Here is a 72,089-nt window from a genome sequence, read left to right on the forward strand (position 1 = left end):
TTCTTCTTTCCGCCATCGCTCTACGCGACAACATCTTCACCACTGAAATGGTTGGCAATCCGCAATCCTCAACTGTTCGTTTCTCCAGAAACTTCTTGCTCGCACAGCTTAACTGTGGACTGAACTGTCTGCAGTATTCCGGACCGTTACGATCATCAAATCTTCAAGAAAAGACCGTACTCCCAACTTACCGGCCGGCAACGCAATTACAAACCCTCTCGTGTGGCACGTGTCCATGGGCAACTGTAATTGCTTACCATCAGGCGATTTGTCTGCTCGTTTGCCTTCTATATCATTAAAAAATACCCACTTCGTAGTGCCTGTAAGGCCGGTCTTTACGTAGTGATTTTTGTGTCAATGGCAATCCCTTGATGTGAATCCCAAGTGATGAATATTTGTCTATTTGAACTGTTGGTATTAGTCTGTCCCTTGAAACAGGCTGCGTGTCCACCCTGGAATTATTCATGCAAATTCCGTCCAATGATAGGGACGTTGCACTTTAGTTGAAATCACGATTGGCTGCCAAAAATTTAATTTTGAATGAACAGTTAAATTTATACAATGGAATTCCATTTCCATGTATGTGTTTAAATTACAGTTTTCACGCTTCAAGTAGTTTGTAATTAAGATGTGCGTACCGGGTACCTTAATTGGACGCGGACTGTAAGAAAAAACCAGTGTAAAATAATTGATGTTAATTTTATGCCACTGTGTAGAATATGTCCCAAATTAAAATGATGTCAAAACTGAACGCATATGAGCGCTTTTGCAACATGCGCCAAGTCTAAGTGGATAGCCTAAAAGGATATTGAAAAGTGGTAGATCTAAAAAAAAATCTCGGAGACCGTGCTGCGAGCTTTGACATATATCTAATAACGGGCCTTACGGGCAATAAGAATGGGGCCAGTACAGCGATGTCACGCACACGAATTCGAGCCAATCGTGCAGTCTAACGCCACAACGCGATTGGTTGATGACTTCGTATTACGGGCGTTAAACTGAACTATTGGCTAGAATTTGTGACACCACTGAACTTCAAAGTGACACCACTGAACTACCACCATTCGTAGTACCCGTAAGGCCCATCCTTAGATATATGTCAATGGCTGTGAGTTTAAAGGGCAAAAAGAATAATTTGGTAGAAAAGTACAATAAAAAGATAATTAACTTAGGTCCTTAAGCAAATCTAAACTTTTTCAATTCAGTTTTAATAAAAAAAAATCTCTTATTTGTTTTGTTTCAGGCTATAAATACTACGAAAACAATAACTATTGTAGAATAAAAAAAGTATCGTTGTATACTAAAATAGTTAAAAAAATACATGATATTTTGCACTCTTGGAAAATAGATGTTTTATAAAAGTACTATTTTGGGCCTTATAAGGCCCGCATAAAAATATATTTGAATACCTACTTTATAGATTTTACAACGTGTCGCAGTTTCCAATAATTTTTGTACATATTTGTCTTTCAGAAAGTAATCTATTCTATATTCTGCGTATGATTTTTGTATTTAAATACTCTCTTTTCTATTTTACATTAAACTTATTGATTATTATTACATTTGTGCAATTTTAATCTAGCGTCGAACGACTTGTCAAAAAACTGTTTACCTACGGTTTTTGCTAGTACTGCACTCAGTACCCCTAGTGTAAATTTGATCGACATCATAACGTGACGAACGCGTTTGCGTTAAGTCTCATTTTGTATAGGATTTTGAGTTTCCAAAACGTCCCGCTTGGCGCGCTCTTTCTAAATCCAATACAAAATGAGACTAAACGCAAACGCGTATGTCACGTTTCGAAATCGAATTTATTTACACTAGGGGTACAGAACATTGCAGTAATACTTACTATTAGAATAGATGACACCCTGGGCTATAACCGCGAAAATTGGAATTCGTCAATTGCGGACATTTTTATCTGTCACTTTAATTACGTCTTAGTCAGAGTAAAAGAGAAAGATCCCCGTAATTTGCGAATTTCGGTTTTCCTGGTAGATTCCCTGCTGCGACGTCGGATGGACCTTCATTCTTCATAGATCCAGTCTAAAACGTGCTAATCGGATGGCTTGTGCCATACGCCATACTGGGACAGTCACGAGAATTCGAATGCCTACATTTTGCGTTTAATGCACTGAATGGTATGAATCTGGAATTTACCAGACTTAGGTATTTATACGTAGGCCGCTTTCACATTTCGCCACGAAGGCACTTTGTCACAGATGGGAAAGCTTTACATTCTTTACGCGTTAGCCTATAAACAGGGAATAATTTTAGGATAACCATCTTGATAAATTAATATTTGAGCTAAGTTTAATAAACCATGGTCAAATAAATTTCGGTCGATATAAAATACGAAGGCTGCCTAACTATACCAAGTTTAATCATTGTTATTAAGAGGGGAGAATAAGCTTTGCGATACTAGTGAAATAACGGTACTTTTTCTATGAAATTCATTTTCGGGAGAAAACGTTTTCCACTAACTAAATCTTAACAAATCACTTTGATTTTGATGTTGATCGCTTCAGCATTATATATTCTAGGTTTAAAGGTTTCGCTTTAAAAAAAAATGCATTGCAAATTCTGAAAAAAAAACCTCTTGGAAAAAACTATTTAAAAGTGAAAAAATGTTTTTTCCTTTTGTATGGACGATTAATATCATTATCTAGGTAACAATATCCTAAAAGTTATATATACTTGGTAGCAGTAGTTAATAAACCACAGTTCTAAGAAAAATACTCAAGTTTTCTGCTGCTACGAAAACCTATTTACATTGTATTAAGTAAACAAATACGTACAAAGCTACAACATGCTGTAAACAAAGTCAAAACGGTTGAGCTTGAAGCGTCGGTTGGAACAATAAACAGCTCTCGGGCAGAAATCTCTTACAAATTCTAGCTACATTAGTATAATGACATGTGCAAAATGCATGAAAACCAAGGCGAGGCGTAACCACAAACCACAGTACTCGTTTAAGAATAGTAGTAACCTACCATTTCATACCTAGTCACAGTGATATTCCATATTAAAGCTAGGCTAGTAGCTAAATTAATTTTGTGTCAAGCAGAAGCGACTGCGAATGATGGTACTAAGCTTAGACATAAATTAAAAGTGAAAAAATTCCCTGTCTTCGGTGGGACTTGAACCCACGACCACTGGATCCCTAGTACAGTGCTCAGTACCCAATACAGCAAGTATTAAATAAATAAGTTTTCTGTGCCATTTTGTATTTTGTCACAGTGACAATATGATATGACATCTAGGCTAGTGTTTTAAAAGATAAATGTTATAGAGTTTTGATTCCCAAAAAACAACAGAGCTGGAAAAGTTTAAAAATGTGGTAAAAAAAAGCGATGAACAATTTGTTACGGTTGTGATCTTGTTTGGGCATGACCTTGAAGATCGCTCACCCTGATTGGTGCATGCAAAATGAAGTGAAAGTTGTGCGTGAGATGCGCACCAATCAGCAAGACGATCGTCAAGGTCGTATTAAAACGAGATCAAAACTATAACAATTTTTTAAATCAGAATCGGCGTCTAGGATCTGCTTATGATACAACTCGGCCTACGAAGGTACGTTGCCCACAATTATAGCACAGTATTAGGACCGTGCGAAGTGCATGGTGGGGGTAAGTAAAGCGATCCCAGCGCATAAGGTGGTAAAAATGAGAACTAACTGTGGATAGCGTCTTTAACATTTCGTATAAGTTATATGGCTCGAAATGAAACTTTAATTTACGATTTCTCCTAAAATAATCATTTAAATTGTATGGTGTAAGGGACCATTGTAATTTGTATGAAATGCTTAATATAACTAACGTATTTAATTTCATAATTATTAATAATGTATCCGTGTAAATAGCTTTGCAAATGCCACATATTACGTGATCTTTTTCTAGAAGTTAAGAATAAGTATAGTAAGTTATCCTTAAAAAATAGACATTTAACATCGCGGACTTTTCTGTAGACCTATAAATGAGAGATAACCCCACCATACATTGTGTTGTTATAGCTCAAACGGATTAGGCAGCGTTTTCGATTAAAGCTCCTAGGCAGCGTGATTTTTTCCGACAACATCGTTATATTTCAACCAATTTACACAAAACCTTAACAAGTTGTATACCTAAGCCTTCCTCAAGAATCACGCTATTGATAGATGAAAGTCATATGAAAATTCGTTCAGCAGTTTTTAGTTTTGGAGTAGTTTTATAAGATGTAGTGAATTGACGTTTTCCCCTAGACTTGCGGACGCTAGGTTGCGTGACAGTCGTGCACATAGCGAATAAGGAAGGTGTCTTTTAGACCCAGTCACCCAGTAGTCCATCTTCGAACAATTTAGAATTCTCGTTCGAAACTCAAAATCTCCAACGCATTTGCTTGCCGGCGACGGGGCGTTCCGGCGCGTCCCTTAGAAAACCTGCTTAAATCCGTCACGTCGTCACTTGTTTTTACCCGAGACCAGCTCTTTTTTTTTGTTCGAAGATGGATTAAACGGTACAAATCGCTGTACACTGACTGGTTATAGGTACTGTCTATGTTCTAAGTACTATGCTTGACCTGGCGCTTGCATTCACGACAACGTAACATAATATGTGAATTGTTTAACATAAATAGAAACTCATGACAATTGTAACAAACTCAAAGTACGGGAGAGCGACATTCGAATTATTATAATCTCTTCGATTGACAAATAACTGGATTTTAGACCGATATCAAGTAAGTATGTTTGTATTTTAAAAAATATGAGATACCATAAAAATAATCATCCAGTCCGAGAGGTTCAATAAATATAAAAATGTGCAATACTAGATTTGCACTTTCATTTGACATACAATAAAAGTACGATTTTTTAAATAAATAAACAATCTAGTCATTTATTCTGTTTCGTCATTATAATATGCCCAGTTTGAGTCTTCCACAAATGTTTTACTTGTTTATAACATGGGCTGATTACTTGGAATAAGACCCAGAAACGGGTTAAGTTTAGCAATTAATCTGCTTGCTATAACAGCTGTCATTTGACTAGTCGCAGATCGTGAGATCGCTAATGCATTTAACCCTAATGACTGCTGATGGCTTGAGACTAATGAGCCCCTGATTCTAATTGGCGACGCCATTACGCTCGTTCGTATGCACCTCGTGTGCGAATGGCGTTCTTCAGCAGATTTCAACGTAGTAATGTTTTGGTGCAAAGTAAAATAATTCACCTACTCTTGAAAGTATTTGCATATTCTGATTTGCTTTGTCTAAATCCTAGGGCTTTAAATATTAACATTTTAGACTAGATCTGGCAAGAAGTCATTAGTTTATAAGTTAATTTCGTGTTTATTATTCTTAGTAGGTTACTATGACACCATTGTTTCCATATATAATCTGTACCCCTAGTGTACATTTATTCCATAGCGAAATGTGACGTACGCGTTTGCGTTAAGTCTCATTTTGTATGGGATTTTGAGTTTCCAAAACGTCCCGCTTGGCGCGCTGTTCCTTAAACCCATACAAAATGAGACTTAACGCAAACGCATACGTCACGTCACGCTATCGAATAAATTGACACTAGGGGTTCTGTACAAGGTGTAACAAACAATAGTGGAATCCGTTTAAGTGCATATTCAGTAATGTGTTCTGATGAGGCAAAAGTAGAAGAAAACATTTTTTACAGGATTTTTATTTTGCTTTTATGGAGGCGTGTATATCGGGCACAATTTCGACGACCTGCCCGTTAAAGAAAAAGAAATTTTTTTCGCATCCAACGTTTTATTACTTCTATGTTTTCCTAATCAGAATATGATACCGAATATGCTCTTAAACGGATCACCACTATTTTTGTAACACCATGTACAATCAAACCTCTTTACGTATAGTGAACATAATTAAACAATTATGCATATTTTAGTTTATCATTTATTTATTTAAACCTTTGGGAAACAAACAAGCAAAAACAACATACATGTTATTTTATGTATTTTTATTTGATTTGTTTTGCTATTGTATTTGTAGCACCGCTCTCAATCTCTCTGCTTAGCCTTAAGGTTGACTGGTAGAGAATGCCTCGTGGCATTAAGTCCGCCTTTTGTACTATAAGACTGTTTTTCTTTTGTGCAATAAAGATTAAATAAATATATACATAGTAAATCAGATTACACATTCACATGTTAAACAGTTTCCACTAATGAATAATTAACAATTATGTAGCTCAGAAATTAACATTAATATTAAAACATGCAAAACTCAAATAACTGATGAAAACAATATTAAAAAATAAGCAAGTATGCTGAAATATACTAACTAATTATTATTAATTGTACTTTTATTGCGGAAACAAACTGTTATAATAATAAATGGAATGTATCAATATCTTTTTTTTTTTTATTATAAGTTCCACACGCTCTAGCTAAGAACCTATTTCTTGCATATGTATTTATTTAACCTTTTTTGCACAATACAAAAAAAAGTACAAATGGTGGACTTAATGCCTTAAGGCATTCCCTACCAGTCAACCATTGGGCCAAACAAAAACTTACAATTGGTGCGGAAACGAAAATCAGTACAGAGAGATAAAACTCACTATCTAAACACTACTATTATAAATAAACATGCATAAATACATAGTATTATAATAAATACAAACATATACCAGTAGTAAGACCAAAGTGAATTTATAATTTATAGATAATATAGTAGTATGAGTATTTAAAACCAATTGTAACTTCATTTTTTATTCATTCATTCTATTAAAATTATGTCTTCAGTCCAATGGGACTATTTCGCTAGTATCAAGGTTAGTTTAGGTTAGTACGAGTAGGTACAAGACAGTATACGCCGAACGGTGATTTTATTAGCCCGTGTAAAGCGATAGCTGGATTTTACAAGTAGCACGTGGGCTACCGGCTGTTGACTCCAAAATGGTGGCTAAACACGTTTCAAAATTAATTTTCCATTCACTGCACACTACCACATTACTTATAGTTTACTGTATAATAAGCTTTAGATATTACACTTAAGACAATATTAATGAGCAAAATACAAAGAAATTAATCACTTTACATTATAGAAATAACATTATAAAAACTCGTTTTTTTTTGTTCAAAACACAACGATGTCTTGTTTGTCTTATAAGTGGATTACTCATAACGTAACTACTAACTGCGGCCTAGAACTAGGTATAATTATATTTACACATTTGTTCAGTACAAACGGGTGTGCAAAATTGTATAAGATCTGTATAATCAATTTACGTAAACCATTCTTTCGATCACGGCGCTCTGAATGGCGGGCGGTACCCACCTAATTAAGGATCATCAAAATGTGCATTTTCAACAGCCCCTACCCAAAATAACAAGTAATGAAACCAAATAAATTCGCATAAATTCCCACTTCATTAGCGCAATTACAAAAAGTTTACGGCACAAACGAGCAGAGATCAACAACTGTAAACGACTGCTATAATTACAGTGGTGTTATATTAACCACTTACCGAGCGAACACTCGAACGCTCAGACGAGCGAGTACAAAAGCAAATTAATATAGCTACATTTTAAAGGAATAAAAAAACATCAGCCAATAAAGTATCAATCGAATGTAAACAGCACATTCGACTTTATTGGCTGATCGAGTCGTGGTGTTCATAATATTGTGACATCCATTTTTATTTAAAAATTAGGAGACCATCCAAAAAGTTAACGCTGCCAGCTTTCTAGGCACCATAACACATGTAACGTTTAACGACCTGTCTGACTAGTGGTTAGTGACCCCGCTTATAAAGCCGATAGTCCCGGGTTCAAATCCTGGTAAAGGCATTTATTCTTGTGATGAACACGGATATTTGTTCCTGAGTCATTGGGGTTTTCTATGTATCTAAGAATTTATAAATATTTATATTATTATATTAAGTAATATATCGTTTTCTACGTATTCACAACACAAGCCTTATTGAGCTTTATGTGTGACTTAGTCAATTTGTGTAATCATATCCTATAATATTTATTTATTTATTTATGGTGACCTGGGAAGGATTTTTTATTTATACGTTTATTTTGAGATTTAGTATAGTTAAGTTTAAATTTCAATGATAAGTTTATTTTCTTTGTTACATATGCAGTATATTGTTAATCAATTGTCACATGCCTTAAATTAAAAAATATTTAAAAATAAGTAAAGCAGGCATTGATAATATCTAAAGCCGATTGACACTGGAAAAAATAGTCAATTTGCACATTATTTATGCATATTATATAGCCAGTATACAGAGGTTTAAAATTATCCTATACATCGACCGTGGCAGATCTACGCCAAATTTTTAGTACCACAGATCTTCTAGATCACGAATGCTGGATCGCCCAAGAACTTACCTCGCCTGAGTTCGGCTAGCCTCGCGAATACTAGAGTAGCATAATTCCCAAAATGGCCCCTCGATGTAAATGAGAACGATCATCACCACGTTTATTAATATGCAAGTCTGTCTGTGACAGTGAATTTGTACTGAGAAATAAGTAGTAAACACGGTGGGTGAGAGGTAAGCCAGGATGTTTTTCTTACATTTGGGGTGCAACACTGGTTTTTGTCTGACTTATACAATTCAATATATTTTTTTGTGAGTACCAGATAGTAGATGTAGTATGTAATTAACATACTTAAACCTAGGTTATAAACAATATAAAAATAAATATTTATCCTAAATACTAAAAATTACACTTAATCTAATAAATACGCTACCCCTTTGACTTGTTGAGTAATTCATAGCTTTTCAAAGCTATGTTTCTGTCGCGCTGCGGTGGGCGGGAATGCGTGCGTGCGATAAGGACAACTGCAGCTTGGACTAAAATTCCCACGCAAAAACTCAAAAATCGAGGTTTCTCACTCGACTGTTTCCTCCTCCAAAACGCAACCAATCATTATGAAATTTTGGGAACTCCAAGAAAAAGAAATAATCTATGCCGCTATGTTTTGATTTTTTGAATATTTGTTGTCATATTTGTATACTGCGCCTTTTTTCAGCCAATTCAATTGAGCCGTTTCTCGTTTCTAAGTTTCTTCAAAATAAAATAATCCAAAAAAGCAAAACACAACGGCACAGACTGATGATACTGATCTTATTTGAAAAAGTCATTGCTCTAGGTTAAAAATCCAGGGAGGAAACAGTTGAGAGCGTTTGTACGGAAAAATCGCAACTAGGAATTCCTCTGAAGTTACCTCATTTTACTTAAAGGAAACATTATTTTATTTATAAAAAGAAACAAAACTATATTCAAAGACTTTTTTGAATCGCACCGACTAAAAAAAACACTCGCCATTTTATTCCACTAGTCAATAAGTTAATATCAATGTTAAAAAAAATCCAAGTAACATTATGTCTTCCACTCCTCAATAGTACAAAATACCTAAGTATGCATTAAATCGAATATTTAGTATTTTTTGAATTGTTTGTGGGTTGGATTTCCAGGCTAGACCAGATAACTAAAAAAATCTTTGAATGCTGTTTTGTTTCTTTAAAAAAATAAAGGACTGTTTCCCTTAAATAAATTTAATTATTTAGGGCACTTTCTCTCCAGGGCTCATTTTTTTTTCACCCTGTATAACCACAATGGATATCAATTAAGGATGACTATAGAAAACGAGGTGTCAGACTTAGACGCCTCGGCTCTGACCCGGTCCGTTCTAGATTGAGTCATCCTTAAAGTAAGTATGTTATCATCCTCATTGAGTTGAGTAGCAAAGTTGGTTAAACCTTCGTGCCTTGAAACCCTTGCAACGCTAAAGATTCCACTTTTCGGACCACTCGCTACGTTCGTAGATCAGTTTTAGAATCTTTCGCATACTCGGGTAATATAAGCACGAAGAGTTAAATAACAAATTTGCCTCCTTGTAAAATAAATTACAGATGCAGAACGTGACAGGTAATTTAAATCAGGACTTAAAGGTAACCGATCGATGCCCCCTTTAAGAGTCCGCAAAGAAGAAAGATTAGCAACAAATAAACTATTAAGATTCATCTTATATTCACAATTGCTACTTGGGTATTTTTCTTTGCATAAAACTTATTAGATAAAAAAAAAACTATTTTGTATAATAGCATCAAAAGTGAAACAAAATCGAAAAAAAATGTTAACGCCATTTAGTTTATATGAAAGTACCATCTGTGTTTGCAACCCACTGTTCTATCTGTGATATAGACTAGACTTTCATTGTGAACGCGTCACGTGGGGCATATATTCTGATTTACCGAGAACGGGCGAGTACAGGGCTCAGGGGATCCAGTATTAATGTCAACAATACATTCGCGGCGCTAAACAAAAAAAAAATAGCAGAGCGCTTTCTTGCTTCCAGAAACTCGGGCTCATCCTGATACTTCTCTCGTAGTGAATTTGCTTTTGCGCTAGCTTATTCTATAAGGTCATATACGGCAAAACGGGTTTTATCGTTTAAAGTATGTAAACAAGAATTAATCGAAAAATCACAACACCAGTATCGAAGTGTATATTTACACCAATCTAAATGGAAAATTCAGAGGCTTGAATCAGTCCCATTTGCCTGTAAAATAAAAATGTTTAAAAAGAGGCATCTTTGATACGATTTTTTCTGCTATGAAAGTTAACCAATCGTGTAACGGCAACTACAGAAATGCAGTCGATGCCATGAGTATCCACTTATCCAGTTTCCCAAACAATACTTTCATGAGCTTTGTAATTGCTGAGATAAATCAAAATACCTGACACTAAAATTTACAATGCGTCGTCTTAAGTACACCCTCTGATCTTAGAATGCTGGTTCGTTTGGAACCCTACTTCGAGCTCGCGGAACCGATAGTAATACAAGGCAAGTTAAGTAGCGAGCACAGAATCCTCAGCAGCTCGTTAGGGATGCAAATTAAAGTCCCGCAGACGTTAACTAGCGCAACGAACGCTTTTGTCAGACTTGTGGACAACCCTGACTTGTTGATAGCCTAGAGGCGCAGACCGTCAACTAACTACTATCAGTAAACAAGATGCCTTATTCAGCGTAAGTCTTGTTAAAATATATTTAAAAAAACCGGCCAAATTCGAGTCGGACTCGCCCAGCGAGGGTTCCGTACTTTTTAGTATTTGTTGGTATAGCGGCACAGAAATACATCATCTGTGGAAATTTCAACTAACTGTCACGATTCATGAGACACAGCCTGGTGACAGGCGGATAAGCAGACTGACTGGCGGACAACGGATTCTTAGTAATAGGGTCCCGTTTTACCCATTTACCCTTCGGAACCCTAAAAAGTATTAATAGGTTAGGTTAGACAACAACCACCAACTGTTTACCAACACACTACCAACCAAGTACAACGAAATATTTATAGACTTTTAACGTCTATTTATATTTCCTGATTATGAATGAATTTCAAATTTTAAAATAATTTACCGTTTTTCTTTGCATAAACATTGCATTTTAAATAAAAGGCTTAATTTTGCTGTAAATTTATTCTTACAGCACGATTCAAAGTTTAATATGACAATGACACTGACATATATAATTTATTTATTTAAACTTTATTGCATATGAAAAAAGGTACAAATGGACGGAATTAATTCTTCATAGCACATATCTAATCCATATCGCATCTTTAGCAAATCTTTGACGTATCATAAAGTTCGAATCGGTCCGTTACTCTTGCCATTTAATATCCATTCTCCTTGAGGACCCAACCTGTGTACAGTGTAGTACAATTGTTGTTTGTTTAAAAATTGTATTGTCATCGGTTTTAGAAGACCAATTCTATTTTTTATAATATTTACGTTATTAGGCATTTCGCACACAACAATCAGCGTAAACGATCGTAAAGTCTTGTCAAAACAAGACCAGGACGTTAACAAATTGTTAAATTTAGAATCGATCTGCTCCATTATTCATTGGATATAGGTCATCATTTACCCGTCTGTCACATTACAATATGGGTGGGCGTCACTGTCACGTCGGCGCAACTTTTTTGATCGACACGCGGCCAGATTCATCCGCTGCTAAAGATCGTGTCATCAACGATGACGTGCAGATTTGTCAAATCTAACCTTTAATTACATGACAATACGAGTCAAGCCCCGCGTCGTCGTGAATGGCACGATCTATAATCATTCTACAGTTTATACGTAGCTTGAAACTGTTAATCCGTTCAACTCTAATCACGAAATCTATGAAACATCTTCGCTACATACCAGGGCCCCATTTCTCGAACGATATTAGTCTAATATTATTAGTGTGTTACCATGGTAACCCATACGATTTGACAGTTCGTGGACTAATAATATTAGTCTAATACCGTTCGAGAAATGGGCCCCTGGAATACTATACTAGCGACTACTCGACGTAGCGCAACGAGCGCGACCTTGAGGCTGATTCATATTCTTATTTCATATTCATATTCATTCATTCATAAAATTACAAATTTGACATGTGTCATAGGTGTATTATTAATATGTCAGGCCAATTACAATTCATTAAAATAATTAATTAATTTTAATTCTGATTTAACAGTTTGATACGGTTTTGATCTTGTTTTGATATGACCTTGGACGCTCACGCTGATTGGTGCATGCGAAATACACTAAAAGTCATGCGCACCGATAACCAAGACGATCGTCAAGTCGGTCACAAATACGGAGTTCGATCCTGATTTAACCATTTTTTTATACTACGTCTATGGCAAACAAGCATACGGCCCATCTGATTGTAAGCAGGTTCCATAGCCTATGGACACCTGCCTATGGATCGTTACATGCGCATTGCCGACCCTAATGCCGCGGACTGGACGCAAGAGGTGAGGCATACATTGCGCTCGACCAAATATATGAACGGCCTTGATTTGCTGCACGCCGCGCCGTGCGCCGCTTGCAGTACAATACATTTTTAAATCAGAATAGACGTCCTTGATGTTTGAACATTTTTAAAACAATTGGAAAAGTTCAGTATATTGTTGCTTCTCGCCTAGAAGTTAATTTGGAGACGAGTCATTTGATTATACATTTTAAAGTGGCATTTAAAAATATTATACAAACAAAGTTTCTCGCACACATGAATGTATACACGGTGCCCGCGAGAAAACGGATTTTTTTTTGTAGTATTCGGATCTTATTTATAGACAAAAATATCATATAAACTTTTTTTTTTTAATTCGCCTAGTTTTAGCCAATTATTTGCCTGAAACCAATATTATTACCAATACCAATTTAAAAAAAAAGTTTTTATTGGGTTTTAGAGCATAACGCTTTTTTGATGGCGATGTCGCCACTATGGGACCTAGTCTAGACGTCCTTATTGAAAGATATCAAAGTGACAAAGAACACTGAATACGAGTAGACTAGTTTTTACGAAAAATCCATAAATGTTCCAAGAACATGTACTTATTATGTATGAAATCTTACAAAAACTAAACAAAAAAACAAACAACTTAATACCACAAACTACTTAAATTTGTATAAGATTTGTTCCTTCTTATGACCTCAGGAATACGTAGTTAATTTTTTTCCGTTTCCTCGCGGGCACCTTTTTATATAAGCAATGTAAAATTGGTATCACTATTTCAACACCAAGACAATCTCATAAAAGAAGAGACATTTGAGATCCTGAGATCCTAACGCATGAATGGTAAATCGCACAATGCACCTGTCTCGCTCACTCGCACCAACAATGAGAGACCAGCCAGCAGTGCACGGCAGATGACTCTTAGTAGACTTGAGGGCCTATTATTTGCAGAAGGAAGGCATTTCAGAAAATAATAGGTATTCACTTATACTAGGCAGTATGAAATACTATTGCCCGCGAATTTTATTTCGTGGGTTTTTATATTGTTTGTTGTAAGCTACATGAAAATCGTGCTGTAAAACATACCCGTTGGGTTAATAATTTGGCAGCACGTAACATTTGTCTGTCTTACTGTTTATCTACGATAAAAAAAATCTATTCGCGATACAAACTTTCAATCGGCTTAGAGAAAGCAATGTGATGAAGTTTCAAGTTTCTTATTAGCTTATTACAAAAATATATTTCAACCCCTTTATAACCCCCTTGTAAAATGAATTTTCAACAACGCTGAATTTTTTTTTTGTAAATTTGTAATATTCTAGGAAATTTAAAATCCATCAGCGTCACTCAAAACATAATTTGTACCTGATACAATGTTAAACACGTTCTAAACCGCCTTAAAAGATGCGTATCCGATATAAAGTTTCAACCCGTGTTCTAACCCGTTATGCGATCATATTTTAAGAAATGCTTACATTAATTCTTTGCCTGTTTTCTAATATTGTGTTTTTTTACGTTCAATCTTTCAACTCATTTTTAAACGTCTTAGCGGATAAATATTTAAATAGGCTATTTTTTCCAATTTCTGTATAGTATCTTTCAACGAAATTCCCAGTCGTTCACTAAAAATAAATTCGTACCCGATACAAACTTTCAACCCGTTTCTAACCACGTAACAAGATGTTTTTTTCTAATGCTTAAATTACTTTGCTTGTTTTATAATATTGTATCTTATTCCGAAGTTTCAAGCCTCTTACTCAAATAAATATTCGTACCCGATATAAACTTTTATTATATTTTTTTGCATACATTAATGTTTATTATAGTTTAAACACCAGTTGCCATTCGAACATCACTTTTGATCTACTGAGGCGAACGATGATTTAAGTACATAGCGCGGCGCGGGACCATGGCGCACAGGCATCTATTTAATATTAAAAACATAATAATATTAATAATGTGTCGCTACAGTACTAATGCCTAGTACCACGCCTACTGCACAATACGATTAGTGTGAATTATCAAATACTTTACCTAGTATGCTAAGTCTCTCAAGTATTTTTGTCGTCTTACCAACGAATGCCGGAGCAATTAAGTCCTGCCTACACGGCCGGCGTGTCTGAATCAGCCATGATTGGCACACATTTACATGATAGTAGGCTTCGTGGGGCCTGTTTGCCAAGCTATACAGCCTAAATTGGCGGGCAGCGCGTAATTCGCTGAGTACACGTATAATGTTAGATATTTGCCAAAAAAAGAAGACCGCCGAGTCGTTTACAGATTATATCTGCCCTTTTTAGTTTTTATGCTTAACTCATTCGCGTCTTTCCTGTAAACATCGCAAAGTTAAGAGAATAAAAGTTATTTTTAGCACTGTATTTGAGACTCAAATAAGAAAAAAATACCGCGGTAACTATTTTTATTTTATTGCCCATAGAAGAGACCTTTATATCAAATAGTGTTTGACCCTTAACAATGACCACCCTCTAATTCGCTATTCTGAGAGAATCAGGTTTAAAGTTTTTTCCACTAGCCCATTAGCGACTAGCGATGCCATACGATACTTCTTTATGGAAGAGTAAAATTTTGGTTAAACTTTATATTGGTAAAAATCACACCGTTATACTAAATATGTTCCAATTATGTAGGTAACCTAAATTAAGCATGGCTTAATATATTTTTTATGCAAAATTTTACATATGTTTTAATTACTTACAACGTTGAATGCAGATATTAACACTTTGTTTTTTTAATTATAACATCGTATACAAAGATATGTACTAAGGCAAGCCACTTTCTCAGTCCGAATTATAACGTCACACAAGCAGTTGTGCAATAAAGCAGTTGACTCATCATACTCACTGTAACGTTCAAGAGATAATCGACGCGGTGTAACTAGATAGGTATAAAATCGGCAAGACACGCAGTATCCATGCGAGTAAATCCATAGGAAAACGTTAGCACGGTGCTAAAATGAGTTCGTCTTTGCATTTCAGTCACGCGCCGACCGGAGATCAAATAGCTGATTCCGCCCCCCAGCATCATCGCGGCGAATTTATTTTGCACCGAGTCAATCAGTTCAGACACGAAAGAGGCAACTCTGAAAATATAGGTGGCTCGCTGAAAGACGCGTCCCATGCAATTTGTACTAACAGATCTACGCGGCAACAAAGGACAAATCTAACCCACACATAACAACCGTAATAGTTAACAAACAACAACAGCTATAGGTACGGCCTGATTCGAACAATGCTAAAAAGTCGCAGCGGTACGATGCCGATCTGTCAGTGTCAAGTGACGTTTCTTAAACCAAAAAACGTCACTTTTGACACTGACAGATCAGTGTCCATCCGTTGTGATTTCTTATAGTCCAAGATCCCAGAGCCGCCAGACCTTTGCATGGGATAATATAGTATTAGTATGTACTATTAATGTCTGCATACTTGCTATATTGGCCCGACGGCCATTTGTCCGGTACAAGCTGCTAAAGCTTGGTAAAAATATTACTAACTTTTATCAATATTATCATGGCTGATTTTTAACTTTTATCAATATTATTATGTATGTTTTAGAAAACATTATTAAAAATTGATAATCAACATTGCCAGACCATTTCCGCTGGCGATAACTATTACCAGACGCTTTAAAACTGTCAAAAAATATTGTAACTTTACTTATATTCTCACTCTTGATTTTTATATATGACACTCAGGGAATATTCATTGCATGTTTGAGAAAAGCACTATACACTATACAAGCTTTGTCGTGAAAAGGGCTTACCGTCTCATTTATCTATATATATTCGTCCGGCAAGCCCTTTCTTCCGGTATCTGTGATAATGTGAAATACCTAATGTATATGCTTATTTTCAACTTATCTAGATCATAAGTTAGGTTACTATAAACCCACGACAAAAATTAGATCACCGACCGACAAAAATCACCTTTTCTCACTCTTTCATTCGTGTTTAGCCCTATGCATTTTCTCATTAGAATATTGAGTGTACCACTGGAGCATTGAATGCCTCATGTATAAATAATATAATTAATTTAAGGAGAAATCTAGTAGATTTAACCGGCGGTACAATTTAGCCGACTCTCCCCAATATACAAAAGAATTGTTTTGACCCATGTTTTGTTGTATTTTATGTATGTATGTATGTATATACTTTATTGTACATAGAAATAAAAACACGAAAAACACAGCTTTTTTTGCTAAATGTGACTCATCTTCTTCTTTTCAAATATGGCCTCCATCAAATTCAATTAAGTGTGCTCATAGAGCATGACGTTGTTCGGTAGTTGCTTTTAGTAAAGAGATAGCTGGATTTTACTAGAAGCCACGATGGATTGCCGGGTGTTGATTAAAACATGGTTAAACGCCTATCAAGATTAGTTATTCATCAGCTGCACACTTCCACGATAATTCACTGCGTAATAAGCTATCAATATTACAGTTAACAACATTAATGAGCAAAACATTAAACAACATTAATGAGCAAAACACAAAAAAAATCTCGAGACGTCTTCGCCATGTTGAATCTCCAACGATAACCCTAAATGTGACGCAATTCCTGCAACAGATTATGCCAGCTGTCACTTATGTCAAAGTTGGTCACGTTCACGATTTTTAGATTTATTGCTAAGATTCTTTAATGTATATTTTAAAAATTCGTTGCGAAAGGTTACTTGTTACTGTGTTATTTTTTTAATATTTATTTTAATGACATCTTTAATATTTACTTTAAATATTGTCACGGTCATGGTGCATGGCCCCGACGGAAGACCAGCGCTACCCCGCCAAGCCTAGCACCATGCAGAGACGGGACCATTTCGTGGCTTATATGTTATGTTTTGTTACTTGTTGTTTATCATTTTTATTTTGCCACGAATAAACGCTCTCTACTCTACTCTACAAATCAATTTTGACATACACATTATATTCAATAACATGTATTAGAAACAATATATTGTACGCCAAATACTGGCTGATTGTGACGCACTTTATTTAACATAACCATTTCTATTACTCACTTTCTAACAATTAATGATTTGAATTGAAATGTATTTTGTATTTGTAAAATGTTCTCATTCCATTATATCCGTCAATACGAATAGTATAATAAACCCTTTGTCCAGCCCAGAACGTCCAAAAACTTTTTAAAAATACCTACGAAACAGGGTGACAATGGGCGCCATGGGCGGGCGAAGCGCCGGATACATCCGGAGTCCGCCAGCTGCGAGCCAACTTCCGTTCGGTCACTCTCGATAGGTATATACACCCACAAAAATACTTTACCAAAAGTTGGGGATGGATTTTGCAAACTTTTCGACCTTTCCATTTATGTGAAAAGGTTGAGCGTGTAAATTAATATCAATCCAATTTAATAGGCGTTGGTCTATTTACATCGTTTAGATATAAACGATGTGAGAATAATTACCCAGTGATTAAAAAAAATCTCATTTAGTCATAGTCCTGGTTAGAAACGAAATGGTATTGTGATTATTTAATTTAATTGTGATATTTAGTGTTAAATTAGGTATTTTAATGTGTTTAAATTTATATACATATTACGCCATTATTACAACCTGTTACTTTTTCGGATGAAATCATTATTTATTTATGTTTCTAATCAGCGGGCTGTGTAACTTTATCTACTTGTATAATTACGAGTAATATGTGTTTGTGTTTATTATTCTCGATATTTAGCCTTGCACTACCTGTTGATTTTTGTATGAGTTTACATTTCCCGCTACCCAAAGGTTGTCTGGAAGAGATTGCTTTTTAGCGATAAGACCGCCTGTTGTTACCTAGCTCCATTTTCCTTTAAAAATTATTTGTACTTTTACATGTAAAATTAATTATGATTGGTTCAATAAATAATATTTACCTAATTCCATAAGCCGTTCTTAAGTTAGAACAATTATTATAGGTACTTACTTGTAATTAAACGAGTTCGAGAAGACATCCTTTGACAGATTAAATAAGCATCTGTCTGTCACAGTGACACTCAGACGTCATTTGAAGAGTTTGTACCTCTATAGATCCTGTCATTCACGAAGACGCGTGCCTTTACCCATAATGTCATGCTATAAAGGTTAGATTTGAAAAACTACCTGAGACATAATGCAGCTGTTCAAGTTTGACACATCCTATGAAATCGTATCATAAGTCCTCTATAATTGTTACAGAGTCCGTAGCAAACATTATCACAACTCTTACTATGTGTTTTTTTTTTATAGTACAGTCAGCGTCAAATACTTTGTAGCAGTCAAAGTGGCCAAATAGTTCGGTACACCATACTAAATATATGGTGTACCAAACTATTTGGCTACTTTGGTTGCTACAAAGTATTTGACGCTGACTGTACCTAGTATGTAATACCCCGCCAGATCGAAAATTCTAATTATGACATAATACCATAAAATTTCAAGTCCAAAGCAACTCAATGTAATATTCCAGTCGACTTCCACAGCTTAGCGCTTAAAAACTTGAAGAAAGAAAATCCAAAAGTAAATATTCTAAAATGTCGAACATAACGTATTCTGTCCGGCGCCTCGAACTTGTGATCCCGAGGTAGATTATTTAAATCCGCGAGATTATCATTTTCCCCCATTTATTATGCGATCCTTATCCTATCTTCGGGATCAATAATAGCCAGCAAAGAGGAGTCTTCGGATAAAAGGTGTTAAATGATGGTAATATTTTTGATTTTACATAAACAAGATTGATTTAGGTACTAGAAGATTGTATTGGAGATGTTTTAAACTAGATAATTCATTTGCTGGGATACAGTCACTAGAAATCAGGAATACCCTAGAAATACTACACAAATACAATTTTGGGGTTACCTACAGCATATTCAGCCTGCTGGTGGGCATATTGTGTTATATGTTTGACGCCAATGTCTGTCTGTCTGCCTATGGCATCATAGCTCTCCAACTGATGGACCCATTTCGATGCGGTTTTTTAACGTGAGAACGAGATTTCTTGCGGTGGTTTTTAGCTATGTTTGATAGAAATTGATCCAGCAGTTTGAAGAGTATCAGCTCTTTTCCAAAATGATGTAAGGCATTTTTGGCAAGAAATGGATTTTTTTACTTATTTGTTTTATTTATTTTTAATTTAATAGTTATCTTTCTTATCTCCACCGCTTAAAAGTTCTTCATCTTCATTCCCTTAGACCAGTAGTCCCATTTACTTGGGGTCGGCCGGCCTCGTCCGCATCCTCCACTGAGCACGATTTCGTGCGGCGTTTACGTCAATTTAAGCTTCTTCAAGGACTCTTTCGACCGTCGTCAGCCAATTGGCGGGTAGTCTTCCATGGCCGCGTGGCTGGGTTACAGACAGGTTCAAGGCCAGTTTTACCGGGTGGTCTTCTTTGCGTCTTTGGATGTGGCCGTACCTTCTAGAGTGATTTTCTCTGTCGATTAGAGGCGCGACTCTGAAACTTCCCCTAATGTAATTCCGGATCTTATCTAAAAGTGTAACGCCAGCTGACCATCGTAGCAAACGTATTTTGGTAGTGTGTAACTTGTTAAGCTGGTATTTGTTTGTAGCCTAGCACTCCGATCAATACAAAACCGCGGGTTATTACTCTTATTGCTGTTTTGTACAGTATTCCTTTGACCACTACTCAAAAGTTACCAGAAATAAATCGCGATAAGATCGATATTTAAGACGATAAAACGCAGTAGAGCAGGCTGCGATGGATTTACGTAAAAAGAAGGCCTTCGACTACATGGGAAATTTGGCACTACATTTTTCTATCTCAGGTCGAAGATACACGGGCAGACCCAGAAGGATGTAGAGCTAAAGGACATGAGTGAGTGCAAGTTATCCGAGCACGATGTACGATGTCGTACACAAAGCGAAGTAGCGAAGGTTAAGCAGGAAATGCTGACCCCACACCCCACCACCAGATGGGATACATAGCTAGGAAGAGAGAGAGAGAGCGATAATGCCGCTCTCTGTCTGAGGCTGGGAAAAATGAGACACGGACATTTCTAGTTAACTACGGAATCCTGAAAATTCGTTTAAGTAGTTGTGCAGTAATTAAGCGTTCGGTTGCGACAAGGTTCCGTGGGCCGTAGCAAACGCGCCGATTGGAACTGTGTCGAAGCGAGCAATTTTCAATTTGGCGCCACCTGCGGGATGCGGCTGCAATATTAATCCCGCAGCCATGCGCTATGACATAGTCCGAGAGCCTTAAAAATGCATTTAGGTAATAGCAGAACTCTTTTCTAGTAAATCATAAGACACGCTCTTTTATGTTATCATCTTATGTCATTTAATTATGTTCTTGCAATAAATTATTGATTGGTAACAAAAAGGTTTGAATGTGCAAATGAGCACCCGGAAATCCCTAATATTTATCAAAATCTGTTATGTAACTTGCAAGGAATTATCATGTAATATATAGTTTAACAAGAGTCACGTGTCAGTGGCGCATAGGCAGAAATAATCATTGGTACGAGTACCTTCTGTTTTTTTTCCTATATTAGTATTAGAACCCCAAAAGTAATGATGTTTATAGTTGTTTTATTTTACTGATACTGACAAAATTTGTTTCCCAGCATATACTGATAACCGATTGCGTGGGTTGGGCGAGTGCGACATCGACCTTCACATCAATATTGGCGTGGCTAGGACTTTCGGATGAGCGTCGCCCGCCATTGCCGTGTGTGATTTGCCTAAGCCTTGGAGGATTTAACAATTGGAGACGCCTTGTTTGTAACTTCTATACAAAACGTACTTACAATACATATGATCGTAGGTTTTCGACAGAGCGGTAAGCTCTTAAAAGCTACTCCAGTTGTCAATTCAACCAAATCCTAAGTTATGCGTGTTTTTCATTGTATTAAATCCATTATTTAATAATGTACGGTGCTTCTTCTTTAACAATACCTATAGAACATTTTAATAGTAACGCAGGAAAAAACAAGTCAAAAAGTTACGTGACTCTCAGACTATGTGACGCGTGCGTGGAATAGAGGCGAACTGCACGATCCGCCTTCAAATCATTTTTAACCGCTCGATTCGGCTTCGATTACTTGAGGGAACAAATTTAAAAGTCACAACACGACCTAGATCTCATATAATAGAAATCCACAAGTATTAGGTCTTCAGATAAATAATGTAAGGTACACCAAAGGTACAATTATTTAAAACCTATCTTCGACTACAAAAAAAAACAGGTAAGTGTATGCACATGATATTGACAAGTATTTAGGGTTCCATATATACGAGTACTAAATAATGTTAGAATGTACAACCGAACTTTCATATGATGGGGATTTGACTTAGTAACTACGTATAGATATCGAAATGTTGAATATAAGTGTACACAAAAGTTTATGCACATTTATGATTGTGACTTTACCTATGCATTTTATTGCGATTGCAACCGTCCAAAGTAAAAGAAACGTTAACAGCGCGGCTTACGTGGGCGACGACTCGCCACGCGGCGCGGCGGCCCAACGGCAGATTGAATTCACCCGCGCCGCTTCGCGTTCGCGAGTTATTCGCTCAGGTACACTGCCTAAGTTTATAAATACCCCCTGGTATTTACCATATAGGTATAGGTAGGTATATACAGGGCAACTGGTAATTCGACTTATTCCTTGAAGAGGGTTATTCTAGAGCTCATTTACAATGTTTTTAGCCCAGTCAATCAGGTGTCTAAATTCAATGGTTTTCGAGTTATTCAAGTTTTTACTTTTTTTCGAAATAACGCCATCTTCCGACCTAAGAATGGCGATTGTAAAAAGAAGGACATACTTTAGGATAGTTAAATTTTGATTTTCTTATAGCCAGTGAACAAAGGATTAAGAAATTTTCAAGAAATAGGTCGAATTACCAGTCTTAACAGTTTCTTAAAAAAAACAAATACACATTTTTATAGTACCTATTTATAATGTAAATCACCATGTTAACTTTAAATCGTCAATTGAAGTTTCTGCGGAGCCCGAGCGGTGCACGAGTCAAATGACTCGCACCGGATCGGTTTTTTACACTCGCATGGAATGACTTGGCCGGTTTTTCGAAACTTAACGACATCTATGATCTATTGAGTCGTTGAGCTGCCAGGTTTTTTCCCACTGCTAACCCAATAAAAGCTAAGGCGTCGTACGTAAGAGACGCGTAAATACGCGCGTAGAACGAGAGTGCTACGAGCACGTACAAGTTCAAACAAATCCGCACACGAAGCGTCGTCGTAGCGTAGCATAATACTGGCCTATAATACAAAGCGTAAACTAATGAGATTTCACCTACAAAACGCTTACGCGACGCTTCGTGCGCAAAACTCTACGCTTCGCGTACCCGTGACATTTTTATGATACGCTCACGCTTACACTCTATGTGCTGAGGGCCTAAGTATTCAGTCCTGTCCGCAAAATATGAACAATCCCCAAACATTCCATCGATAAAATACTTTTCTACCTCAAAGAGTTACTAATACTCGCATAATAACGTACCGTCCAAATTATTTTAATTACGCCAAAAATATGCTCGCTGCGGACCAAAACTTTGAACAACTTCCCAATCAATTTATGAAATATCTTAAACAAAATACCTTTTCGCCGATTAATTAATTTTGAGGTGATGAGAGCATTTTTAAGAGGAATTATCGGAGGAATTTAATAAAGACTGTGCTTGGGACGGGCCTATTGTGTAAAACATATTTTAGATACGCGAGCTTCTATGTACTTACTTATAGGCATTCATTATTTTCTAACGCGAAGGGTAGGGTAAAATATGAATTTTATTCAATTCAGTTATATTTGCAGATTCAATCGAGAATTGTAAAAAATGTTTCTAATTTGCATACAAAGTATTTAAGTACAAAGGAGATCCTCTGGAGTTACTTAAGCTAAGCGAAAAAGCAGCCCATTGGGTGAAGACCTTAGATAAGAATTTGTAAATTTGTAAAGCGACCAAGAATTGAAATATGTCATACGACTAAATAAATTTGCATGGTCATAACCCTATAATTGCTTTTTGACATTGTGTAAGACTATGCTTAAGACTAAGGTAGGTACCTATTTAAATCAAAGTAATGATCTTAGTTTTACTTTAGCTCTTTTTGGTAGTATTGCGAACAAAAACAACGAAGAGAAAATCGGGTAAGAAATAGAGACAGTATAGGAGGCGGACAGGCGGGTCTAAACTAAAGGAACAAACTGTTATAGGTTATAATTTCTATAGTACCTAGTATTTCTACTTGAAATCACACAAATTAAAATATTTTCAAAAGTTCTTTAATTTGCTCTAATAACATATTTTTTTTAGCTTTTGATTTTAAAATATTTTAATTGGCCTCCTGCTATCGATAAAATGTAACCAAAGTGCTTAATAATATTCCATCGCCACGCCATGAGTTTTAACTCTGATATTGAGCAGGACGCCGAAAACGGCTTAAATTAATCTCAGTGCTTAAATTGTAACTCGCAATAGCCTTTACACTACGAGTTAATACGCTATTTCTTATTGGTATTGTAACTAGACGCACTAGCAGATCTAGTTAACATATAAAAATAATTGGCACAAATAATCGGTCCATATCATTTTCATAAACTACAAACCTCAATTATTATGTTCCAATATTAATCAAAATACTAGTAAATAGTATGTATATATTTAATAAATTAATTCCGTAAGTTTAATGGAATAGAAGCAAAATATTCTCACGAGAAATTCTAAACAACAAACAAAGACTTTAACTAAATCATATTTCGTAGTGGGTCGTTACTCAGAAAAAGTGATTGGTACTCGAGTTTAAAGGGTAATAAATTAGTCAAACGTATAAGGTAAAGGCATCAGTGCTGAGCCATGCACCAGTGTGCCAAAAGTAGGTGTTATTATAAATTAATAAAGTATGAATTGAAAAGTAACTTAATTTTTAAAATAATTGTTTAGCATAAACCACAACACTACTTCAAAGAAGTGCTGTCTTCTGACATGAAGGGATATGCCATATGCGCCATTTTTTTGGAGCGTCACATGGTATTTTGATCAGACGTTAGCAGCCGAATTGTGATATTTTTTAAAAAAGCATGTGCACTGCTTCACGTAATTAATACTTAATTTATCTGGAAAAAGTAAAAAATTAATATAAATTCATATTAAAGTAAGCCCTGGCCGATTACTGTGTTTGAGGCAGTAATTTTAAAAGGATCGTGGACCCAGAGGTCAGCCGATAGAGGCTGAGCATAGGTTTCAAGATTTTTTATTTATTTTCAAATGCAATGTAAGTCGTTAAATCAAGCACCTTAAAATATCTACATTATTATGACTTTATTTCATTGAAATACATCAAATACTCAGTAGTCATCCTGTGGCTGACCACTGGACACTGAGATCACGGAACTTGGAATCCAATAGCCAGGCGTTAAAATGGGATCGCTGTAGATTGGGTACTTAAAGGCTGTGTCTTGGTAGACAGGAGGCTGATTACTGGCAGAAGGGCCCTTGCATTATATTGAATGAAATATTTCCATAAGCCAAATTAAATTACGTTTTATTCTTTGTAAAAATTAAACTTTATTAAATTATTGATGAGTAAATACATTCATAATTCTCATTGATCAATTAGTGGGCAAATGAGACGTTCTTGAATATATAAATTTCGTGGAGGGGTTGACTATTGGTGCCTTTACCCTGCGATAAGTACGAGAGACGCGTCTAACACGTCTGGAGCGGTTGCCGAAAGTTATAAATAGCTCAGTTTAAGCCAGGACCGCCATTATATTTTTGACCGTCGGATTGTCACTTTCGCTGGCTTATTCGTAGACGTAAAAACAAAGGTTGTTATTTTGACGATTGAATGTTTGACATTGCGTAGCTACTATGCTGTTCTTTGTCAATCTGTTCAATTGTTATTTTAGTGTCAATACTTACTTATTTTTGTGGATTTTTCGTATTTTAGAGCCAGTTCAGTGTCAGGTTGCATGGTCAACCTACCGAGTACACCTAACCAAACGGTGACAAGCAGGTTTACTCGGGAATCCAGTAGAGAGTTAGGTCCAGGTCGCGAGAGGGGCCTGGCGTCAGCCTTTTTACCAACACAGGTGACGATTATACCTCTTACGTTCTCTTCAAGGTCTGACAGAGGGATATGAGGGTCTCACGTGTGGACCATTAGGAGTAATCCTTGCTCATTGAAATCTGTTGGTAATTGAAGAAGCGTTGTCTTGTTAAATATATTTATTTATACACATTATATACATGGTTAGGGCGCCTTATTCATCTGTACCCAGGCTTCGGCTAACACAGATGGGGGGAGGCAATCACACAGACACTAGGGTTTGCTATACCTCGGTTTTGTCGGCCGAACGTTAGAGCTTAAATTAGGGTCCCTCACACACACTCCTCCCTGTAAAAATAGAGGTTCGCCTCTAGTTTTACACACATTAGAATAGGTGAATTTGGGGTAGAGTTAGGGTAGAGTCATTATTTGGGTGTTAGGTTTATTTATTTTCTTTCACATTTAGTTTGATTGTATACAAAACTAAAATCATTAGAGTTTTAACTGTTTTAATTACAAAATAAATTAAAATCTATCTTCAGTAGCATATGGATGGGTTACTGAGGCTCGTACATTAAATATGATTGAAGGTTTATATATTTTTACATTGGGTGAGATAGGGGAACAAAGTTATTTGAGGACATACTAAATAATTTTGTTATAGGGAGCTAGTGACAGGCGGAGCAGTTCACTAGTGACAATTGAGCTTTTCTATAACTGGGGAATTAAAGGGTAAATAAAATCATATTTAATAGACGATTGTTTTCAGTATTCCATACATTAATAGTACATTCAGATGAGTTTCTTGGCGTTTCTTCTCGTCTGAAATTAGGTTACGAAACGTTGGTAGAGTAATATTACATGGTGCTTAGGAATACCTATTAAAAATAAAATACAATAAAATGGGTATTAATTAGCTTAGAGACCCGTCTTCATCCGGGCGTGACAGTAGATAAAGTATGTTTGTACGTACTATTCTTTGCAATATTTACTTATGGTTACAATGGTTACATATACATATTTTCCTTTAGCTAGCTAGGTTAGCGAAGAGATATATTAAAAGGAAAATATAAGTTTTTAAATTACAAACAAAAAGGGCTTACTACTGTCCACGGTAACTGGTCACGGTAGGGCCCGGTAGGAGATAAATTCTAAAAAATATATATTATTTACTATTTTTTTTATTTGTCTAACAATAGTGTTAATAAAAATATACAGTAGGAATATTTACAAATTCATAGGATATTTAGGGATAGTTTTGAAAAATCCAAATCGTATCAGTTTTCACATAAAAGACAAAGGGTACTAAGGTTCACAACGTAAATACACTAGACGATCACATGGCCAAATTTATTTATTTTCCTATTTTTATTTAATCCTGGTTGAATTTTAGTTAATTAGTTTAGTAGTAGATGGGGTAAGGTACATTTTTGGTTCCGGAATGACCAGGATTATATATATAAATAGTTTATTACATAGAGTAGCCTCGTCGGCTACATTTTTGCTGCCGTAAGAAAACTGGAATGTGAACAATATGATTTGGATTTTTCTTGGAAATTTTTAAATTATATCTATATATTATAATATTTATCAATATAATTTTTTCTTCTCTTGGCTTCACTCTATCGATGTAACTTGCATTGTAGGGACTAATATTACCTGAAACAAACACAAAAATACATTAGTATAAATAGTCAATTAAAATTAGCTAAAACTAAAATGCGTTATGCGAGTCCAAACAAAAAGATAGCGGGCGATAGTTTCGTTTTCATTAAACAAATGTGCATATATGTATATGTACGGATGTATACATATACGTTTTTTTACCAACATAGTGTAGAAATCCAGTGAGTGTTTAAAAAGTGACTAAATTATGTTTTTAGTTTATAAAATTAAAAATTCATGTATAAAATAAGTGTTAAATAAGTGTGTTTAATAAGTGTTTATATAAGTGAAAAAAGTGTTAAATCAGTGTTATAAAGTGAATAAAATTATTAAAAATAAATAAAAAACTGATAGGAAATTTAAAAAAGATAAAGGATTTACAAAGGCACGATCCCGAAATCGACGAAATAATTCAAGGACTAGAAAGTGGGGATACTAGTGATAGAATCGGTAGAATGATTCAAAGATGCTCATTGCAGGATGGTGTATTGTATTTCACTCCCGACAATAGACAAAATAAAGTTTTATTTATGCCAAAAATGTTAGTAACGGATATTATAAAACAAATACACTTAGAAATGGGTCATCAAGGGGCTTACAAGGTCATTAAATACATAAGAGACAGATTTTACTGGAGGGGTATTACGCAGGATGTTAAAAAACTAATAAGAACTTGTCATACTTGTCAAATGGTGAAAAATGATAATATCAAACATGTAGGACCATGTAAATCAATAGTGAGTAATGATATTGGAGATTTAGTCATGGCAGATCTTTACGGGCCTTTACCATCAGGACAATTCGGAATGAATTACATTTTGGTAGTTCAAGATTCATTTAGCAAATTCATCAAACTATTCGCACTACGGAAGGCTACAGCATTATCTGTCGTAATTAGCATGAAAAAATTCTTTAAAATTATACAACCAAAAGCAGTTTTGACAGATAATGGTTCGCAGTTTAGTAGTGGTCAATGGAGGCAATTTATGAAAGAAAAAGGGGTCAAAACTATTTATACGACAGTTAGAAATCCTCGACCTAACACTACAGAGCGTGTGAATAGGCAACTCGGAGTTTTATTTAGGACTTACTGTGAAAAACGACATCAAAGTTGGGTGAAAATATTACCTAAGATAGAAACTTTATATAACAATACATTACACGATAGTACAGGGTTCACCCCATGTGAAATAATGTATGGTCAGCCTACGCAGTTATCATTTGATAAGGAAATTATTAGTCATATGAAGAAAAACATAGCGGACATTAGGCAAAAGGTTAGAGAAAATTTAAAGAAAGCAGCTGAGATAAGGCAGGCCAAGTTTAATCAAAGTTTTAGACTGATTCAATTTCAAATAGGGGATTGGGTTAAAATAAAAAAGTTAAATAAATCAAATGCTCAGCAAAAGATTACAAAAAAGTTCGAATCAATTTATGAAGGTCCTTATGTAATTGCAGCAATTCCCTATCCAAACGTATATATTCTAGTTGATCCATACACGAATTTATTCAGAGGGAAATATAATGCAATTCATTTGTCAAGATATTATAAAGGCAAATTGAGTAAAAATAGCTGATCCGGCGAACGTAATGTTTGACTGAAATTAATGATTACAAATAAAAACATTTATACTTCGTATTGTTGTGGTTCAATATAAAAAGATTGGACTAGAAAAATAATTGTTAGAATCAAATAATAGTTATAAAATAGAATAAATATTAAAATGATAAGTCTATTAGATATTAAGTCATATTTTTGTATCCTTAAAAATAAAAGTAATATTTTTGTACTTACCAAGTCTAGAGTAGAAGAACACTGGTTCTTGGGGTCGCAGGTCGAGTGTAGAGATGCTGAATGTCGTAGTTTAGCTGAAATTATTAATATTTTTATTATTATTAAGTGTTACCAAAACTGTTTACAAAAGTAATATTGTTATAGAGACTTTTAATAATTACTTATAAAAATAAATAACAAACGACAAAATAGGTTTAAGTTTTTTTTTTTGAAATGTAAATTAAATAGGTAGGCTAGAATAGGGTCTTCAATCCACATCCGGCATAATAGTAGTCTGTATGTGTGGAAGTAACACAATTCACATATACAAGTCGCGTCATTCAATTATACATAGAATAGGAAATAAAATGAATGAACTTGATTTGTGTATTGTTCATAAAAATGGAGTGTATTAATCATAAAAAATACATATATTATCCTATAAGCTTGTATATTAAAGAGTTGGGCTACTTTATGTTACCCGAAGGCACAAATAGCGGTAGTGGAATTTTCGGGAAAAAAAAAATATATACATATATATTTTCAATTAACAATTTTTATATTTAAACTAAAGAGAGACTAAGACTAGCAGTAATGATTTTTAGTTCATAAAATGATTTTAAAAATATATATTAATCATACATAGTATCATATTACATAATATTATCTGGGAAAAAAAAAGGTATGTTAATATCAAGTAAGCAATTTAATTACCTCAAAATAAAATAACAGGACAGCATTCAGTGGCACTCGATACCTCGTTACTTGGAACATCTGAAAATTGGGAAGTATCCAGTTTAAACAGAGAACAAAGACGTTTTGTATTTATTTTCGTAGATTAAGATTCCAATATATCATAAAGAAACTAAAATTATCAATACAATTTTAATTATATATACGAGAATATCACTTTTGGAACAAAAAAATTTGGTTATGCGGAATTAGTTTGAAAATAATTACAGTAAATATTTGGTTATTGCGATGAAATTCATTAAATTTGTTTTATTTAATAAATAAATGAACAAAATTAAATAAAAAACTGCTAGATTAGGAAAAGTATACTTACTTATAAAATGTCGTCATATAATTAGGAGGACTAATTACATATCAGCTTACTCAAAAACGCCTTACGTATCTGAAATCATATTTAAGCAAAAATTTGAAAACCGTAAAATTAATACATGTGTTAAAAATAGCTGACGCTCAAGGCGAGACGCGTTTGGCCACTTAAAGGGTCGGGGAAAAAAAAGGGTCGCAGGTACTCCTTAATACGTCTTGTTTTGTGTTATCAAATTTCATTCATATTATATAGGCAATAGAGTTCACTTAAAACAAGTAAGTAGACGTAACAACACTTTCTTATCAGTATCTATAGTGCAAACAGAACAGACTTCAGAAGAAAAAAGAATAGATTGTAGGCCAATGAGTTAAATTTTTTTCATCATACCTATATATAATGAACTAACATAATGACAACAGGATAGTATTATAGCATAGATATAAACTAAATATGTAGTTTAAATTAACATTACGGTAAACTAATATATACTGAAATAACTGAACGTGTCCTACCTAGTTGACATTTTTAGGAAAAAATGTTCTGAAAAAAAAAAGAGAGTAAAGAGAATAGTGTATTACTTACCTAAAGGGTAGATTCAGGGTCACCCAACTCATCCAGCAACCCGGATTCATTCATTAGAGCCTGAAAAATTAAAAAGAAATAAGTATGATTAATTGAATGAATTATAAGTAAAAAATATTAATCATATGCTATCGATGAATTAATTAAACTTATTAAAACTTGGTCTCGATGTTCTTCAACAATGATGTCTGCGTGATGGGAGGACTCAGTTATATTTATACTAAATCGGAAACATTTTCTTTTGGCGATTTCATTTTTCTGTTATAAGAAATGTTTTCTTTTAACATTACAAAAGTTTTGTAATAATAATTAAAAGATTATTAAAATAAAATAATTGACAAAACATACATATAATTGTAGTTATACCTTAAATCTGCAAAGACGATCCTTGAAATTTCTTATTTTCATAGTCAAAATATTTAAATTAAAAAAAAAAGGTTTTACATTTTTGCACAGTTTTAATAAGTCCTGGCGAGCAAGTTCGGCCAAAAATTTATCTCCATAGTATATAACTCGTTACTATCCCAAATTATTGGGAACTCACAAATTAAAAGGTCAATCTTAGTAAGTCTCATTTTAAAGAAAAATAATGTACACGTCACAATCACAAGCTAGCACTTCAAAAAGAGTTTGGCTTTGTGTATAACAAATTGACCTATGGTTTATGCAAGGGGGCGCCACTAGCGCTATACTCTAGCGACGCCATAGACAAAACAAGGGAAATACTCAGTATTTACTGATGTTGCTAGTAAAGAAATTAATTGAAATAAAATATTAAATTCATTGTACAAAAAAAAAACATTTACCGATATATTAATAATGATCTTTGATTTATTACTGAGATTTTTTTTTAAACTTGGGTTTAAGTTAATGGAAAAATTCATTAAAACAAAAACATGTTGAAATAATAAAACTTAGAATGTTGCGACCGATGCGGCCGGTGATAAAAAATTGAGACAATAGACGCAAAAGTTTAAGGACAAGTTGAGTGCACATGTTCGGTCTCTAAAAAAAAATTGCCGATGCGTCGAGGGTTTCTCTACCTGGACTGTAAAATGCGTGGTGGTTTTGAGTACAAGTAAAGGATAGAATGTTATTTAATTGATCTAGATAATTTGAATTTGAATAGTGGTATTGGCCGAATACTGAATATTCAGCAAAAGTGGCCGAATAGGTCAAATACCATATAGTTATCAAATGTTTGTGGCATTTCTAGTATTTATAGCATACATGAAAAAAAAATTAAACAGTCTAGAAATAGGTTAGTTATTACTCTTGATTACTTAAAAGTTAATTAAGTCGTTTAAATACACTTGTTACATTATCATAAAATATGATAAGTATATATTAAAAATATGTTAATTAAATATTTATCTGATACTGCAAAGCAAGAGAGGATTTAATTATAATATTCATGGTATTATTCGATAATAAGATTTCGAATTTCGATTCGAAGATAAGATAATACTAAATAAATAAAATTTTAGGCTAGAATTGGCGGAAAAAAAATAATTTAGCATAAATGAACAAAAATTACCAAATTACAAGATTAGATATGATATAAAAAAAAAAAGTAATACATTCAAAACTTACCAATTATTTTCTTCAGCAATTTATTACACTTCACAATTATATTTCACTTCACGACACAGGGTGAAATTCAAAACTGAGCCAGTGACAACGGTCAGTTTGATTAGAGAGAAGCTTAACACATCCCCTCTGTCACTTCCGGGACGCTTCATTGCGGGGATGCCATGATAAAATATTGAGTTTTAGTGTTGCCATGATAAGATGTAATAACGTAACCTTAAATAAAACGGTACGGTATTAACGTTATCTTAACAAACAACTTCAACTTAAATATAAACAGTTTTGTCAATACACATTACGTTTGATATTGTTATACAATATATAGGAGGGAGCTTGGGGTTGTCTGAAATATTGTTTTTTTAAAGTAAGTTTTATTGGATGCATTTTAACTCTGGTTGCATATCGTGACTTTGGCTATCTGTAGAAATGGTCTGGGATAGATTGAGTGAACTGGGAAATGAAAGCCAATGAAAGATGATTAACTATTTAATTATAAGAAAAGACTAATGGGTATTTGATGTTTTTGCAAGAAGTGTGTGAAAGTTTGTAATATTTTTGTATATATGGATTTTTACAATTAGACAAATGTCAGATTGCAATCAACCTGGATTTGTTGATATTTTTTATTACAAAGAAATACACAAAATAGTCAACAAATTCTTATCAGTAGGCTAAAATCGTATGACGATTCGACCCATTTTCAAAAGGGTAGTTTTTGTTGACTATACACTTCACAAGAAGCTAAGACCATGACTAATTACACACCTCATAGTGAATGAGATCTTTGACAGCAAAACACGATGATGACATGTCAATGAACATGCATTATCACAATTTTATATTCTCAGGAGATATTAATGCATTATTTTTAAATGAATTTTATCAAGTTATTTCAAATATGGGTTTGAGTGTGAAATGGTTATATGTATTTAATTATTAAATGGAAAGATACATAATAGTATTAAACGGTTCACAAGTAAGACTTATGTTCATATGTTATAACGGTGAAGTGTTTACAGTAGTATAGATAATTTTAAATTTTATTATTTTTCAATGGTTCGTCTGGATGAATTTTTATTATTTTTAATAGTATTTAATTGCAGACATTACATAGTATTTTTAATTTATATCTATGTTATGTTTGTAAAGATAATGTTTTGATACAAGTATCAGGATGTTATCAAGGTATAATTTAAGTTTTTTTTAAACATTTTACTGTTAATATGGAAGTCAGTCTGAAGTCAAATATCTGGTTCATGTATGAGACATGCTCCAAGAAAACTTGATTGGAAGGAGTGATTGGGTAATAGAATTCGGATTGAGTTTTGACTAATGGAGAATGAATATCCCAGTACTTATACCAAATGTTTTTCCTACTTTGTGAAGGGAGGTTTTGTTGGTTCATCTATTAACCGGGCAATGTGGTTAAGTCGCCGGATAGAAAGATCCATAGACTAGGATGAAACCATGAGATCGAGCTACTAGAGCTTATTGGATTCACGACCCAATACCCTGCGCTGGTAGGAAAATCGTGACGAAAAGATAATCATGATACATTATTAAGATTCAGAGATCCGAGTTTTGTACTGAATCAATCACAATCAATGAGTATTGGTTTAAACACACACCATACACCACACGTTTACATTTACACAAGGGGGGAAGGAAGGGGATAATATCAACAAATTTAGGATATAATTTTCAGTTTTATTGGAATAAGGGTTCGAGAATTATACATGTATGTGTGGAACAATACAATGCTAATTCTCGAGGGGGCGATTGTAACTAGACGCACTAGCAGATCTAGTTAACATATAAAAATAATTGGCACAAATAATCGGTCCATATCATTTTCATAAACTACAAACCTCAATTATTATGTTCCAATATTAATCAAAATACTAGTAAATAGTATGTATATATTTAATAAATTAATTCCGTAAGTTTAATGGAATAGAAGCAAAATATTCTCACGAGAAATTCTAAACAACAAACAAAGACTTTAACTAAATCATATTTCGTAGTGGGTCGTTACTCAGAAAAAGTGATTGGTACTCGAGTTTAAAGGGTAATAAATTAGTCAAACGTATAAGGTAAAGGCATCAGTGCTGAGCCATGCACCAGTGTGCCAAAAGTAGGTGTTATTATAGATTAATAAAGTATGAATTGAAAAGTAACTTAATTTTTAAAATAATTGTTTAGCATAAACCACAACACTACTTCAAAGAAGTGCTGTCTTCTGACATGAAGGGATATGCCATATGCGCCATTTTTTTGGAGCGTCACATGGTATTTTGATCAGACGTTAGCAGCCGAATTGTGATATTTTTTAAAAAAGCATGTGCACTGCTTCACGTAATTAATACTTAATTTATCTGGAAAAAGTAAAAAATTAATATAAATTCATATTAAAGTAAGCCCTGGCCGATTACTGTGTTTGAGGCAGTAATTTTAAAAGGATCGTGGACCCAGAGGTCAGCCGATAGAGGCTGAGCATAGGTTTCAAGATTTTTTATTTATTTTCAAATGCAATGTAAGTCGTTAAATCAAGCACCTTAAAATATCTACATTATTATGACTTTATTTCATTGAAATACATCAAATACTCAGTAGTCATCCTGTGGCTGACCACTGGACACTGAGATCACGGAACTTGGAATCCAATAGCCAGGCGTTAAAATGGGATCGCTGTAGATTGGGTACTTAAAGGCTGTGTCTTGGTAGACAGGAGGCTAATTACTGGCAGAAGGGCCCTTGCATTATATTGAATGAAATATTTCCATAAGCTAAATTAAATTACGTTTTATTCTTTGTAAAAATTAAACTTTATTAAATTATTGATGAGTAAATACATTCATAATTCTCATTGATCAATTAGTGGGCAAATGAGACGTTCTTGAATATAGAAATTTCGTGGAGGGGTTGACTATTGGTGCCTTTACCCTGCGATAAGTACGAGAGACGCGTCTAACACGTCTGGAGCGGTTGCCGAAAGTTATAAATAGCTCAGTTTAAGCCAGGACCGCCATTATATTTTTGACCGTCGGATTGTCACTTTCGCTGGCTTATTCGTAGACGTAAAAACAAAGGTTGTTATTTTGACGATTGAATGTTTGACATTGCGTAGCTACTATGCTGTTCTTTGTCAATCTGTTCAATTGTTATTTTAGTGTCAATACTTACTTATTTTTGTGGATTTTTCGTATTTTAGAGCCAGTTCAGTGTCAGGTTGCATGGTCAACCTACCGAGTACACCTAACCAAACGGTGACAAGCAGGTTTACTCGGGAATCCAGTAGAGAGTTAGGTCCAGGTCGCGAGAGGGGCCTGGCGTCAGCCTTTTTACCAACACAGGTGACGATTATACCTCTTACGTTCTCTTCAAGGTCTGACAGAGGGATATGAGGGTCTCACGTGTGGACCATTAGGAGTAATCCTTGCTCATTGAAATCTGTTGGTAATTGAAGAAGCGTTGTCTTGTTAAATATATTTATTTATACACATTATATACATGGTTAGGGCGCCTTATTCATCTGTACCCAGGCTTCGGCTAACACAGATGGGGGGAGGCAATCACACAGACACTAGGGTTTGCTATACCTCGGTTTTGTCGGCCGAACGTTAGAGCTTAAATTAGGGTCCCTCACACACACTCCTCCCTGTAAAAATAGAGGTTCGCCTCTAGTTTTACACACATTAGAATAGGTGAATTTGGGGTAGAGTTAGGGTAGAGTCATTATTTGGGTGTTAGGTTTATTTATTTTCTTTCACATTTAGTTTGATTGTATACAAAACTAAAATCATTAGAGTTTTAACTGTTTTAATTACAAAATAAATTAAAATCTATCTTCAGTAGCATATGGATGGGTTACTGAGGCTCGTACATTAAATATGATTGAAGGTTTATATATTTTTACATTGGGTGAGATAGGGGAACAAAGTTATTTGAGGACATACTAAATAATTTTGTTATAGGGAGCTAGTGACAGGCGGAGCAGTTCACTAGTGACAATTGAGCTTTTCTATAACTGGGGAATTAAAGGGTAAATAAAATCATATTTAATAGACGATTGTTTTCAGTATTCCATACATTAATAGTACATTCAGATGAGTTTCTTGGCGTTTCTTCTCGTCTGAAATTAGGTTACGAAACGTTGGTAGAGTAATATTACATGGTGCTTAGGAATACCTATTAAAAATAAAATACAATAAAATGGGTATTAATTAGCTTAGAGACCCGTCTTCATCCGGGCGTGACAGTAGATAAAGTATGTTTGTACGTACTATTCTTTGCAATATTTACTTATGGTTACAATGGTTACATATACATATTTTCCTTTAGCTAGCTAGGTTAGCGAAGAGATATATTAAAAGGAAAATATAAGTTTTTAAATTACAAACAAAAAGGGCTTACTACTGTCCACGGTAACTGGTCACGGTAGGGCCCGGTAGGAGATAAATTCTAAAAAATATATATTATTTACTATTTTTTTTATTTGTCTAACAATAGTGTTAATAAAAATATACAGTAGGAATATTTACAAATTCATAGGATATTTAGGGATAGTTTTGAAAAATCCAAATCGTATCAGTTTTCACATAAAAGACAAAGGGTACTAAGGTTCACAACGTAAATACACTAGACGATCACATGGCCAAATTTATTTATTTTCCTATTTTTATTTAATCCTGGTTGAATTTTAGTTAATTAGTTTAGTAGTAGATGGGGTAAGGTACAGTATGTATCTACAAAACCAAATTTTTAAACGATTGAAGACAAAAAAAATCTGAATCTTAAGTATGTTTTCAATAAACTACTTATTAGGCATAAGTACGATGAAACTAGCTATAACTATATCTTAATGCTTTGATTAAACAAACCTGACCACTGAAAAGAGACAACTAATTCAATAATTGATTCCTGTATAGATACATATCAGAAAAATCTCCATTGTTTGTTTGTACTGTTATTTATAAACATTATAACCCTGTGAGAATTCCGAGTTAGAATTCCGTTTTCAAAATGGAAAACTAATTCTAGTTCGACAAACTGGTGTTTATTGGTTATTCTATATACCTACAAAACGCTGCACAGCAATTTTTTGTATATCAACGGAAATATCTCGTTTTTAGGGCTCCGTCGCCAAAATGCTCCAGTTTACTCTTTGTTGTGAAAAATACAAAATCTAGCTGTTGGCCAAAACTTTGCCATAAGTGTAGATAATGCACACGGCGACTATTCGATTAAATATTTTTTCGCATTAGTAGGTTGGCAAATCATGTTTTAGGTTAGTTTCCGTTTATGTCATTTCGGATATGGGTGAATATGGTATCAATGCATTCAATTTGATGTTTTGAACACAAATATGTAAAATTATTATAATTAGGTCGAATAAAATTGAAAAAATAATAATCTTGCACTTTTTGTCTTAAGCAAATTATTAATTTCTCAGAAGATTGGACGAAATTATTCTATGTATTATATTTTAATTTGCAAAAAGAAAGCTTTTTTATACCTAGCGAATGTTCTAACTTATCTTTCATCAATAATATTCTTAAAAACATTCCCGCTTTATGTAACAAACTAAAACAACTGCTAGTGGTATATGGGGATTCGCGAGGTCGAATATTAGTAGGGATATAGAGTTATAGACTGCGAAACCCTTCATTAAGCCACCCGATGTGCCTTCGCCACATTTTATAACAACATAGAATCTAGGTAACTGATCGGATATTGTGTTGGGAATATGGAACAGTGTTGTATTCCCCGGGCAATCCAAAATAAAGTTTGAAGATGTAAATACACAGTGAAATTTTATTTAGTTTACTAATTGTACCTTCTGTTTTATCACACAGTACAAATTTATTGCATTTATTGCAGCATTGCTTTGTTATTATTGCGAACCTGTAATTGGCTTCCAGGGACTACTTACTTACAAATTGATGTTGTTTCTCCGAATAATAAATAGATGAACATAATTAAAAAATAAATAAAATTAACTTTACTAAGCATTTAGGTCTAATTTTAAACGATTAGAGCTTTAGAGCTCGACACGGAATAGTGTGCGTCATATCCTCTTGCCGCCTAGACATCAAAACTTGCCAATATAAATCCAATGTTGGTTCGTCAAAATAAAGATTCAAATTAGAATGGAACGTGGGACCTTTTAATAGACCTCCGGGCGGCTAGGGGATATAAGATGTTAATTTGGCCAACATTACCAGCATTGGAATGCCTTTTCGTAACATCCGAACTTACCTCACACGGGTCGTCTAATTCAATATCAAAGTTAGCTTAAGCCAAATTGTTCGATAACTGATTCATGCTCGGGACGTGCGGGCTAGCATGTGATCTGTCACGGGAACTGGTATAATGATATTAGGTAAGTTAGCAGCTAGGCCCTGGGGACTAGCTAGGGGCTTCTGTGTTTTCGCTCATTTGCTCTTATGGCACATAAACGTTTGTATTAATAAAGTAAGAAAGAAAACAAAACCGGTGTTTGACAGCCAAAGGACTCGGAAGTTCTGCAATTCCTCGATATCAATTCACGTTGTTTTGGCCCCTCAGGGTTAGGTATACTTAGTGCAAAACCGTCCGATGAATATTAGAACTACTAAAATGATGTATAGCGAATAGCATCTGATAGTTTAGGTAACCGCTAGTCGTTGCAACAAGAGCTATAGCCACTTCAGCTTTACAGTTCGGCACAAAACGGAAAATAATAGACTTTTACTTTTAATACTAGTAAGTCAAATCAGCTGCTCTATATGAAAATCATCATGTACTTATATCAGATAAAGCACTAAAACATTTTACACCTCCCCTGTTTTCCGAGTATTTTCGGTCAACCAATTCCATTACTAGTGTAAAATAATTGTATTGCTTAATAGTAAACAAACCCTTTTATTACAAATACAAAGCTTAAATGTTCATGTTAGAAACCTGAAATTGAAGTTATAACATTTAATTTGACGCAGAGTAAAAAAGATAAGTAAACCTCGCAAAGTTTGGAACCTATATTATTTATATACAAATACCTATATTATGGTGAAAGATTCTTGACCGAGTGAACCCACACTAACATTTAGCATAAAATAAAAATGTCTTTTTTTCCACAGCGTTCAAGAACAATCGTATTTTTCCTGTTCCTGTCACTCCTTTCATGTCGTTGACGTGGCTGTACTCTCTGGCTGACTGTAAGGTTATCTTTTTATCCGACTACTCAAAAGAGGCCTTTTCATTTTTAAATTGCACTAGGACATTATCTTAACGCGAGCAGTGAGCATGAGGGCATGGGTCTTTTAAGGGTTTTTGTGTTGACTTGGCAGTTTATATTGAGAACGGCCTTTGAAACCCTGACGTGAAAATAATTTTGTCCAGTTTTAAGTAGAAAAGGCAATCTTGTATATATATGTAAACTTACATTTGAATATCCAATAACATTGCCTAGTTTTGTTTTGAATTTGATTGGTTACAGTTTACCTACAGTAAATACAAATAGTTTTTTTTAATTAAGCTGCATGGCGTGATATATTGCTGTTTTTCTTAATAGGTGCCCTGCTCGAATTGGATTTTCTTAATACACCGTAGAATGGTGACTTGGATAGAGTAGGATAAATTATGAAAAAAAGAATAATTTTATGTTGATAATTAATAGTAACAAATTCCAAACATGTAATTCAATGTCTTAAAGAGTGTATACAATAAAATATGGGAATGAATTATATGGAAAATCTTTTAAATTAAGAGGTTGTCAACACCCAATGTCCTTGAAATTGATGTTACTTAAACAGTTTTTTAAGAAAGACTATTTGTTTTAGTCAAGTAAGAAAAATATATGTTCATATTAATTATATTTCAAAGACCGTGGTTGTACTCGATACATGATTGAACGAAATCGGCTCGATAGAAAATAATTGCAAAGATTGGTCTTAAAATCACAATTAAACGGTTTTATGTCTTTATTGTTTTGACTTATGGGTCTGCAATTAAAATCACAATTTCAAAACATTTATATCTAAACCGCTATTGAGTAAAATATTACACTAATAATCCACTTTTTTTTATTTAAATATTTTGCTTATTATTCCCTTGCCCAGGCCCAGTAACATGCGACAGTGCTATCTCATTTACTCCGATACAAATAGACAGGGTGCGCGCTTTAGCTATTGACAGCCTGTTAATGTGCTTCATCAAGCAGCTCTTTTAAAAATAATGTATGGACAATGGAACTACATCAAATGAAATGAAATTAACATCTTTATTTCAGGCAACTAGAGGCCTAGATAGCTTATTTATCTAGAGGCCTAATTTGCAAAGCCGAAACTTGATACCCCTTTTTCAAATACTACGTCGGTGGCAAACAAGCATACGGCCCGCCTGATGGTAAGCAGTCTCCGTAGCCTATGTACACCTGCAACTCTAGAGGAGTTACATGCGCGTTGCCGACCCTAACTCCCTCCCTCCCCTCGTTGAGCTCTGGCAACCTTACTCACCGGCAGGAACACAACACTATGAGTAGAACCTAGTGTTATTTGGCTGCGGTTTTCTGTAAGGTGGAGGTACTTCCCCAGTTGGGCTCTGCTCTAGATCTGGAATGGCATCCGCTGTGCTGTGCCCTACCATACAAAGAAAACCCTAAAACCTTCTGCCAAAACTCCTCCTTGGTGAAGGTCACTAGACGTTCAGTCGGAACGCTCACCACAAACGAATTAAAATTCGCATTATGTCGAAATAACAACTTCGCGACCCTCAGGATGAGTCCGAACTTTACTCTCACAAAAAAATACAGTTTAGCATTATATATTTCTCCGTATATATTTTATATCCAGTGTCTTCTGTCAGTCTTTACCATCAAGATTTCCTGTTAAATATTTTTTTATTGGAAAGTCCAAATTACTTATACCTTACTTATAACTTATTACATTTTCGTTTCATAATTTCTAATTGATTTCAGATGGATGTAGTTCGGAGGTTTTTAACTTTTGTGTGACTGAAAAATGCCGCCCATGTAAAAATACTACCTCAAGTAGAATAGAGTTACCAATTTTTTTAAAGTAAGATGACATTCTAATGAGCTTAAAACAGCTTGTGAAAATATAAATACAGTTGTGGCATACTTAAAAGAAACTTGTTGTTACTCTATTCTACTTGAGCGAGCGAAGCGAGTGAAGATTATCAGAACACGCTGGATAAAAAATTAAAGGTATGATTGGTGAAAACTTACACACACCAATACATTGTAATGTGCATATGTTATACGACAGTATATTATAGTAACAGATTATTAAAAACTATAGTAGTGTACTAACTCGCGTTAAGCTTGATAAGCTTTAAAAAACTTACTTTCTTCAGTCATTATCACAGCGAACTCACAATAGCCGTAGATGCTACTGGCAAGTTCTTTATATTACTTTCCATCATTTAGAGGACTAAAAAAAAATTAAACGACATAAAAATGTATCTAACTACCAAACCTCCTCGCATAATTTTACGAGAATCTGTTGAGAATTGCGACTTGTAGAGGAGAAAATCCGGACATACGAAAGCAGTTTGCCCGAGTCGAAACGGAGACCGTCACTAACGCTTCGGTTAATCGCGTCTGTATAATATAATGTGCCATCGATAATATTGGTTGCCACATTTCCCAGGTTTACGCTAAGTAATATAGTTTGTGAAAACGCAGCAAATTCATCGGTGCGGAAATAGCTTGAAGTTGAAATTCGTGCTTAGCAAGATCCTGTTAATACGTTGACTTAATTTTTGCCGCTGCAAATGCACGGTAAAGTGAGCAAGGTTCTACAAACTTTAACATCTTTGCTTCATCTTACAAGCTATGAGAATCAGCGGGTTATATTTGTAGGAAGGAGTTTTAGCGGCCCCGACACCTCTGTAAAATTTAAATAATGAATATATTACTTTCATTCAGCACATGTTTATCTCATATTTAAAAAAAATATTTATTTTAAAACAACCAAAAGCTAAAACAGGCATATTTTAAGGAAAGAAATCTATTCAAAATGACCTTTACTCGGTCCTTAATTTTAAGGGGCTTAACCCACGCTCCAGGTCATTCCTGATATAGACGCTATCCATCGCAATTCAATGCGATAAACGCAGCGAGTGTGTTGGACACGTTTGTGTCGCTATGTGCACGACTTTCACGCAACCTAGCGTCCGCAAGTCTAGGGGAAAACGTCAATGCACTACATCTTATAAAACTACTCCAAAACTAAAAACTACTGAACAGATTTTCATACGACTTTCATCAATCAATAGTGATTCTTAAGGAAGGTTTAGGTATATAACTTGTTAAGGTTTTGTTTAAATTAGTTGAAATATAACGAAGTTATCGGAAAACATCACGCTGGCTAGGAGCTTTAATCGAAAACGCTGCCTAATCCGTTTGAGCTATAACAACACAATGTATGGTGAGGTTGTCTCTCTTTCATAGGTCTACAAAAAAGTTCGCGATGTTGTCTATCTTTTAAGGATAACTTACTACTACACCCATTCTTAACTTCTAGAAAAAGATCACATTAGTACGGATACAGTATTAATAATTATCAAATTAAATACATTAGTTATATTAAGCATTTCATACAGATTACAATGGTGCCTTACACCATAAAATTTAAACGATTATTTCAAGAGTAATCGTAAATTAAAGTTTCATTTCCAGCCATATAATTTGTACGACATGTTAAAGACGCTATCCGCAGTTAGTTCTAATTTATACCACCTTATATGCTGGAATCGTTTTATTTACCCCCACCATGCACTTCGCACGGTCCCAATTCCAGTAGTTATATCGTGTCTGTATATTCGATTTTAGATTCATTTAGGTTGTTTTCAGTTTAAATGAGTTACACTTAAATATTCTTGCTTTCAGTTTTCCTCTCGGACCAAGCCACCAGTAACGTAAACCATATTAGCGGAGTTAGAGCAGCATGTGCCGCTTTGCTCAATTCGATTAGCACTAACTTGCCCTTATCACGACCAGCGGCCACTGAGACCGGTGACGTCTTTAAACACGAAATAGATGCATTAATGCAGATTTTTATTGAAGAACTAATTTTAAAACAGACTGACTGGGAAAACAGTTGCCAAAGATCGTAAATCGACAATCGTCTATCGAAAAGTATAGATCATGTCATTCACGATAACGCGCGAATTCGACATATTTAACCTTTAATGCATTGCATGACAATACGAACCAAGGCACGCGTCCTCGTGAATGACACGATCTATAAATAGGTGTATCGGGATGACAGATCCACGACATTTCCATACTTGACTTGAATCGACCGGGATATGGACCGTGATAAGTTGATAACGTTTTATATTGTTTTTGAACTCCCAATATTGGATATTTCGAGACGAAATAGTCGAAATTTTAGACGCAGTTACATAGAAATAACCGTGAATCATTCAAACCATTTCCATACTTAATTTAAGTTATGCGATTTATTTATACTATTGTAAATTGGCTATTCCCGCTCGACGCGTGTTCTTCTGCACTGATACATTCATATATACAGTAATCTGTAATAGTCTTTTCAACACACTTGCTCAAAACGGCGTTTTTATTCCACCGGTTTTTGGCTCATAATCCTAAATAATAAACACTCGTGCTTTTTCATTATATTATCTGACTGAGTTAAGAAGTTGATTGTTAATAATATGCATGGAAATAGAGCCTTCTTAAATTGGTCGAGTAGATTTTACAACGTGGAGTGGCGGGCGGGGGGCGCCGGCCGGCCGCCGGCGGCGGGGCGAGGGGCGGCAGGCAGTATGACAGATGCAAGACTGCATACTAACCGATTTAACTATTAAAATTTGATTAATATGAAAGTTTCTTTTTTCCTCGCAAGTGTGTTGAAATACGTCGTATGAAACGCGTATGCTATGGTCATTACACATTCACATCAAAAACAATTTCCCTCTTTAATTATTTTTTAAAAGTTAAAGGCACAACTATTCTGCCATTCAGTACCTTTCAATATTCGCTCATTCAATATAATTGTGCAATATACTCTGTATTTGCACACATGATATCCTAAAAAATATAAAAGTTATATATTCATTGATTTTATTAAGCCGTATTCGCACGATCATACACAACGGTTTTACACGACTCTATCCTAGAGCTTGAAATGATGCTGACCGGGCCGTGTAGACGCAGCCTAATAACGCGGATATAATAATTGGCTGCTTGCGTTTTTCTTAGTGGATTCATGTTTGTAAAAAGTAAAAAACAATACAGTAATAACTTTCCATCCGCTAAAACACGACAATAATGAAGCATATCGCATTTGTATTATTTGTATTTGATATTAATAATGCCTTAGTTAATATCCCGAGGTATTCATTTAATTAGTACTCGTAATTGAAGAGCTCGGCTCATTATGAGGCAAGTTTGAAGAGGAGCCGAAGTTACGAGTGTCCGCTGGAAAGTGAAGCGCCTGGAGAGCCGGCCGAGTTGTGAAGTGTCTAGCTAATTCTGCCGCGTAATACAGATACAACAACCTACTACACATTTACAATGTGCAATGAACAACATTTTATGTAATGTGACTTTTTTAAAAAATAAGGTAAATTTCTTAATTATTTTGTGTAATAATGTCTCAAAATATTTAATATAATATTTAAAAATCAAAATTCCACATGTAGGTTATCTCACGAGATAATAGTAAACTCAATAGGCTTGTGTTGTGAGTACTTAGACAACGATATATATAATATAGAAATGTTTATATATACTTAAATACGAAACAACCATGACTCGGCAACAAATATCTGCGTTCATCATACGAATAAATGCCCTTACCGGGATTCGAACCCAGGACCATCGGCTTCATCGGTCTCATAGCAAAGAATCTCCACCAATACCCAGAAATAAATCTTGGACACGGTGCGGTATAGTAAGTCGGTTCTCTCTGGGACGCAATAATAACGTACCTATGCGGCCAGGAATACATCAAAATTCCTTTTTAATAATTTTGCAGAAATTCAATAATGAAATAATTTTTGAGAAAAAGTTTGAGAGCTTCATTAGCCCTCTGATGGCGTAGCTGAGGGATACTAACATCACAAGTTGTCACGGGAAGAACATGCCTTGTTTTCTTGTACTATAACTGTGATATGTATGTATAATACAGTTCATAAGATAGGAATTCTATCTGAAAACATTTTTTCCAAATAAACATACCTATCAAATTACAGACTGCAAATCTGAGCTATGTTCGACATGCCCCCGCTCTTCCCTTTCACGTGTAATACGCCTCAAAACCGGCCACCAACAACCGTTATATTTGAGATTATATGGCTAATAGTAGCTCGTCAAAGCTCCTCTGAATAAGCCACGCTCGCAATCAGTGTGTGTACGACCTATGTAGTGATTAGTCATTTAATTGCTTTATACCTGTACCACCTGTTGTATACAAGACATATTATGCTCTCATACTAAGATTAAAAATAAACCGTGGATTTTGTACGCAACCTTGTTAAAATTACTTATAACAGTTTCCGTATTCAGTTTTAAGGAGCTAAGCTTTAAAGCACAGTCAAATTAATGTACTAATGGCATTTTACGCCATCAATGCGGTTGATTACTTAAAGGTTAGGTTAGATAACTTTTTACTTTGTGAGTTTAGAAATATTGAAAAATATTAATAATAATAATAAAACGCAACGGCGTTTTCTGAAATCAAAATGGAAAGGGACAAAAGATATAAATGTTAGGGTAGTTAGGCAGCTTCCGCAGCCAATCCGGCTTATTGGAATATTCGAGAATTTCACCGGAAATAGATGTCTAGGATATTATTGGTAAATTTTTCCCCAATACTTTTCCACAATTTGGGATCAAATTTGCATATTTATTCTCGAAGCGCCGCTTGCACAGACAGTGCATCTTCACCGGTTCTCAAAGTAATCAAATACTTTAATTACGAGGTTATTCTGTTCGAGAATGTTCTGGAAGCTAGTTTAGTTCTAGATTTTTTAGTGTTTTTCGTAACTAGATTTATCTTACGTATAATAGACTCAAGTGCGGTTTTAACAGACTCTTGTAAATAGTAATTAACGTTAGTGCCCATTATAGACAATAATAATTCGATGCGTATTTCATTTGTTTCCCGAATTAGTCTCCCGGAGGTTAGGCCTCAAGCTAGGCCTTTGTGGGTGCACTAGCTTTGCAGCCGGTAAAAGTGTCGACCGTCTTCCACCTGTAATCTAGGCCCAAAAACTCAAGGATCTGTAACAATCAGATCTTAATTTTATTTTATTTTAAACTTTGAAAAGCATTGAATAATTACCTGGAGTACTGGACCACCCGAAATCGTAACGGTTTGTCCCCTGCAATTTTATAGTATTTTAATAGGTATAATATAATATGCAGTTCCTTAAAATGTGGTACGACAAATTAGATGGTAACATTTTCTATACGCTCAGCACATATTTAATACCGGCAATATGAGCATGCAAAATGTTTACATATACATACATCTAAATTAAATATTATTTTCACGTCAGCAGGTGTTACAGGCGTCACAAGGGTAATTTGCTGCTTAAAAACAGCGAGCAAAATCGCATTTTGCTCACTGAGTGAGACAAAATAACATTTAAGTGACCTTTATATTCGAATGTCATTTCAACGTGCGGGACCTAATACAAGTTCGAAATATTTGGATTCTATTGTCTTTGTCACTTTCAAGTCATTAGCAAAAAGAAAGAGACAAAAATAAGTGCATACGTAATTCAACAGTATATTGACGGTTTATATTAGACCCCCGAAATAAGCCTGTAGTTGACTCTGTTCACCCAGCTCAAATCACCTGGGTCAATTAAGTAAACTAAAAATACACTTTATTCACCTTTACGTCATTGTCAAATTTGTGACATATTTTTCGTTTACTTTGTTCACCCAGGGTGCATTAGGTAAACTATTAGTTTACTTAATGTACTTGTGACCAACTGCAGGTGAACTAAGTTTTTTTAAAGTTTATTTGATGTATTTATGACCGAATGCAGAAGAATTAAGCCGACTTAAATTTAATGTTCACGATGAATTGCCGATGCACCAAGTATATTTTTTCTTCGATTTAGTTTTCCTAACAGGGTCAAGTATTATGTTAGTTCCTAAATATAGTAAGTTTACCTGAAATAAATATATTCAAGACAGGAAAGGACTCTGACTTCGCAGTAGAAAACTAATTTGTTTTGTTCTACTACTTAAGTCACACCGCATCGTTCCAAAACACCCTACGAGTTCTCAATCGTAATAATTAATTAATGAAATAAAAGTTTTATATAGTAAATTTAATAAAAACACCATATTTTACGTATTTTATTATGCAATCAAAACAATGAACTAAAAAAATACGCAATTGTTACGCATAGTAAATAATTCTACTTTTAACGATCTCTACTATAGTTGACAAATAGCTGTATCCGCAATTCGGACCGTATCTATCAAAGTTTTTTTTTACAAAAAAAAGTTGACGATAAAACTGTCAATTGATCTTCGTTACTTAATTATTTCCGTATTATTTTATTGAAATTTCTTTCGTTTTGTTTTATTGCGGTAATTTAACCTAATTCTTAGAATAACATAAGTGAAATAGTAATGAAGTCGGATTACATTTTTTCAGGTTGTATCCCTACCTATCAAATATGTTCACACTGCTGTCGTGAAAATGTTTGTGTACTACTCGAGATCAAAGTAAATACATCTCGTGCGCTTTTGAGTCCCTTACTGCACTCAAGATTTTAAATAAGATCTATTATATAATCTTTCGCTTGCACGGGACTCAAAATAAGCACTCGAAGAAATATCAAACTGCTCTCTTGTTGTACAAATAACTATTCCATAATTTACATTATATTTACATTTAATTACAATAACATAATGTTTCTAATTACCATTTATAATGTTTAACAGTACCTACCTAAAAGGTTTGAAGGCAAACTGTAATAAATCGTTTGGTAAATTATTGTAGATTCTTATTAATATTGGGTAACCGTTTATATTGCAAAGTACCTACTTGGCCCATTTTAAAGTTACATCACAACCTTATAAGTCAGTGCCAACACTCACAGCCACGTAAGCAATACCGCGTCAAAATATCAATTTATTCGCTCAAACGTCCCAAGACTTTGATATATCAGCGCTCACCACTGGTGGTATTCCTTGCACGTTTGATGCGGCAGTCGGCACCAATATTGAATCGAGTTCGGCACGGCCGACTCGAATAGATTGCGCGGAGCATTTATATCGGATATATTTCTCCGCTGGATTCCGTATAGTTGGGTTTTTAAATTTGGCTCTTTTTACAAGCTTAGGCTTAAAGACATTTACTCTAATAAAAATAATACGTCACTGACATGAGAACATATTTAGAAAATACATATTTACATTTATTTTCGCCGTCGCAACAAAAATAAGATACATATCTAAAAAAATAGGCTGTATCATACAATTTTGGCTGTTTGACCTTATCATTTTCTATGGGAGAGTCCACTTTTTTTTCGCGATATCGGTTCCATAGCAAAAGTTGCTCAGTATGACCTATATATTCACCCCGTAAATTATTGCAGGTGACTAAATAACCCTGTAGTGGTCCTTGGCGCTGAGGGCACGACAAACAGTAGTAACGACGCCTTTAGGCGTTCTTGGCGTTCAAAAGGTTAAAGTAATTATTAATACAGCCGGTGGGATTTCATAAAACACGTATAATCATATAATTATCAATGTATCGATACAGACATTTTTCAGTTTCGATATTAAAATTTAATAGCTTGATTGTACTGTGACGAGCAAAAAGAAGTATTTATGAAAAAAAATATTTGGTATCTAGCTGGATTTAGACAATAATTTGTATTAGTGGATACCTCCCGGTAAGTATAGCAATATTTGTGTAAGGAGGTGCCGGTCCTTCCAAAATCCAAACGGAGTGTCTCAGGTTTAACTTAGTAGATTATTTTAACTATATTTATTTATTTATTTAAACATATTTTACAATGCAATGACATTTTTTATTACTGATGTATAATTCAATTGATTTTAATTTCAATTTAATTAATGGTTACCTATCTACAGGTGGACTAAATGCATGACTTCACGCAATGGGTTTGTATTACATATATGTTATTGTAGGTAAAATATTTCAGCTAGTACCAAAACTTTCTATCTATTGCGTTACTACATTACCAACCACCTGTGTTGAGTATCAGCTTGTGATACTATGCAAAAAAGTGGCGTAAGTACTGGTATATCATATCATACTGTATATATATCATATACAGAGCCCATACATTCCCAAATATTTCACTCACTCAGCTATATCCCTTTTAGATAATACCTACTTGGATGGTTTATATGGTTTTAATACTTTTAATATTTTACCTTATTGTAATTAGCACAATGTGTTTACCTATTTGTGTGTCCCACTGCTAGGCAAAGGCCTCCCCTCTAGCTTTCCAATCCTCCCTGTGCTGAGCAAGATCCCGCCAGTCCCGCTGAAACGCATCCAAGTCGTCCCGTCATCTCTTTCTCGGTCTGCCTCGGCCACGACTACACTGGGGATGCCAGCTAACACAATGTTAATATTAATTTATTTGATTAACATTAAATTAAAAAATCGAATGTTTCTTTGACTATAAACAACAATAAAACAATAACAAACAATATTGGGTGTCCCAAACAACGTCAAACGTCAAAGTACCAGCCAATATTTTAGCACAGCACTGTTATATTCTCGACATGACGTTCGATCCTAATTCGATGAAGCTTACATACTTCAATTAGACGTAGTCGTGATGCGAACAGATACGAATGTCGAGATCTGCCTGGTGATTTGGTAACTAGAACGTAAAACAGGCCATATTTAACCTTCTCGTCATATACCTAGACCAATTTCAGTTTTAGATATTCGTTTGCGATATGATACTGACCCGTCAGTGTCAAAAGCCACTTTTATGTTTTATTTAATTAGCTTTATTTTAAAAAAAACAAAAGCAAGTACAATAATAGTATAAATGATAAGTTGTACATTGCAATTTTAGACATGCACCTACCTCCTAAAACGCTCTCAATAAGAACTATAAATAAGGTAATGCTACAGTAAACTAAGCATTGTTTTGGTTAAATAAATGTCATATTTGACACTGATAGATCAGTATCATGTCGGAAATAGATCGAATAACTGGAACTCAAATCGGCCTGATAGATTTTCAAGGATTTAAGAGCTGCAAAATTCGGGGCATAGGTTTTTATAATAAAAAAACATTGTACTTATTCGTGGCGACCTCTGTAAATGCTTCATAAGACGATGTTTTAGTTGTTGGAAGTAAAACTGCCATCAAATTATAGGTATTACTCGCCCATATCCCTTAAATCCCGCATCAGCCTTAAGAGTCCGCAGCAAGCTCGGTTCTGAATACAAACGTAGTTACGCTCTCATTTTAAAAAGACTAGCTAGATTGCTCTGAAACTTTGTACTTATAATAGGATAAGGTATATTGCCTGTAATTAGTTTATGTAGCCTCAGATACCATAGTTAAAAAAATGCAGCGAATTTAAGTTCTTATACTAATTTTTTTTTTTTGCTCTATTTCGTTTATTTTATACGCTGAAGCTCTTCTTCTTCATCACGCTGTCTCGATATTTTGCCACGGCTTATGGGAGCCTGAGGTCCGCTTGCCAACTAATCCGAAGAATTGGCATAGTAGGCATTCGTTTTTACGAAAGCGACTACCATCTGACCTTCCAACCCAGAAGGTAAACTAGGCCTTATTGGGAATAGTCCGGTTTCCTCACGATGTTTTCCTTCACCGAAAAGCGATTGGTAAATATCAAATGATATATCGTATATAAGTTCCAAAAAACTCATTGGTACGAGCCGGGGTTTGAAACCGCGACCAACGGATTGCAAGTCGCACGCTCTTACCGCTAGGCCACCAACGCTTCAAAACAAATTCGATTATTGTATACGCTGGAGCTATATAAACTAATTACAGGCATAGATATACCTCATGTCATTGTCTCGAAAGTTTCATTACAATCCAAACACGTAATTTTACGAGAACGAAACTCCGTTTGTAGGTGAAATTCGGCCGGACTTACTGCGGACTCTTAAATGTCGGTTTGATCAAAAAATGTTTTATTCAGGCTAATGTATTCCCACATTATTTACCCTGCCAGCCCCAAACAGGGAGTGGTACACCGATATTGAATTTCAAATTTCCATTTTTGCATATGGACGCAAAAATTGTTCAGAGTAATTATGCAGGCGAGCTACCTGTTCGTAATGTCGGAGAATTGAATACCTATTGAAAGATTTATGACGACTAAAAGAAAGAAATATAAGCACTGAACATTAAATACCTAATTCAAACCATTGATTTTCGTATACATATTTTTACCTCGGAATAAGAGATACAGATGTAGTGCATAAATATTTTCCATCGTATTTTCACGGAAACGTACGAACGTGTCTTGCTATTTCAGTCAGTCTTGGTACAAAAAGTACTGAGGTCGACTGAAGTAGCATGACAAATAAGTTCCGTTGAGAAATACGATGTTTCCATCACATTTATGCACTGTATCTGTAATAGCCTTAAATGGGATCCAAAATATAGGCATAAAAATACACGCCGCACGATAGCATAACAGAATGTATATCATTGTCCGGAAAACGACTTATTTTTTCTGAAAATGTATGGCACATAAAATGATTTGGTTTTGAACAGAAAATGTTGCATTGTAATAAATAGTGTGTAAGCCAGATATCTTTAGTGGCAGGCCTTTTTATGCAAATCCACGGATTGTCGCATTTATCTGACCTCTCCGTACCGGGCCATGTTATTTTGCCATATGTAAACTAGTTAATATGTGATCTCAGATAAAGGTACAACGGCTGCATTATTATAAATTTAATTATGTTCGTACAGTTTGCGGTCTATGCGGGACATTCATTCACACCTAACGATTTTTTAAAAGTTCTGAAGTCGCTCTCACTATGTGACTATTTCACTGCGAGCTGTGGATATGGTAGCCTAAATTAAGTAGGTAATAGTATCCAATGCACTTTAATTTTAATATAGCTTACGTACTCACAAAACATCTTGAATCTAAAAAGACCAGCTTATGGACAAATATCTTGCATGTTATCAGGGCTGTATTTCTGCCTAATAGGCCCACAAAGCCTGGGCCTAGGGGCTCAGGAAACCTGGCAATGTTTGATATGCAGAAGGGGGCCCCGATAAAATTAGGGGGGGGGGGACTGGAATTCCAAAAGCCATACCAAGTGCCTAGGGGCCCTGTCTATAAATCCGGGCCTGCTGATCCTGCCCTGGTGCTTATGCTCGTCGCGTTTTCAAACTCAGTGCAGCGTCAAACCTGGAACAAAGTAGGTATGATCCTTTGAGCATCCCAAAAGCCGATCGTGTCAGATCGTTCAACCCTCCTGACAAAGCCTACAGCTTACAAAATGTAATTGTACTGAATTGAATGTCACGCCACGGAGGGCCCGCGCCGCACGTAAAAGTAAACGAGGTGGGTCTCTATTCCAGTATCGACACTTGAGCTGCGATACTGAGAACGGGGAGCCGCCGATGCGATGGGATTTGTGGACAAGGCATAATTTTACTATGTGATACGTTTTGCGATACTCATGTATAATGTGGGAAGACCGTTCACAAGCCTTTCGTCGCTTTTAATTCTTGGTTCTCTTCATTTCTGACGGTGTCTCAGCGAAATACAAAATTTCTTGCTCTATAACCATTCAATATTATGTGAAGAGCGCCTAAATGAATAGCCTTACATCACTAGCGTCGTTACACAAGAAGGTTTTGTCGAGGGCGAACTGAAAATATATACACCTAACTGTTTATAGGTCAAAGTTCTCAAAACACCGCCCTATGACATCATCTTTTTGTATTTTTTTCTTGTACATCATTGATTTTTTGTACTATAGACTGGCGAGGAGGCTAGAATTGAGGATTTTGTTCAGTCTTGCCCGTTCAAGGATTAAATTTTTCCACTGATAAGCGAGTTTCTGTCCTCAGCATATTCTTTTTCTTATCTTCTTAATAAAAAAAAACTAAATTTATCGAACGCTTTTTGCTGAACATATTAAAGACATACTTTAAATACATACTCATGTTGCAGTTAGTTCCTCAATCAAGTATACTTATTAACATCGTTAATAATCTAGTTAACGCATTGGGCTTCTCATTCTTGCCTTTAACACTCGCGGATCAAACACAAAATTTTGTCTATACAATTCTGAAGAACACATGTTTTCTCTGCAGTGGACAATAGTGCAGCTTGTGGGCATGTAGATTTTATTATACTTATCCAAATTAAAGGAGTAACTTTTCCTATGGATAAGGGTTTATATAATAAGGGTATATAATAAGAAAATTAGCCCTTATAGCCCTTAACTTTTCGGGATGTCTACAGGAAAGACGTGAACATAGTTTTTTGTATTACCCTGATAGACTGTGTTGCAGACTAAACCTGTGCATACCAAATTTCATACTCCGAGTTCCTTAGTGATCCGCGAGCCAATCAGGGCGAATGTTCCTTGCCGCAGTATCGCGCCCAAACGGCTCCTTATTTCTGCCGCCGGCCCTACTAAAAAACATATATGTTTCTACTCACTTCAGGGTCACATTCTCACATTGTTTTCTGACACCTCTCGACAGTGCACAACACTCTTTAAGCTTCTGCTCGTATATTTGTTATCATCGCATGCGTCAATATTATTTTCGTTGTCTTGTTTTTTCTCGCTCAAAACGTAGCGAGCTTTTTGTATGAGATAAAATTTTGTTTTTATTTTTTCTCATGTATGTGATCGTGTTATCCCTCATTAGGGACATAGGGCTCCCAGAAGAATTTTCCATTTGGCGCGATCCTGGGCGGCTACTTCCAGCTCTTCCCAGCCGAGTCCAGTTGAGCCAGCCTCTTTCTCAACTGATCGCCTCCATGTGGTACGAGGCCGCCCTAACAGTCTACTGCCAGTCGATTGCCAGCGGAGACACTGCTTGGAGTTGGACAAGTGGTTGTCCGGTCTACGGAGCGTGTGTCCGATCCATCGCCATTTCCTTACGAGGAATTTTTTTCTCATGTAAAATGTACATAATCTGACTGTAGATTGACTGTAACAAAGACTAGTGCCATTATGCATGTGTTTGTGACTACAAACACATGCATAATGGCACTCGTCTTTGTTATTTATTTGATAAATACAAGCGTGACACATTGGTCAGAAACAAGACAACGAAAAGGTTTTTGACCCAGATAACACTTTGCATTTATTCCATCTTTGTGACCATAGAGGAACAACTTGACAGAGGCCGGGCTATTGACGACCAGCTGTGATACTGCAATGGCGGAAGGATTCAATGTGTGCGTGTCACGAATGTATACCTAGGCGGATTGAGTACATTTTCTCTAGTTGGGTACTTACGAACATCTTTCTGGCTCGGGGATAAGGTTCAATTTAGTATGTCAAAAAAAGTGAGAGCGCCCTCCACTTTAGTTACAACTTCATGGATTAATATCGTATTTTACGAAAGATAATGTGATAATTTTTTTTTTTTATATATTATAGGACATTAGTACACAAATCGAATAAGTCCCACAGTAAGCTCAATAAGGCTTGTGTTGAGGGTACTTAGACAACGATATATATAATATATAAATATTTATAAATACTTAAATACATAGAAAACACCCATGACTCAGGAACAAATATCCATGCTCATCACACGAATAAATGCCCTTACCAGGATTTGAACCCGGGACCATCGGCTTCGTAGGCAGGGTCACTACCCACTAGGCCAAACTGGTCGTCAATTATTGATTAACTTATGTATGAAAATTTATCCTGCCTCTTTTTTTCTTTCGATCGGTATAATTTTTGCAACATTCAACCACATGTTTTTCTTCGAACTTCAATTCGACTGACGGCAGATTGGTGGCTGAGGCCATAGAGATAACTGTCAATGTGAGTGTGTCACGCGTAAATACTAGAAAATTGGTGGATGATGGAATCTTATTTGTGTTTTAGCGAGACTACGTCCTTAGTATTCTTAGGTCCATGTTTGTTACAAATATTTTATAATGGATATATATAAAACTGATTCTATAATTTCGTTCTACATAATACAAGGTATAAGGATCTAAATTGTAGGTGTATTTATTTTATGGAAACTACACTTTTAAAAAGAAAAAAACAGGCCCTGAAAAAATAGTAAGAGTTGGCAATTGGCAAGTCTACCCGCATCATCCCTAGCTAACAGCGGACTCATCTCCAATGGGCCCTATCGGGAATTGAATCGCGACGTTCGGACACCGCCTCCAATTTACATACGTCTTCATACGATCGATATGGTTAAAACTAGAACGAAATCCTAACTCATTTTATATTTATTCGCAGAGTAGTTTTGTGTCTCCGATGTAAATAAATAAGAACGACGATTAATTGTTAAGTTAAATTAAACTAAAGTTATTTAAACGTTAAGGCGAGTATATTTTAAGTCCCAGTTCGTAAAAAATGGGACCAGAATTTGTATAAGCTTAATTTAATCGGTATACCGTATAATTCATAATGAGTTTTGTCTTTTACTATTCAGTATTGTTTATTCAAATCCATTTAATTTCTTATAAGAATGCTTGTAGACTAATTTCATAGAAATATGATATAAAAAAAGTTAAAAAAGTGAGTATGTTCTTATATTAATGTTCATGAATGTATAAATGACAGATAACTGTAGAGTAGAAAAACAATTCATAAAATTTCCAATAGCTATACGACTGTTATGCGTGTTGGGGCAGAATAGACGGGTGATTGTATAAACAGACCCTTTACCCCATTTTCTGATTGCATCATTAAAATACTTTATTCCCGCCTAAAATCACAGAGCAAAGAAACGAATTCACATGAATGTCACGGAATCGTAAACTGCGTTATATGCCACGTTCAAAGCGCCAAGTTAAAGTACACAAAAGGTGTATAAACCTGATATAACTCTATTCTCTCATTGCTGAACGTCGTAAAAAACAGGTAGCTTTACACAACGCCTAGATAAAATGTACGGAGCGAAGCGGCGCTATGCCCCGCAACGATTATGGTAGGTACCTATAATTGGCATTTTTTATTACAATTATCAGGTTAATTCGAACGTGCACTGACATCAAACCGATATTTGAATGATATTGGAATCCAGTTAACGGTTTATGAACCCTCGTGCGGCAAGTTGTCTCGAAATGGACGCTCTCCGACAACCGCGCATGCCAGCCACTTCTGCCGCTAATTTTACACTTTTTGTTGTTTTTTCTATGCCTTTCGCTTAAACCACAAAAAGAGTGGTATCATTTCCATGCTTTACGTTTATCTTAACGTTTCGTTTAATTCTCTGCAAATGATTGTCATCTTGGCTAGGCCCCGAATAGCCACGAAAACGCATTGCCACGAAGCGCCGCGTGAACGCCGCTCCGTGTGTTCTGTTCCTAAAACCCTGACAATAAAACAAGGGCAAATATATACTATTTTATTGCACCTATCAATCATATTTTATGGGTATATTGTTATAATACCGTGTGTTCAGTTTTGTATTTAGTTTTGAAGAAAATTCTGTTTTAGCGTGCTTTTATTTAGCCTCAGACACATTACAAGTTAGATTTTTTAATTATTACCGCTCGTTTTCCCCGACTAAATAGGTCTCTAGGCATGAGATCCTGAAGAGTTCACTTTAACGCCTCGGTCACGCATTGCACACTTCGTACTCTTCCTAGTGAGAACATCGTTGAGAGGAAGCCACTACCAACTTTTAGTATGTTATACTGTAGCAATATTGTCTACCACCTAACCACCTCCAAAGATACAATAGGTAAATAAAACAAATCGATCGAAGCGTGCGTTTCGTGGCGCTCGGGTTAGCAACAAACCTCACAGTGCACCGTCAGTAGCATTAAGCCCAATCTACGCGTGTTTCAACTTAGTATTTATCATTCGATAAAATCCGCTATATCGCAATCACACATGTAACAAATACAATAATCTAACTTTAGATTTCAATATATTTTACCTACACTATGAGCGCAATCAAAAATATAGCTAAGTGCGTGTCAGATGATATGTACACTCAGCATCAATAGTAGCGGATGAAACAACGCACCGATAGTACTTAGATTGTTAAACAAGGCCAGGCCTATGGAACTCTCCACGCAAGCAGGTATTTATGCCTACGGATCTCGTCCCGTTCACGGTACAAAAGCAAGCCAGTTCGAGTACGAGTAGAGCACGAATCACTGCGTTCGAGCGCCAACCTACCTCGACGGAAATGAGTGCCCCGCACCCGAGTTAAACACTATACTTTTCATTTCGAATACGAGGAAAATAAATAGGTACTATGTATGAAAAAAAAACATGACTAAGTATAAACTTTTATAGTATTTCTTGAGGGTACTTTCAATTAACAATGTAGTTAAAAGTATCGTGATTTATGGAATGGGGAGTTAAATATGAGAATAGAAATTGTACAAGAATTTCATTAAATATCTAATTTAATTATTTCTCGTGGTATGGAAGAAAAAAAACGTACTGGGAAATTAAAATGCAGAACCGTATCATTTTCTGCACACTTCTTAAAGGTAGAACAAAAACGACACACTGTTAGAGCATGAGAAATGAAATAATCTACCACCCTGGAATACTTTTCCCTATAAAGCTACCTCTACATCTACAGTTTGCATTCAAAAGTATCTGATACAATCTAATTGCTCTTCATATATAAAGACATATATATTTTTTCATCACACTTGCTCTAAAAAGATCTTATTAGGTACTGAAGGACAAAGGCATATATTGTTCCCGGGGGAGTAATGGATTTTGAATGAAAAATAGGAAGTTTTTGCTAGTAATTCATACGAATTAACTAGGTACAAATGAGTTTTACTTAATATTAACGTTAAACGTTTAACGTTAACGTTAAATTTAGTATTTTAGTTCAAGCTTAAAAATATTTAATTTGATTAATTTAATAGCCATTTAAAATATTTTTACACAATTTTCAACTGTGGCTGAACCGAACGTCGGATAGGTCTGTGCCTTCCTAAAATGTCAAATGATGACAATATGGTGGACGAATGTTTGAAATGTCGCCGTATTTAAGAATTATTTCGCTTAAAATTTAGTTTTTTCTTCGTACGAGTGATGAAAAACATTGTGTATAACTCTGGAGGTAATAATATTGTTACTCGAATCTTTAATTCAATCTAGCCTGCGGCTGTCATGAATATATAGACTTTCGTACAATATTTCACTTACCCCACTCGTTGCACAATGTACTATTAAGCTGTTAGATACTTTTCCTACTCCTCTACTGTTAACTGTCATTTATGCATTCATTAACACGAATATAAGAACATACATAAAAGGTTTCAAGAAAAGTATATATTGTCTATTCCTCATAACAGCACTTTGTGCTTTTAATCGCTATAACGTTACTGCGATTAATGGCTACCAACCTAACAAAATCAAAACGAATACAGTTTTAAACTAAGTGCATTGCTGCCAACTTACAAAATATTCATTTGGTTGCATAGTAAAAACAATTACTTCATAAGTCAGAAACACGCATGTGACACCCGTAATATAGCCTCACCCATAGACTACGAAGACCGCTTAGCGTTGCTTGTTAGTCTCCGTAGGCTACGGTGGCCAAAATCGAGAAAAAACTGTCCAAAAATTTAATTTAGCAAGTAGCAAGTACCAGGGCCTCATGAGTTACGAGAAGGTGTCGCTGACGTGCCGGCGGCCGGGCGCGTAACAAGGTATGCTCGCGCGTCTTGGCTATATACTTTTTCTTTGTTTACCTAAATTAAGATTTATTTTTGTTGACTCGTAGGAAAAGTATTGTATGCAAGGTTGTATAAGTAGGTCAAAAAATGCTCGTGGCGTATTCCTTTACAATGTTCGCCTACGCCTTCGGCTCCGGCTCACATTGTAACTCACGCCACTCGCCTTTTTTGACCCTTCTTATACAACTGTTGCATAAAATACTATTAGATGCGTGTCTACTACATCAGTGCCCTTTTTTAGCCTATTGGAGTTGTAACGTCACGGCTACGTCACAACGCAACGGCGGGGCGCGACGCGCGGCGGGCAGAGAGCAGCGATCACACCCCTGCCGCGTGACACCGGCGCCGCGCACCTATATAAGCGGCGCGGACCATGAAGCGTTAGCCAGTCGATGTTTCGAGCCCGCGCTGGAAACAACGGCTGCTCAGCCCGGTGTGGCGGCGTGCGTTCTCGCGTTCGTCCCGGGCTTCCCGTAGGGCCGAGTCCTGAATAGGCCGCGCGTGTTCTCGCGTAGATAGCCGCAGGACTCTTCCTTCCTTTCCCCCGTAGTATAGCTTTCCATGGCCGCGCGTGTCCTCGCGTAGTTAGCCGGGAAGGTTATCCCCAGTGCCCCGATTCCGCTAAACCTGAATAGGCCGCGCGTGTTCTCGCGTAGATAGCCGCAGGTTTATCCCTGACCCCGTTCCCCGGGGAACATTCCGATCTCCCACCGTATCCAGGGCCAGCGGGCCGATCGCGTAACGCCTGTTCTATTTAATGATATCCGTGTATATATAGCTTGCTAGTTAAGTATAAGGTTCTTGATAATAATAAAGGGCGCGAAAGACGCCATTTAGCTAAGTGTAACCTGTGTTTGCTATCAGTTTATCCTCCATACCCTGAGTTAGCCTGGAAACCTTCGCTAAGCCCCTCAGGCTGAAGGATATGTATGGTTCGCCCTCAGCGACAACCATCACAGAGTGTACCACTACTGGGCAAAGGTCTCTCCCCTGATTCCCCAGAACTCCCGATTTTGTGCATCCTCCGGCCAGTTGTAAAGGAAGGTGTCCAGGTCGTCTCGCCATCTCCTGGGCCTGCCCCGCCCACGCTTCTCTACTGGCATCCACTGGATGGCTAAGGTATGTTAGCCCACCTATTCGGATGCATGCGATAGACGTGGTCGGTTTATACTCGTAGTCGTACATCAGTTTACTTAAAAAATAATAAGTTATAAACTAAAATAAATGTCATATACTAAGAAAAAGTGACCAAGGCCTCCAGTGCCCCAGGCTGGAATCGAACCAGCGTCCTCTGCTATCGCGGCAGGTGCCTGAGCCACTCGGCCACTGGGGTCACGGCGGCATTTGTCGAATTTTTCCAAGTATATGCATTTCTTACTGAAGGCTTACGGTGCCCCCTAACCATCCTTAAGCTAGAACAGTTACTGAGTAAAGTAGGTTTTCTTAGTATATGGCATTTATTTCTGTTTATAATTTATATAGTAGTGTGTCTACTTGAAATAAAAACAAATAATTAAATTAATAATTTAATTTGTTTTAATTCGATCGGGCGCCCCAGGTACCGCCTGGTATGCTGTCGGGGAGGCGGACCTGCGTCGGCTGAATGCCAATTCATGGCAGGAAACCGCGCTGGATCGGGACAGGTGGCGTTCTTTCGTTTCGGAGGCCAAGATTCTTTTTGAATCGCTGAGGCAAAGCAGTTATTTTAGTTAGTTAATTTGTTCTAATACTAGAAGTATAAGTGTATAGTAAATAATATGTTGTATGGGAGTTATTATCATTAAAATGTTATAAAACTCGATAAAAGCTATACTTGTTAAGCTTACATTTTATAACAAATAAGTTTTCGCAAAGCTGACTTAAAACCAATTATTAATGGGTTTTTATGGTCGGGTGAGCACTCTAAGCTTAGGTATTTATTTATCTATGCCAGTATTAACATTAAGAAAGTAATTACCTACTCGTATTTATTAGGTGACAGATTTGTTCAATTCAGGCTCACCAAAAAAACTCCAAATGAACAAGTTCTTATGATGCCTGTAGCTATAAGGAACGGGTTTTTAGGGTTCCGTAGCCAAATGGCAAAAAACGGAACCCTTATAGATTCGTCATGTCCGTCTGTCCGGTTATGTCACAGCCACTTTTTTCCGAAACTATAAAAGCTATACCGTTCAAACTTGGTAAGTAGATGTATTCTATGAACCGCATTAAGATTTTTACACAAAAATAGAAAAAAAAAACAATGAATTTTGGGGGTTCCCCATACTTAGAACTGACACTCAAAAAATCTTTTTTCATCAAACCCATACGTGTGGGGTATCTATGGATAGGTCTTCAAAAATGATATTGAGGTTTCTAACATCATCTTTTTTTTACTCAATAGTTTGCGCGAGAGACACTTCCAAAGTGGTAAAATGTGCCCCCCCCCCCCCCCGTAACTTCTAAAATAACAGAATGAAAAGTCTAAAAAAAATATATGATATACATGCAAACTTCCACCGAAAATTGGTTTGAACGAGATCTAGTAAGTAGTTTTTTTAATACGTCATAAAATTGAAAAAAAAAAATTTTTTTCACCAAACCCATACGTGTGGGGTATTCGGGCGTATGGATAGGTCTTCAAAAATGTTATTGAGGTTATAATTTTTTTCTAAACTGAATAGTTTGCACGAGAGACACTTCCAAAGTGAAAAAATGTGTGCCCCCCCCTCCACCCCCCAACCCCTGTAACTTCTAAAATAACAGAATATATGATATACATTACCATGCAAACTTTCACCGAAAATTGGTTTGAACGAGATCTAGTAAGTAGTTTTTTTTTAATACGTCATAAATGGTACGGAACCCTTCATGGGCGAGTCCGACTCGCACGTGGCCGCTTTTTTAGGGTTCCGTAGCCAAATGGCAAAAAACGGAACCCTTATAGTTCGTCATGATTGTGTCATTGCCATCAAGCAAATAGTAATTTAAGTAATAACAGTTTTTTTTTTAAGTATTTCTGAAAAATATTTAATGCCTGCCATGAAAGTCGGCTGCTTGATGTTATCGATCTCTCCTAAAAAAATCGAGTTATCGCATATTTAGGACCAGCCTAGCCTATTCGCGAAATATGTATTTCACCCGACTTTTAGTTTTCGCCAGTAGATATGTTAGTAAAGTTCCTGCTTTTGACTGGAAGAAATTGCTGTACATTTAATATCCGGAATGGAACTGAAATCTTACGTGACCTTATAAAATATCTGGCGAAATATGTGTGAATTTCAAAAACAAACACCCAATAGATTGCAAGCAATAGCAAGATGAGGGAGAAGATAATAAAAAAAACACTTATTCGAAAATAAATTCTGATCTATTATCCGTATAGAAACCAGATCGCTTGAGAAAGGATACTTATTATTTTTCCAAATGTCTCAACGTAAGAGGAAAGAAGAGCAAGTACAGTCAGCATCAATAGTAGCGGATTAAACAACGCGCCAAAAGTATCTGATATTCCGTATAACTTTTCCAAATATAGATAAATCTCTAAAATTTACATTCAAAAGTATATCTTTTACCGTCTTAATTATTCTACATATAGAACCACCACATTTTGTTACGCTGTTACAGAATGGTAGATACTTTTGAGACCTTGTTTGATCCGCTACTTTTGATGCTGACTGTACAACCGCTATTTTAGGTATCTTTTGTCCCACAGAGAGGAAAATAGAAGCCCAGCTTGCTAAACGTCAAGCAAGTTTTAAAACAAACTCCATATAATTTGCGTCTAATAATACTACAAGTTTCAACTTGTAAGGAAGTATATTAACAAGTTTAACAACTCCTATACTTAGTCAAAGAGAAAGAAAATATACCTAAGTAAACTTTGGCGACGAACATGCAAAACGTTGCAAACACTACGGCTTAGTAACAAAACTGTTCAAAATGAATAAATTTTCATTGATTGCTTTATTTAGTAAGTTACTTACGCCCAAGGTAGAATTAATTTTGCTATCAAAAATAAAATCGTGTCCTAGAACAGAAAATCCTCACTTTCATCCCTCCTAGCAGGGAAGAAAAGTGCCACTTTGATCCCTCCTAGTAGGGACAAGACTTTTTTCGGATGGCTGGTGTGAAAAATAATTGACAGTCGTGCGTATTTAATAGATATTTCACTTATATACAAAATATACAAATTGAAATTCTTCACAGACTCGTTTTATCCCACTCTAGCTTATTCAAATGCGTAAACATGAAAGAGACAGCCGCGTGAGTATGCAGAAATTCTCGTCATGAGTTGACGATTGCACGCGACAGGTAATTTTCCTCTCGTCGCGCACTGAGAAAGGGACATGGAATGATCCGAGAAAATTAAAGCCAGTATTCGTGGTTTCCTATACTGGAAATTGCATTTCCTATACAATAAGCAGTTATGAATTCTTCATTGATAGTGGTGGTAATTGCTATAACTGTTCCAAATTTTAATTATCTACGTAGTGGTAGTACGGGCTCGGAGAAAAACGCATTTAACCGATTTGCAAGTGCGAAGTGATTCCATAAGAGCTCCATCAACAAAGTTTTGTACGGAGCTCTAAAAATTAGGCTGAATGGTTTACACCTACGCTTGTTTTTTTGTCCTTATCAGTAGGGCTAAGATGGTCGGCTCTTTATCATTTGTCACCATACCTGTCACGTTCTAACCAGTACGTAAGTGCGAAAGTGACGGGCATAGTGACAAGCGACCAAAATGGAATCATGATGACACCGCTGCAGGTTTATCCTCTTGAAATTAGTTATTCTTGTAATTAAGGAGCTGTCGAGGAAAATTCAAGAGATCTCAAAGAAAGGACAGAGCATTTAGCGTCATGTGCTTTCATTTGATACTACTCATCGTTAGGTTCCTAGTTCAGAATCATACTAATTACGTGGTTTATTTTTATAATAAATATTTGGGGTTGAAATAGTACATACGATACAAGTGCGAATTATAGGAAATTCGAAACGAGTGGGGCTAAATTAAAACGCGACCGAAGGGAGTGTTTTAAATCGACACGAGTTGCGAATTGCCTATTCGCACGTGTATCGTACAACATTTTACAGTATATATGGCCGTTTAATTTCCGACATAGTTACGTAATGTGCTAATTATGGCACTAGTGCGGTAAAGTAACACCATATGTACTGTAAATATATAATAACGAGATACTTTGAACTTGAAAAGGCAGTATATTTGAATACAAGAAAAACAATTTGAGCTGTTTGGAAAATTCTTCTTCTATGGGGGATTGAGAGGGATTATATTAGAAAATTTTATTTTTCAGTAAGGGGCTTGAAACTTCGTACGGAGACAAATGCCATGCGTTATAAAATTATTAACAAATTATGAACCTACTGCTATCTTTTGTTTTACTGCACAATTTTCTATGATCATAATTATAGAATAACAAACAACATAGTATAGGTACAAATCTAAGCGCACGAAGTCGCGGGCAACAGCTAATAGTAATCTCAAACGTTTATTTATTTTAGACATCCCTTTTTAGCAATAAGACCGCCTGTCGTTACCTCGTTTTAACTGGTATTTTCATTCTGAAAGAATATTTACTTTATTTAGTTTACATAATAGATATATACAGAGGTGTTACTATAACTAGGTTAAATCTAAACCGGGCCGTTAAGGCATTGTACTTACCTAGGATGCTGGCGGCATTTCCTTGTTGTATCGCAATGCTGATACGTTGTGCGAGGAAGCCACCAGCTCTTCCGTCACCAGTTACATCAACCAGACGCTTCGCGATTTCTGATGCAAAAAACTTGTGCGCGCTGGGACCCCATGTACCTAAAGTTTCAACGCCAAATGGTACAGAATCTTCTCTACCGAGATTCTTATATTGATTAAATTTCAAAATTGTATTTATTTACTTACCTACTTATTTATCCTGTCGTCACGTTCTACACATTTTATCAAAGTTTATTTTACTCCAAACAGTTAATATGAAGAGGGCGCCGTAAGAACCAATTTCCGACTGTCAAAGCCGATACATGACATCTTGGGATAAGATTGCGGAAAATAAGGAATGTCTAAAATGAGGACGTTAGGAAATTAAAATGACGTTACCTATACCACTCACCAATGAAAGATTCAGAAAATGTCCAAGTGTGAGTTGAAAACGTGCCCCCAGAATAGGGATGCCAACTATTTTTTGGTGGAATATAGTATTTTCCAGAATAAGACATCAAAAATATAGTACATTTCAAAAAAATATAGTACTTTTAGATAAAATGCTTAACGTAAGTGTAAATACATTTAATCATACTTACTAGCACTCTGTTAAGATTAGTTATGGTAACGATTTTAGAGCAAAAATGTAAAATTGATAGATTTAGTCGTTGAAATTGTACTCCTTTTGTTACGCAATATCTAAATAACAAGTATTGGTTTCTATTAGCACGTCTTCTCATTTTACCTTTTAATAATGAGGTCGCAAGCGTGCGTCCCCGGTAATATGTGACGAGAAGGGACTTTTTAAAAATTCATCAAAAAACTATGGTAGTAAATTATACAAAATTATGTATAAGAACAGTTTTAGCAAATGTTGTAGATTGTTTAAGTATCAAAATTACGTTGAAATTAAGTCGATATTCAGAGAAATAGTCACTTGTTTTGAAGTTAGTTCTGGAGAAAATTGATTACGTCTAACTTTCATTCAAATAACTAAATTCAATTTTATAATAACAAAAATGTAGTTTATTAAAGTTGAAGTACAGGATATGTGTAATACAAAATTGCCATTTTTAGCAGTCCAAACTTTACGAAATTTACAAATAAGATCAACAAAATCAGTGCGTTACGCGCGTCCATCAGAAAAACAATCATTACTAATTAAATGAGTCTATTAAAAAAAAATTATAGGTAACAAGACGCGCTAATAGAAACCAGTACTTGTTATTTCTAATAGTTAACAGAAGTTGTACAATTTCATCGACTAAATCTATGAATTTGACATTGTTGCGACTAAAATCGATAACGGCCTCTTAACTATTCCTTTTGTGTAGACCACTCTCTGTTATCAAAATCATCCTATTCCTAGACTCCAGCTAACATGCCATCAGTTAGTCATATATGTAAAACTGCTCACTCGTCATCTCATACGCCCAGTAATAATAAAGAGTAAAAAAAAATCTTTTTAATAACAATATTTATTTAAAGATAAATTTATATTTTTTATTGAGCTTTGTGCACTTTTTAGTAATGACTAATTTTTAATAAAATGAGACAACGATTCAGTAAATTCATACTGAATATTTATGACAATTTAATAGCTCACTTTTTTTGAATTTATGTCAGCATTCCTCCCTCACGCCATTTTGTCTTCATACTTGAAATAATTTTATTTGATTAGAATTAAATTGATAATCGATCTTGAACAAATTAGAAGGATGTCGGAAATATATTATTTTAGCGTACTATATATTTTTTCAACAGTATATAGTACAGAGAGCCAAAATATAGTACAATACTATCTAATATAGTACGGTTGGGAACCCTACCCCAGAATTACGAACCGTCACACAATATTTTATGACGTACCTACTCATAACTACTTACTACTATACAAAAACGTATAGTATACAAAACTACCAGACACCCAGATCGGGTAATGCCCGGTTCACATCTAATCTTTTTTTTTATACTACCTACGTCGGTGGCAAACAAGCATACGGCCCGCCTAATGGTAAGCAGTCTCCGTAGCCTATGTACGCCTGCAACTCCAGAGGAGTTACATGCGCGTTGCCGACCCTAACAACCCTCCCTCGCCTCGTTGAGCTCTGACAACCTTACTCACCGGCAGGAACACAACACTATGAGGTCTATGAGTAGGGTCTAGTTTTATTTGGCTGCGGTTTTCTGTAAGGTGGAGGTACTTCCCCAGTTAGGTTCTGCTCTAGAACTGGAATGACATCCCCTGTGCTGTGCCCTACCACACAAAGCGAGAAGACATTCACAATTCCCATACCTCTCTTGTGGACGTAGTTTAAGGACGTACCCGGGTCCAAAAAAATAAATCTATTGGTATTCCAGTCCCGTGATCGAATCTAGCGCTGGAATGGTACTGGAATAATGTGAACCGGCACTGGAATATGATCATTCCAGTCCAGTGGCAGGAATGGTGGTCTACTTTTATATCTGCCAGTCTCCCTCGCCTAACTGTCTTTGCGTCCCTCTCACCCAAGTCTCCACTATTAAATACTTAGGTGTAACAATTGACCAAAAATTAGACTGGCACACTCATATCGACTGTCTGACTTCCCGTGTTAGGAAACTTATGTTCGTTTTTAAGAAATTGCGTCACTCTGCTGACTTTAAAACTTTAATGATGGCATATTCGTCCCTTTGTCAATCACTCGTCACCTACTGTATTCCAGTGTGGGGGGCCGCTGGCAAAACAGCTATGCTTAAGTTAGAGCGCGCTCAGCGTGCCGTACTAAAGGTTGCTTCGTCAAAACCGTACAGATATCCGACAACAAAAATGTTAGCGACGCGACTGAAAAACCTTAGATGACGCTAAGATTAGTTAAGTTGAAATACGATTAAGGCTGTATTCGAAATAAAGATTTTATCCGTTAGGTAGGGCAAATATATAATTAGATTGTTATTAGACATAAGAATTATGTAATCGTTAGGTATATCAGGTATTATTCGATATTTAGGTCACGCAAACCCTAAATCCCAAATCCTTATTCGAAGAGCGAGATGGACGAAGGAATAAGAAAATAAAGAAAACTTATTCATTGGTTCATAATTATAGCCAATCACACGCAAATAAAGACAAGGAAAGGTAAAAAACAGCGAGACAGAAAATCTCGATCGTGATTGGTCAGTCAATTTCCCGTATAGAATTCGATTGCGCTCAGTTGTACTATGAGACGCACATATTTAGGTTATTATCTCAGTAATTACTTTAATTAGACTAATGAATGTTACGTATAATCGTAGAGCGTGAATTGCTTAACACCCTAATATAGGTCATGTTATCGTAATCCTAGCTATTAGATAATAGCATACCGTAAACCGTCGAGAAACGGGCTATTGTTCCGAGCGCGGGCGAACAATAGGCTTTGTATTCGTGAAGTAAGCAAGTCGGACAGGTGTTATTGTTTTGTTTCACTGACCTAGTAACCGAGTTAGCGTGTTATGCAACATTTAAGTCGATAATTAGATATTTGTGAGAATTATAGTGATGTAAGCGATAACGAGATAACACGATTTGACCCGAACAAAGCCGAATTAAGTAACCGACCAATCAGAGGGCGTGATTCAGAACGAATCGAAGCGCGTCTTATCTCCTTATCGTAAGGGTGTTCCTTTTCTACGAGATTCGTATATAAGCGAGGAAGGAACGGAGAGAAATCGTAGTCAGTCGTCGAGTGATCCAGCAACAAGAAGCCTCAAGAAAACCAAGAAGAAGCCAACCGGAAGAGAACCAGAAGCGGTTCAATCGCGTAGTAGGGATTGTAGGAGTATTTTTATACCTTTGTATCGCGTTTAATAAAAGTGAGTTTGTGCGAAACAGTAGTTTATTTAGCTATCTCCTCGCGTATCGTATTCGCTCCTCTTCACGCGGCGACGTAGAGGGCCGTGGTCACGGTCTTGGCAGTAGGAGTGGTGGCGACAGCCCGGTGCCTTCTCCATTGAGCTATCGTCGGCAGATATAGCGCCGCGGGCTGCTATATTTTCCTGGTCCTTCGAGCCGGATCAACTGTCAGCCCATCAAGACCGTCGAGATCAGCTTCTACTCTGCGTGAAGAACCCCATCGTGCGACATCGTCAAGATGCCGATAATTCGGACCAAGAAGGCTACGTCGGTACAGAGCGACGAAGACAGGCAGCGTTTCCTAGACGAAGGCGCGGCGGCGGCCCAACATCGTGAGGTTGCCCGCGAACACGCTGAGAGGACTGAGGACGCCGACGCGGAGCGCCCTCCCCTCCCCCCTGGCGAGTCGGCCGACGCGGCAGCGGTCACCCATCGAGCTGCTAGCGCGGAACCGTTAGGCGCAGCGGCTACATTATCGATCGACGACGTCTACCAGAGGCCACCGAGGTCTCCCTCGCAAGATACGATGTTGCTATGGCGGAGGGACCTGAACCAACGCCTGCGACGTCTTGCGAGACCTACACCGATCCCGTTACGTCATTCGAAGACAGTGGTTAAAGACGTTACCACATCGCAACGACCGAAGGATACTCCAAAGGAGGCGAGCACTCCGCACGTGCACACCCGTGCGCAGTCCGTGCGCTCACAAGCGAGTACCGTCATCGAGGCCAGACTCTCGCAAGCCGAGCTGGAGGCGAGCGAGCGGCTAGCGGAGATTCAGAAGAAGGAGCTGCAGTTAGAAGCCGAGTTAGTGAAGAAGAGGTTGGAAGCCCAGAAGCTGCAAATTCGTGCAGAAGCCAGTGAATCCGACGCGGCATCCGATAGGAGCGAAATCGGACCGCAACACCAGCGCATCCTGACATGGATGGACGAATCGCAGGACAAGACGCTAACCGAGCCCGTCAAGTCCAAGAAGAGGTTAGCCAACGAGCCCCCACCGGATTACGAGACTCCAAGGCGCTCCACGCGGGAAGAGAGGCATATTCGACGTCGCTCACCGAGCCGCGAGGACCGTCGGCGATCGTTATCGCCACCGATCGAGCCCCGTACGCCGCACACGGAGCGTACACAGCTCACTCAAGAAGGAACCGTAGCGGAGTCTATGTTGCAGTTATTCGAGAAGATGCAAATGGCGGCTCGACCGGCACCGAAGGATATCTTCGAACTACCTCACTTCTACGGAGATGTGAGTGAGTGGCGAAGTTTCTACAACACGTACACCGAGACGTCGAGAAGATACAAGTTTACCGACTACGAGAACGTCGCTAGACTGCGTATGGCGTTACGCGGGGACGCGAAGACATGTGTGTCACACGTCCTATCGACCGCAACTCGTCCAGATATGATTATTCGAATACTGAAAAAGCAGTTTGGTCGGAGTGAAGTATTGCTAGACAGAGCAATCGAAGATTTGCGCAAGCTGCCAGCGTTGGGACCTTCAGCGAACGATCTCAACAGCTTCGCAATCAAAATTATGAACATAGTGTCCACTATTATGGATATAGATCGGAGACACTACGCCGACAACCCGTTGCTGATTCGCGAAGTAACGGACCGGTTATCGCCCCATATTCGAAGCAGGTGGTGCGACTACGCACGCAATCATCGTGATACCGACGAACCCGAGATCCTGCAACTTGCTGACTTTCTGATGGAAGAAAGTGAACAAGAAATGGCGTTTTGTCATGCCCGCGCAGCCCCGAGGCGTGCGCAGGTACCGTCAGCAGCACCGAACGCGCGCGCGACCGGCACTCGTACGAATACATCCGCGCCGCGTTATCCGATTCCCGCTACCACACCCGGAGGTCGATACGCCACAGCACAGAAGGTGACGTATGCGACGCGTCAAGCCAGTACATCAAAGTCGACGTGCCTGTATTGCGGCGGCAATCATTCAACGCCGGAATGTCGCAAGCTAGCCGCACAAAGCATAGGCGCAAGATGGGAGTGGGCAAAACTCAACCGAATATGCTATAGGTGCATGGACGCGAAGCACCTCAAAATACAGTGCAAGGCGAAAGGGTGCGGTGTGGCAGGCTGTCCGCACGTGCATCATCGTCTGCTCCACGCGGAGACGACGCAGGAGCTCCGTGATAATACCGCGATGGCGATGACTCATGCTACGCAACGAGCGGCCGTAGCGCGAGTTACTACAGCATCGATCGAGCCGACGGCGGCACAAGAGCCGCAATCTACGCAAGTTACGCCACGAGAGGACAACGAACCACGAGTCTACGTGTCATCGACCCCGAACTACAACGTGTTGTTGAAAGTGTTGCCTGTAACGGTAACAGGCCCGCAAGGAACAGCGCATATTTTCGCTTTTATCGACGACGGATCAACATTGTCGATGATCGATCAAGACGTTGCTGATGAGATAGGTGCAGTGGGTCAAGACGAGCCGTTATGTATTCGAGGAATAAGGAATCTCAAGCACACGTCGATAACACAGACTGTTAAGGCCACCGTGAGACCGGCGAAAGGAGGTACCGAACACGAGATTACCGTCAAGACCGTAGATGGCCTAGGAATCAGGTCACAGTCGCTCAATAAGGAGCAACTACTCAAATATAAACATCTGGCGGACTTAGGCGACGAATGCTACGTCGGAACAGGCGTACCACAGATGTTAATCGGAGGTGATTATAGTCACTTGATTACACCGACGGAAATCAGGCAGGGCGGCGAGAACGAGCCGTGCGCTATGAAAACACCACTAGGTTGGGCGTTTTTTCGGTAGAATGCCACGCATCATTCGTACGAACGAGCAAACCGTGTTACACTGCCGTATGGGGAATGAAGATCTCAACGAGCAAGTGAAGAAACATTGGTCGATCGAGGCGTTAGGCGTAACGCAAAAGGAGAACGTGAGTCCGAGCGATCAACGAGCCATCGATATATTTAATAAAACCGTGAGAAAAGTTGGAAATCGCTACGAGGTTGGCCAGCTATGGGCGTCAGACGACGTGAAGCTACCACCGAGCTACGCTATGGCGCGTTCAAGATTACATAGCTTGGAAACGAGAATGCGTCGCGACAAGGACTTCGCGGAGGACTACGAAGCCCAGATTCAGAAGTTGCTGAAAAAAGGATATGCCGAGCGTATTATGGAACCACCGCAAACC

The 72,089-nt window shown here is 36.5% G+C and overlaps 1 long non-coding RNA gene across 2 annotated transcripts; it reads right to left on the reverse strand.

The window, feature by feature from the left end:
- Positions 1 to 26,284: 26,284 nt before the first annotated feature.
- LOC133517237 (uncharacterized) lies at positions 26,285 to 32,366 on the reverse strand. 2 transcript variants are annotated; one of them, XR_009799343.1, is made up of 5 exons: positions 30,874 to 32,366; positions 30,298 to 30,366; positions 29,946 to 30,005; positions 29,253 to 29,326; positions 26,285 to 27,451 (listed from the first exon to the last, which is right to left on the reverse strand). It is a non-coding gene; the product is annotated as an uncharacterized LOC133517237 (long non-coding RNA). The 2 variants fall into 2 exon arrangements; XR_009799344.1 differs by having other exon boundaries at positions 30,298 to 32,366.
- Between the last annotated feature and the right edge of the window lie 39,723 nt (positions 32,367 to 72,089).

Source organism: Cydia pomonella, chromosome 4, assembly GCF_033807575.1.
Source record: "Cydia pomonella isolate Wapato2018A chromosome 4, ilCydPomo1, whole genome shotgun sequence".
NCBI classification, from domain to species: domain Eukaryota; kingdom Metazoa; phylum Arthropoda; class Insecta; order Lepidoptera; family Tortricidae; genus Cydia; species Cydia pomonella.